The sequence below is a fragment of the Eupeodes corollae genome, chromosome 1 (genome assembly GCF_945859685.1).
Source record: "Eupeodes corollae chromosome 1, idEupCoro1.1, whole genome shotgun sequence".
Lineage (NCBI taxonomy): Eukaryota > Metazoa > Arthropoda > Insecta > Diptera > Syrphidae > Eupeodes > Eupeodes corollae.
The window spans coordinates 113,561,952-113,634,040 of NC_079147.1; the positions used below are offsets into that span (position 1 = coordinate 113,561,952).

Genomic DNA, 72,089 nt, shown 5'->3' on the forward strand with positions numbered 1-72,089 from the left:
GTACTATTCAGATAACACAGCCTTTTTTCCGCTCTCCCATACAATCCGAACCACTGTGCGGCGGCGTAATTGGTGCGTACTTTTTTGAAAACGACGTTAGTAGGCGGTCACCATTAAGCGTTACATAACGATAATAACTAACGACCGACATGTGGTTCCGACATGTGGTTCCTGCAGGAAGGCGCTGAGTGCCACACCAAACGCCATTCCATTCCATTTAAACATCTAACCGGCCTTATTGAAAAAACCCTATACATCTTTGGAATATTTATCAGAACTTTAAAATATTAAAACTAGAAAAGGAGTAACTATACTATAAATCCTTAGGTAAATAAGAATATATATAATTTTTCCAAGAAAATTATCACATAACGCATGTTTGTTTTTATTTTAAAATCTTATCATCTAAGCTATATAAGTACAAATTATTTACAAAGATATATATTAATATATTAGATTATTTACAATATTTTCAGGTTTCAGTGCATTAATTCACCATAAAAAGTACAAAAGAAAAAAATATTTAATTACATTATAATATGTAACTTAATATAAGACAAAATTCGAAATAAATTGACAAACGCTTTCGATAAGTTTGAATTAAATAATTCGAATATAATTTTAGAAGTCACTGGGTTATTGTCACTAAAATTTATTTTGTTTATATTGGCTTATCATTATATAAGTTTTAAGTCTTCTTGAATTTCTGTTTACTTTTAAATTATGTATTGTAAATAAGAAAACGTTTTTCATTTCTGACTTTGTTTTTTAAAAAAGAAATAAATTAAACTTATTTTAATTATACATTATACACGTATAAAACATTTAAACAAAAAGATTTTGACTTAGAATGTATGATTATAATTTCTGAATTATTTAAGTCTACAATTGTATACCAAGTAACTTAACTTCGGTTTTTTATACAAATTCAAATTTATACAAATATTTTATCATTTATCACAGTTTCACCTGGAATTGCATATAATAACAATTACATATTAACAGAGATGAAACAAGAGATATATAAACAAAATTTAATGAGTTAAGTATAAAACAAGCAATACTAAACATTCCGTCACGACCAAATAAAAACTGCCCCTCTTCAGCCTCGTTCTCAAAATTAGTAGTTAATGTTAGTTTGAAACATAATAATGAGAATAAAATACAACACTCAAGTATAATTAAATCCACTGTTATACTATATCGTTCTCTGTTATTTTACGATAAGATCCACTGTTAAGATTCGCATGTAATGATAACTGATTGGTATCTGATACATTGGAATTTAAATCTTTTGTTTCAATTGTTGAGTTGTTGGGTGCCACTGTTGTGCCATATGGTATATTTGTTAGCTTCACTTCCAGTGGAAGATTCTTGTCTTTGCTAGACGATCGAAGATCATAACCATCTGCACTTATGGGGGCTTGGTTTATTTGGGCATTATTTTTTATTTTCGGCGACTTTTGAATTTCTGTGGTTGTTGTTCCAACGGTTGATGTACTAACTGCAATTGGTTCTTTGATGTAGTAGGGTTTGGGTCCGGGGAAGCTTTCGCACCATTTGAATATAAGAGGATGCAAGAGTTTGTTGTCATAACGATCTTCCGAGTCATTTCGTGTCATACAGCTTACAAGCACACCTATGACCACGGTAAGGACGGTGCCCAGAAAACTGTAGAACATAAAACTGAGCGAATAGATTGACTGCAGGAATGTTCTAAAAATATAAACATGGTTAATGGTTGGTAAAAAGCTATTCATAAGCCATTCACAAGAATGAAAATAAATGTTCGACTTACCTTTCAATTTCGGGCATCGGTGTTGTACTATAAGGGTATGACGTCATATTTATCTCCACCGGTTCTGTTTGCAGCAGCCACAAGGAATGAGGTTTTGAAATCTCTTGTGAAAACGTATGATTCGAACAACCCTTTTATTTGAATAATAAAAAATAAAAATTCAATATTACAATTTTAATTTTGCAATGGAAATTCTTACCTCAGTTGAAGTGGGTAGCATTTCTTTTGTCTTGTTAAGTGTAAGGCCTCCAAAGACAATCCAAAGTACAACCAAACTAGAACTGATCATACCAGCGGCTGCTCCCTATTATTTTTTTTCAATGTTAAGTAATTTGCCATCATTATTATAAAAAAGGACTTATAGAAATTACCTTCCAATTGGCTACTGGCACTAACATGGCCAAAATGAAAACTCCCAGCAGTGGTCCAGATGTTGCAGAAAACGCCAACATTGATGATTCTATTACGCCAGTTAGAAGGCCAACACAGAATGCAACGCCCATTATAATAATTCCAAAAATGACCGTTACAACCTTAATAACACTCAGCTGCTGTTTATCGGTTAGTCCTTTGAATTGTGGCAATTGAGATAAGAAATCCTCCCACAAAACAGTTGCCAGTGAATTCAAATTTGAAACATTCATACTATTTTTTAAGATAATGCAAAATGTAAGATAAATAATTAATTTAACATTTACTTTTATTTTTATTTATTTACCATAATGCTCCATTAAATAATGTTGCCATAAATATTCCCAAAAAGCCGGGAATAAAAGCCATTTGATCTTCAACGAAAAACGGTAGGATTTCGTCTTGTTTTCCAATGAATCCTTCTTTTAAGGGATCACAAGCGGCATATGTCGAATAGACTACCATTCCAGCAATCCACGCCAGTGAAAAGAACATAATTATTATGGGAATGTTCGACATCATTGCCCTAGAAATGATAAGTTTTGCTGTATAATGTATGTTTATGTGCTTGTAAATGATAAACAAACATACTTTTTTACGTCTTTAAGTGACTTTAAACTGACATAACGTTGCATAAAATTTTGTTGACAGCCAAATTGGGACAATGAAACAAATAATTGTCCTAACCAGGCTGAAAATGTGTCAACACGAACAGTTAAATCGCCAGTGAAATTAAAGAATTGTAAACGACCTAAATAACAGAAGTAAACACAAAATTAGCAAGGGTGGTTTCTTACAAACAAAACATTTTGTTCTGTATTTTTTGAATAGCATCACACATTTACCATTTTCCCGATTGACTTCAAAAACATGTGCAGGGCCTCCACTCGAGTAGCTTCCTTTGATTATCACAGCGATTGTTAAAGCAGCAATTGTTACTGTTTGGATAACATCAGCATTGATGGCAGCTTTAAGGCCTCCCTGTTAAAAATAAAAATAAACTTTAAAAAAAAAATTTCAACAAAATGCTTGGAAATAACGAAAAACTTACCATAATCGTAAAAAATATACAAATTATGGACATAGCTGCTATTGATATCCAATATGGAATTCCAATAACCGTCGACAAAGCAATGCTTGGGGTGTAAATTGTAATTCCTAGATTACAAATTTGTCTAACAACGTAGGTGCCAGATGCTAGACATCTTACCAATCTGCTTTTAAATCTTAAAAAAAAAACAAAACCATTGAAATGGGAATGGTTTTAAAAAATACATATATTTCGAAACTTACCTTAAGTCTAAATACTGATATACTGAAGTTATGCCTAAATTAAAATAAACTGGAACAAAAACAAAACATACAATAGGGTATGCATTCACCATGCCATACATTGTTTCCCACATTGCTGAACCTCGGTAGAATAACTCACTCGGATAACCTGCCGAATAAAAATATGTCATGAATTTTCAATAAAATATGGACCAAAGCTAAAAAAAGTTTTATTTTACATTGCACTAAAAGAGCAATTTTATATTTCATTCAGTGCATACTAAAAAAAAGTTGGGTGGCGCAACAGTCCGTTAAGATAACATAGGCAGTGCATACTTCATACAATATTAAGTCTCATAGTACTTTGAACTTTTTGTAAGGCTAATCGTATAATAACCCTCCGTTTGACTTTGAGATATTCTTATTTTTAAAGAATAATGCAAGTTGCCCTTTTTCCACTATCATATGAACCAATTTTTACAAAAAAAAGTGCATTTTCTGTAGACTATGTGAATTGTAACTTTTAAAAAACTTTTCTTATTATTATGATAGAAATATGAAATATTGGGAAAATAATAACGCACAAGGAATGGTTTGTGTATTTGAACGAACTTATCAAAGGCATAAACAATTTCCATCAATAAGTAAGTTTCCCTGTATTTCAAATTTTCTTAGACGAGTTCTTTCGTATGTTATAAGCGGCCTTAGGACGAAGCTAGCTAAGGAATGAATCCTATGAAATTTTAGGAAGTTTCAAGTTTTCACTAAGGAAATCTAAGCGAGGCCTCCAGGCTACGAACAAATTCTTTCTACTAATCCAGCAATGCCAAGCTGTCGGAAAAATGCAGATTGTTCCTAGATAATTTTAAGTGAAGAACTCCTGACGTTACTACTGGATACCCACTTTCCTGGTAGCTCTCTACGCAACTTGTACCAATGAAATTCGTTTAAGTTCCATTGTAACATATCCGAATGGTCTGATCACAAGGGACAAGCTACAGTGGGCTTTTAACAATTTCGAACCATTTAAAATCTGCCGGATCAAATGCCATCATTTCAGCCGAGCAATGTTAAACAGCTGTCTATATCTGGTCCGTATTCCCTCGGCATGGAGAGAAGTGAAGTTGTTTTTATACCCATAGCAGTAAAACGCTCGCAAGTCAAACCTAAAAATATTTTAAGCTATTGTCTATCATCATTCCTTCTTAAGGCCTTAGAAGGATTAATTGATATCCATTTAAGGAGGAAAAGGTACTGATAAATCGATTGGGACCAAGGAGGCGGGAAAAAGAAGAAAACAAACAATGGAGAAGTTATAATGATTCTCAAAGTAATATTGAACGTTTTGAATTGCAGAGAAGTAGTGAATGCAGTTAAATTTGGAGAGTATAATAAGAAAACGGCAGAGTTTTTAAAACTAAATGATCCCGAAAAACTACTTACACCTACTCTAAACAAAATATTAGTTCATACTCATAGTCAAAATATCATTGAATGTCAATCACTACCACTGTCAGAAGAAGCCCAGGAATGCAAGAAATATCGATATTAGAATACGTGTAAAGTTTCAAGGATTCGGCAAAATGACGACCTCTTTAACATGATTGCAACCTCTTATTTCTTCCTTAAGGCCAAGGTGAGAAGCCAAAAGATTTGAAAGAACGATACTCTCCGAAATTATTTTATTTCTTATTTATTTATATATTTAATTTAGTGTTTATACAGATATATTAATTTCAGAGAAAATACAAAATTCCATATGTAAACCTTTCCTGTATTAAAGGTATCCAATTAAAGTTCTCTGACGAGGCTTAGTACCTGGGTCTTATTTTAGACAAAAAAATTGAATTAAAAAGGTTATATATGTACAAGAAAAAGTCAAAAAGCTACTGCTTATACACATTGGAAATCAGACCAATTTTAATGCACGGTGTGGCACTATGGTGGATTGCTTTAGAAAAAGCTTAAGTCCAACGTTCTAGGATTAATTCTAGTTCCTGGTTCCTTAAATATGCAGATGGGCATGAAAATCTATCAATAGTATAGTAGGGCTTTACACGAATAACAAAAATAATATCCGCAGTATGAATGCTACCGATAAAAGTTAGTATAAAGTCATTTATACGAGTCTCGAATGAATCTTATGTGATTTCGTTCTCGAATGTTGGTACGATTGATATTGCCTTTGTTCTCGATGGCTGTGTTTGTTGAGTAGTTGTGCATTTGGAATCATGTGTTTTTATTTTGGAAAAAAATCAATCTGTTACTGTGGATATTATTTAGTTTTGCTAATGAAAATTTGGACTAACTAGGCTTATGTTGCAAGAGAAAGCAATAGAAAAGATAATTAAGTTTTTCTTTATTTCCACCAAAGGTTTATCTCAGATTAAAATAAATAAATCTTTTTGGTGTTTCCACCACACAAGAAGATTTAAAAATGATTAAGTTTGATAGCACTTTCTAAAATGCAAATGGTGTCTCGATGTTTCTTATGAAGTGCAAGTGAGATAGATTGATTCGTGTTAAACAATGAATAACTGAATAGTTCAGCACTATATAAGAATATTGTACGTACTCCATGTTCAATTTTTTTTAGTTTGATTAAAACAAAATTATATTTTTTTACACAAACATGCAGATAAACAGAGCCTAATGCATTATCTGTAAAACCAACTCCACACAGGTTTTTCTTCAAAAATTTTTACTCGATGCCAGTTGGGAATCAATCTCATTTCAACTCGATTCAGGTAAATAAAGAATTAAGATGAGCTTCAAGCTCGTTTCAGCACCACATGTTAAAGTAGTACTCTACGAAGAAAACTACTTTTTGAAGTTTTTATTTAAATGTCAAATTGTTTGGTTCAAACCCTGAAACCGATTATCACCTTACACAGACGTATTTAATTGATAAGTGTTAATTCTGTTGAAGTTTGGACAACAAAAGCGTGGTTGTTGATTTGCATCTTGTCGCCTTTCACGATGATTTTCGCGTTCGGGTTAATTTTTAGAAGTTTATTTCTATATTGAACAAGTGTTTGTCTCTTCTTTCTGTACATAATAAACTGCCCTCGGAAGACGCTTATCCCTGAATTTTTGAGCTGGTGCGCTGCAGCTATAATTTTGTCTACAATTTCGACAGAAAGAAGTTCCAAAATGACAGTTCCGCGTTGTGCTATGTTGTTGTGGATTTCGAGGAACTTTTAATTTGAAAATTATCGCCTTCCTGTAGCTTAAGAAGCCCCTTGCAAGTCTGTAAAGCTAAATGAGTTGCATTGGTTTCTGCGTTTATAGGAAGGTTTAGTACAATTGAACTTTCATTTGCCTTTCGTGAGATGATTTCTTGCTGGTTTCCTAGCAGATCACATCATTCAAGTTGTTCATTAACTGCTTTTAGATAGTTAATTTCACTGTGAAGCCTCGATAAATCGTCTCTTGTAAAGAAATTCTTTAACTTTTCCTCAAGGATGCTATTTAAAATGTTTTTTAATTCGTCGGTAGTTAATTTTCCTACTTTCAATGTTTTATCGTTATCAAGGTGAAAATATTTTTTGCAGTCGTTATTAGGCTCAGGAGAAGTTTCGGTTATATTTCTCTTTTTATGATTATTTTTCATAAGAAAAATAATGTATAGGCAAGATGGAAATTTTTTTTCAAATAAAGTCTTAAAAAACGTCGTACCTTGTATTTTAACAGATGAGATTTTGTGTTTTAGAGTTGAAAATTGGTTCAAAAAGAGGACTTAACACTTTGTGTTCAAATTTAACTTTTAATTACATTATTAGTATATTCTTGATTTTGATAGTCAACTATAAAAAATCAGCTTACACAATTTCACCCATGGCCTTAATTTCGCTATTAGTTTTTTGGAATTTTTTGATAAACTATTCTGGCAAATATTCAATGGTATCAACTTTCAAATATAAAAACTGGACTACTACGGATTTTTTTTTTGGCAATTTCTCACTCTACTATTTATGGAATACCAAGAAACACGGCTATTTACATAATAAAATTAGGTATGGAGGTATCAACTAGGCATAATAAAATTAGGTATGGAGGTATCAACTAGGCACTATTAAGTTGAAACAAAAACAAAACGAGAAGTGTAAAAATAAAATCAAAAAGGCTTCTGCTTACTTTGTAATAGTCAAGAAAAATTGAGTCTAACTAAAAAAAGCTAGCTACATGTAATTGATTTTAAATAACTTCACTTGGAAACATAATTTATTATGTTCCCATCCCTTCTGTAGATTTGTATTGCTTAGAAGTTTGTAGGTTTTCGTGTTGGGTTAAAAAAGTTGTCAACTGAATTATTCTTAAAAACTTTAAAATTACCAACAATATTTATCATATATTTTCAAATAGTTTAGTTTTGAAAATCTAGTTTTGTTAAAAAGATTTTTAGTAAAAAACAATTTTTTACCAATCTTAGTAGCATTTCTTAAATTTTTATAAACTGGATAAATGAAATTAATTTGAGAGATATCAAGAAAGATATCAAGATATCAATTTTTACCAAATTTTGATGATGAAATGATTAGATTTTATTTTTTTTATAAAAAAGCGGAATGTTGGATATTTAAAAAACTACTGGATATTGAAAACAACACTGTGAAATTAAAAAAGTTTTAAGATAATATTTTACAAGTTTTGGGTTAGGTTTTAATTTTTTGTACAAAAACTGTCAATTAGATTTTTCTCAAAATTTAACTGAATGTTGACAACAATATTTTTTGAAAAGTAGTTTAAAGCCAATATCTCAAAATTTTGAAAAGATATTTGAGTCAAAAATACATTTTTTTTTAAACTTTTAGTAATGTTTTTTTTTAGGTTTTTATTTTTCTCAAAATTTTACCACATGTTAAAAATGTTATTCTTCGTTGAACAAAATTGTTCTGGAGATAAAATCATTTTGTATTTGTGAAATTTTCTAGGTGACAAATTTTTTTATTCAGTTTTTTTTTAAATTATAAAAAAACTCGTTAATTGGATTTTTTTCAAAAAATATACTTGTTTGGTATCACGTTACGGTATATTATACAAAATTTAATTCAAGTCTCTAGCGTTTTTGGTTCGTAAGATATTTAGGGTTAACCAAAAATTTCACTTTTTTTTAAACTGCTATGGTAAAATAAACACCACGCAATTTTCTTGAGAGCGCTTTCTTTATAACAAAATTTATTTAAATTGATATCTCTTCTGGTTCTTGAGCTATGGACAACGAAAAAAACGTCGCGAACGTACGAACGTACGGAAGTACGAACGTACGTACATACGCACGCACAGACATCTTTCTAAAAATCTTTTATTTCGACTCTAGGGACCTTGAAACGTCGAGAAATGTCAAAATTATAGATTTGACAAATCGGACCCATTACAATAACTTCCTATGAGAAGTTAAAAATACAAAAAAAAGATGATACGTCCAAAAGCCCAATTTCACCACCGTTCTTTTTCTTGCTTGTTATTTTAATAAAATGCACGACTGGGTCGCACGAACTTGCTCCTGTATAAGAGTCTGTTTAAAAAAGTACTTATATAAGATTTAAAAATACCTGTAAAATAAGTTTGTCTTCAAAGATATAAAAGCCTTTTAATTTGTCAAAAAAAACCGCACGATCTTTGTATATGAAAACCATAGTACTCTCATGAGCAGAAACTTTTAGGACCAGATGCCGAGTCGTTGGCGTGGCGTTAGTATCGAAAGTGGAGAAATTCAGCGGGAGCGAGAGAAAAATATTATTTCCATTCCTATAAGCAGCCAGCAGAATAAGGGAGATAATTTATTTTCGACCCAAAAAGTCAACACAATTTCCTTCATTTTATTTGAGTCTATCCTCGTATATGTTTTCACATAAAGAGCTTTCATTATGAAGGTTGATGAATTTGTTTTTGTTTTATTTATATCAATGCACTTTATATAACAAACAAAATGGCTTATTATTGTATATAATAAGGGGATGAAACAAACTTTTGCATGTCAGCTGTTTAGGATCTTTTACCGATATTTGTTTTTATTTACATTCATGTGTACGATCTTTGTATGTAAAAAATGGTTTCTATTAACTATAAAGCTACAATGCGATTCATATAGATTCAACTTGTTCCTTAAAAGCTTTTTTCCTTTAGATAGCTTTATTGTAATTTCATATTAGAAGAACCAGGATGGAAAATAAATAAGATAAGAAAGAGGCAGACCATGAATGTTTAAATTGTAAGGCGATCGCCTATTGGTTGTGTAGTTAGGTAGCAGGTAGATGTCTAAAACGACCATAGAATAGTTCACTTGGCGTGCTTAGCTTTATGCAGATAGATAGATGAGGACATGTTTATGATGATAATGAAGGAATGTTATTGGTGGCTAGAAGGAACATACTACATTCCTTCTTAAGTTTTTAGCGCAAACATGGAGTTATTACGTTCAGTCTATTTTTTTCACTAAAGTTTTAAAAAAACAAGCATACGAACAAGTACAAGAAATTGCTGTTCATGTGTTGTTTACAGTCAGGCTTTTGTGCGTTTGGGATTTTAGTTATAAAGTGACACGTAAGCAGTAGTTGTAGAAGTTGTACGTAGTACCTTTATAAATAGGTACAATGTGTATACGTTGAAAAAGTGATACTAATAGAAAATACATATACTCTTTCTGGCCCGTTTCTTTAACTTATACTAAGTTTATATAGGCGAAGGAAAGTAAATCATGTGTGAAACTACCTTATTCGTAGAGAATAATATTTTAAAATCACATATACAAAGTTACCAAGATATTACTTCTTGATAGACACTATAAAATAGATTGTTGATTAAATATATCATATCCGATATAGTTGCGCTACACGCGCGGCCATATCGTTGAAATTTACAACAATTTTAGTTATAAAAATACATAAATATGTGCCAAATGCACTAATTTAGATAAAAGCTAGGAATGTAATTACAATTTTGTTAAAATAATGTGCTCTTTCGGGCTCATGCACAGTTAAATATTAAACAAAAAAAAACTATTTTAAGATTCAAAATTTTGTCCGAAAAATAAGTTTGTCTTCAAAAATTTAAACGCCATTTTATAAATAAAAAAACATTTGATTTTTCAAATTTTTTTTTTGAAAATCGTTAGAGCGGTTTTTTTTTAAATTAATTTTTTATATATAAAATTTTTAAATTTTGTTCTAAAAATATTTTTGGTACGCAGTTGCTTAGAGATTGTTAATATACGCTATACGTTTGAATTTCGTAAAAAAATGTTGATCCGTTTTTGAGATATCGAGTTTTGAAAAAATGAAATTCAATATTTTTTTAAACATCCAAATAAGAAAAAATTGCACTTTTGATAATCAAATATTGTTAAAGCAGTATAAGAGCTCATTCAGAAAAAAATTTATTGAAATCGGTTTATAAGTTGCTGAGAAAATTAAAAAACAAAATAACGGTTCTATGAGCGGTACCTTTCCTGAGCAATACAAAAATTTGGTTTTCTTATTAAAAGAAGCCAAGTTAAAAAATAAAATTTTAGAGAAAATTTAAAGAAAATCTATCGGTTTGTTTTTGAGAAAGTTCGAATTTTCGTTTTTTGACCAAAAAAATTGTATGGTGGCCACTGTTATTTTTGATCTTAAAAAAAAAATGAAAAAAACGCCTGACGCGAATCTGCTTAAAACCTTAACTTCCAAGTTTGAACTCAATCGACCCAATGGTTTAGGCTGTGGGAGCGTGGACAGACAGACAAAACCGACCGGACGGAATCGCGGGACCCACTTTTTTCGACTTCTCTACCATCGTAATATCATGTTTGATTAAAATCTCGAGTTCGAAATTTTGCACGAATGCAAAACTTGCCATATAGTTCCTATATGTCGCAAGTAAAAAAAATGTAGTGTGTTTGTAAAAGTTGTAAAAATTACACACAATACAATACGTTCTTAGTTCTTAGTAACAGTTTATAATACCGATCAGCAATTTTATTAGTGTTTATAGTTTTTGTCTTAAGACCTTATTAAAAAATAAGTATTCCTGTGGAAAAATAATAATAATTTAAATACAATTATTCTTACCTAGAACCGATCGGATTCCCAAAGTTCCTCTGGCTATAGATAACATAATTGCTATCATCGAAACTCCGCCTGTAGCGAATACATAATCAGCTTTGCTGCGTTGTTTCTTTTTGCCAAAAATCCGTCCCCATAAGGGTGCAAATATTGAAAAGGTTATAAATGCCACAAATGTCAGGTAGTCCCAACCCAATGACTTGAAATCCTTTGCCATCTAAACAGAAAAAAATATTTCTATTATAGAATTTAAAATTGTATTTTCGCGAATCTTTATATATAGTTTTAAAATAAAGTTTCACTTCTAGTTCGCGAATCATGTACTTTCATCTTATATTGTAAAAGTTTTTAATTATGTTTTACGGATTAATTCCAATTAAAATCGCAAGGATTATATCAGGTCAATTTCTTCGACCTAAATAAGCTAATTTTTTTAAAGAACTAAGCCTAACCCAAATTCATGTAGAGATCACCGAAATGAAATAGCTTTTGATGGTCTTAACATAATTTCACAATTGAAAAGGCATCGTGAAATTCTTTTGATTGAGTTGTCGGCTTAGGAAGGTATTAATATATGTGAAGGTGTGTGATATTATTAACAATACAAAATATATATAAAACGTTCTTCTGAATTTTGAGGTATATGTAACCGCAAGACATTCATATTCACAAAGTTATTATTATAATCTTTTTGAGATTGAGAGTTCTGTAATTATAGAAGTGGCGCTTCAAACAATAATAATTCATTGACAATCGTTTGATGATAAATAACAGATGAAGAAAATGATTAATTGGTATATTGAGAATTGAAATTAATTGCACACTGCCATTTGAAAAATAATCGTACATACATTTTTAAGATGTTTTATTGCAAATAAAAGGTTATAATGTACAGCTACAACTTACTTTGTGCTGATGGGAATTTCCAAGATGATCACTTCTTTATAAACAATTTGTACTTCAACTAATTAGGTGTCGAGTATGTTAACTTTCAGAAAATAAAAATCAGTTGGAACAATATAAATATATCTTTATATGAATTTCTTAGTCAGCTTGTATTTTAATGACGTTTGTTGGGTTAATAAACACCTTTGCTATTTATTAACATACTTTTGATATTGATTTTGTTGTTGACGATGATGATGTTTATTCTGTAATGATAGAATAAAATAATAATTTATTAGACAGATGCAATGTAATAGAGTTCAAGTTTAAAATAGGAAATACACAAAAAACTACACAAGGGTAATTTATAAACATTATAATTTCTTGATTTCGTGACTTAAAAAATAAAGTAAAGGTATTTTTAATTGATTAAAGTTGTAGGGTATATAATGCAAACAAATAATTAACAAAAAAAGTTGAAATACTCTGATACCGGTTTATAAGGCAATTAGGATGACATGGGCAGAATATAATCACTTAAAGATTAATTTCTTATAATCCGGTTTTATAGCTTATACCATATGAAACACAAACTTAAAGGGCCGCCGCCGCCGTTCCAAGAAGATACAATTTAATTCGATGACTTTTTGATCTTTAATTTTAATAATTTAGAATTCAATTTGGAACTTTTACGAGCAGTATTTATGTGCGATCGTAGGAAAAGTATTAATTTGTTTTGTTTTTTTTTTCCGAATTTCGTAAACTTTGTCGTCCACAAATTTTTTTTTTAAATGGAGAAAAGGTAAGTGAGAAAATTGTTCAGCAAGCTTGTGGTAGCTTCATTCAGAAACGACATTTTTGTTGGAATCACATTTTTGTTTTGACAGCTCTTTACCTATCAATTCGACTATCAAAAATCACTTAAGTTGATCAACCTCTAGATGTCTCGGAGAGATGGTAACTGATGCATCTTGAAAAGGAATTTGACAAGAAGCAAACGTTTGAAAAAATCAAATAATTATTTATCTCAAATACTTACTGCAATATGTACAACTTATAAAATGGATTACATACAAGTTATAAACTTTCATAAACCTTACTTTTTTTATTCTCTCTTTTGCATTTGAGTCATGTGATAGTCGCCTTGATTAAAATTAATTATTATTTATCAGCGATTGGGAATCACCCCAATAAATAGTTTTAATAATACTATAATTATAAACCTGAATTACCTTAAAACCCAATATACATAATATTAAATCGAATTATACTTAAAAGTTATTATGAAATATAGATATAAGATACAAGTATATGGTATACTTGTAAAAAACAATGATAATTTAGATGCAATACAATTTATTCATTTTCATTTTACAACTAGTTAATAAAATTTTGGCAATAAATAAAGAATAAAAAAAATTTATCATCGTTTAGCTTTAAAGCTAGTGTTGAATGATACCTAGCGAATTTAAATTTACATACATAAATTAAAAACTTATGTGGGGTGACAATCAAATCAGTGCTGCAATAATACTAAATTGATTAAGCCAAGTGATCAGAAAAATTATTAGAATAAGAATTAGAAAATATTTATATAAATTAAGAGAAAAAGAAATAAATAAAAATAATATTCAGTTTTTGTACATAAAAGTTTCTTTGACAATAAATATCAATACAATTTAATTCAATTGTGAAAAGCCAATCTTTAACTTTCTTAAGAAAAGAGTTTAAATTTGTATTAGTTCTTATAGATGTTGGTAAGTTATTAAATGACTTGGTTGCTGTGACAGTATAAAAGTTAGAGAAATGAGTTTTATGAGTAGTGGGCATGTTGACCCGATGCAAATTATTTATTCGTAGATTCTATAACTGCGAGTTCCTACTTGGAATGTTACCACTTTGCTTGAAAAATTTGTTCAGTACTTTAAAAATGTAAAGGTGTCTCATAGGTAGAATTCCCAAATCCTTGATTAGGGCCAACTTTCAGTAAATCGATTTTTGTTGCAAATGATTCTATGGTTTTAACAGATACATTTTACTATTAATGAGCATCAAATATTTTTTTATATTGAAAATATGATTTTTCCTGTTAAGATTAAAATAAATTGTATCAATTTTGAAACAAAAATCGAAAAAATAAGCAGCTGCTTGAAAATTACGTCTACCACAACTATGTGAAGGATAGGGGAATTGTCTACAATTGTTATTGCAAAGCTTGTGACAAGAAATTTGAATGTTATTATTTTAGTTTTTACACTAAGGATTAACTTATGAACCGAGAACCAAGTTCTAAGAATTTCGAGATCTTCTCTAATTTTAATGCAACAATTATGTTCTGAGTTTGACTGGTAGGTAAACGATATATCATCCGCAAAAGCCGTAGCAAGGCCATTCAACTGCAATCTAAAGAGAGTTAATAGAAACCAGAAAAAACAAGGATCGAGTATGGAGCCCTGAGGTACTTCATATTTTATATATCGAGCTTCACTCATTACTCTATTTACTACTACTTTTTGAACTCTTTCATTTAAATATGACTTCAGCAATTGAAAAATAACTCCTCTAAACCCTGCATTATATAATTTACTTAGCAGTAAATCATGATCAACCATGTCAAAGGCTTTAGTCATATCAATAAAAAGAACCATAGTCGGTTTATTATGATTCAGGCTGCCATAGAGTTGACTGCAAAGTTGAAGAATTGCATCTTCGTTTGACTTTCCAGACCGAGATCCAAATTGTTTTTCGCTAGACATATTTGTTCTATCATCTTTTTTATAAAGAAGGATCACCTCGGCACATTTAAATTGTTGAGGAAAACAACCTTGTTCAATACTTAAGTTAAATATATAACTTAGCACATCTGAGACAAATGAAGCAATTTATTTGAGTAAGTTACTAGCTATTCAGTCTGAAGTACAAGAATTTTTGTTATCCAATGATAAAATAATTTTATAAGTTTCAAAAGAAGACATTTTTTATATATAAACATACAATTTTTATTTTACTGCTTTAAACTTTAACTATATCAAGAAAACAATATGAATCGAAAATCCAGCCCGATTTCAAACGCTCAGCACAAATTTACCAACAATTGACCAATGGCCGATCGAGGGAAGATGAATGAGTCATATAAAGCTTATATAGTTAAGTTGTATAAATGAATATTTCATCTAAAGATTTGTTAATAATTTAACGATTTTTACCAAAAAGTGATTTGCTGTCAAAAACAACTAAAATCTTTGCTTTCACATAATTTGGAAGACTTTAGTAATGCTTTTAATTATTTCCATTTAAGAGAAAGCGCAAATATCTAGGTTCTTAAGAAGATAATTTGAATAAGAAATCGTCAATTTGATATTAGGTTGCCTTTAAATTTCTGAAACTTCTTGACTTCTTTAGGATCCATATATTTTCAAAAGGTTCACGCAAAACAGTAATTTTTAGAATTTGCTTTCTAACATCAGCTCTAATCTACGAGTATGCAGACTGATAATGAAAGTAATAGTAGACTCTCGAAAATTGAGCCCGAATAAAATACTAAAATTTCATTTCATTTCATTTTCCGTTTTATTTTTCTACGAAAAAAATTACATTTTTCTGCAATACTATCTTATTGCGTTCATCGCATTTATGTCAACAAGAACAAAACATATTATTTTTGGAAAAAGCTACATTTCAAAACAATTTCTAACATGTCTGCGTGAAATGCGCCAAAAACCGCGTAACCTACTGTTATTAAGCTCTTAAATATAGCATATTTAGAAAACTGTTAAAATTTTGGAAGGTTTGTACGCCAGCTAAGCTTCATTAAATGAAAATAAAAAAAGAGGCTGGGATGCGACACATACTGATAACTTCCAATCCCTTCTGTCGATTTGTCTTGCTTAAAAGTTTGTAAGTTTTCGTGTTGGGTTAAAAAAGTTGTCAGTTGAATTATTCTTGAAAGTTTTAAAATTAATAACAATATTTTCATACAAAGAAATAGGTGAGTTTTAAAATCCAATTTTTAAAAAATTTAAGAAGCATTTCTTAAATTTTTACAAATTGGATGATTGAAATTAGTTTGAGAGATATCAAGAACCGAACATTAATTTTGTGAAGATTTTATTTTTTATGAAAAAACGGACTGTTGGATTTTTTTTAAAAAAACCTGCTGAATATCAAAAACAACACTTTTTGTGAAATAAAAAAAAGTTTGAAGACAATATTTTTAATTTTTGAAAATCTATTTGAGTCGAAAGTAAATTTTTTCAACGTTTAAGTATTGTTCTTTTGTTAGATTGTTATTTTTTGTAAAAAAACATTCGATTAAATTTTTCTCAAAACTTTACTGAAAGTTGAAAACAATATTTTTTTTTAAATATTAAAGTAGTTTAAAGCTTGTATCTCAAAGTTTTGAAAAGATATTTAAGACGAAAATCAATTTTTTACCAAATTTTACTAATTTTTTTGTTAAGGTTTTTATTTTTTGTAAAAAAACTGTCAATTTTACCAAATATTGAAAACAATATTTTTTATAAGTTAAAAATAGTTTAAAGCCAATATCTCAAAGTTTTGAAAAGATATTTGAATCGATATTCAATTTTTACCAACTTTGAGTAATGTTTTTTTTAGGTTTTTATTTTTTATAAAAAAAATTGTCAATTCGATTTTTTTCAAAATCTTACTAGATGTTAAAAACGTTATCTTTTGTTGCACAAAATTGTTTTGGAGATAAAATCATTTTGTATTCGTAAAATTTTTGAGGTGACAATTTTTTTTTTAGGTTTTTTGATTTATAAAAAAAAACATAAATTGGAACGTATCGCGAACGTAGCGACGTACACACGCATGCACAGACATCTTTCTAAACATCTTTAATTTCGACTATAGGGCCATTTGAAGTTCTTTCATACAAATGCTTTCGGACGAAATTAGATCAATAAGAGTATATCTTAAATTAACGTGATTATAAGCTAACTAAAAGCCTTTTTCCCATTCAATGTACATACATATATCCTCAATCCTCATATTTTTTTTTAAATTAAAACAAATATTTTCACTTAAAGATAATAAACTAACAAATTTACGGTAATTTAAAAAAATGCAAAATGACCAGAAAGTCCACAAATCGTCGAATTATACCAATTAAATCACTTAAGTTCAGAACGAACGACTTGACGATGCTTCGAGAAGAATTGACGTCAATTTATAGCAAAAGTATTGGTTCAAGTTGAGCGATTAGTTTCGATTTTCTATTTAACTACTGTTGCTGTATAGATAAAGTTTTTTTCAGAATATTGACCAAAACATTATGCAATATAAAAAAATATTCAAGTTCCACTGCAATCGTATATGGAAAACCAATTGGTATAGTTTCTGCATCTAATTAATATTGTCACGAGAAATATTTAAAGAGTGAATGTAATTAATTAATTTGAAGCTTCAGTTGTTTTTGTTGCATGTTTTTCTTAATAAATATAATATACATAACTTCTAAATGTTTTTACAGTTGCTTTAGTTCTAGGAGCTACTTTGGTTATATAAATAAATTAATTACCTATTTGTTTTAAACATTCATTAAGCAGGTTCTATTTTTTTTTTACTAATTAATCAATATGAAGAAGACAAATTTTTAAAGTTTAAAAGAAGAATAATTTATAAATGATTACATTAGAATTTAATGAGAATCAACAAAAAGCTGCATATGGAAATAGGTTCCAGATTCTTAGTAAAATTTTACAAAAAACGGGCGCCAACGTTACTTTTAAATATGTACTTATTTAAGTACTTATTTTATGACTATAATTCAAACAAGTCGAGCTTTTATGACAACTTTACGGCCTTAAAAATAGTTTAGTTTTGTTTTTTAGATTGAAGTAAGGTTCATTGTGTATCTGTAATGACCTTTCATGTTTTGATAATATCATTCAAAATTCTATGAATGACTAGACCTTAATAAGTTTAACTTTTATCTTTTTTTTTTATTTACAAATTTTGGGTACTCAAAGACGGATTCAGTAGAGACACCACCTTATCTCTGTTTGAGGTCAAAAAAATAAACGATTGAAAATATTTGTATAACTCCATTACACAATTTACAGAGATAAGGTAAAAATTTAATTTTTAACGAAAAATTATTCTATTTTAATCACACAATAGAATAAAACTATAGCACACAAATATCTTCAAAATTTAAAAGTGGACTTCTTTATTTTTAAAATACAAGTTTAAGAAACATTAAAAATGCTAAACTAAAACATATGGAATTTAAAGAAAACAATAAAACATGTTTCTTAACTATTAAGCTAAGTTTAAATTTGTATCTACTGATACGGAAAATAAAATTATAGCGTTTATAATGTTTAGACATTTTTGATGATAACAATAATTTTATATGGGAAATATCTCAGGGTTGAGTTGTCAAAAGAGACCATGGAAAGCCCATTTGAAAGCCCAAGAAACGAAAAATATTAAATTGAAAAGAAATATGTGATAGCACTTCATTTTTTCCACGTCAGGTATTGGACAACAATAAAATTTCTCTTCTCAACATGAACATAGATTAAGTTAAACCTAGGTTAGGTTAGATTAAAGTGGCTGTCCGTGATGGAGAAGGCACACTTAGGCCAGTTTAATAGCCCTTTGTGATACCACATGAATCTTCTAAGCTTAATGAAACCAGATTGAGTCCCTCAGAAAACGTGAAAGACTGATTATGTTATTATGGTTGAGATCGCTTAGATCGTTATAGAAGAAATCCTCTAGGTAATTCTTGCGTTTTTGAGCTAGAGGTGAAGAACAGTTTCCTTCTCTTCCTTAAAAATACAGCTTCTGCAAAAGTCATTTGAGAAAACGCTTAGCCAAGTGGCGTGGTTCCCATTAGACAGAGCCCGGTTATGACTATATATATGATTATCGAGTTTATATGCGATCTGCTTAGAAATAGCAAGCTGTTTGCCCTCTTCAAAGCATCTTGCATTAGCTATTTTACATGTAGCAACTATAGTATGTCAGCATTATTCAAACGTGGTAGAATGGGTTGTAGTGTACTATTTTTGGCGAGTTCATCTGCCTTACAATTTAATGGAATGTCTCTATGCTCCGGCATGCACCCAGCAAAGATGAATATTAAACTGTTGTGCCACTTCCATTAGATATGATCGACAGTTATGGACTGCTACAGAGTTTGTAGAGATAAAGTCCAGATATTTGATAGGGACTACCTGAGAAAATACGGATATCAGAATTTGATACCACGTTTTCTTTGAGCCGGGATAAGACTTTTTGCTTTGACTTTCTGGTGCTTTGGAATTCATTTTAAGTACTTAAGAATTACGGAGTGGCACATGTTGTTGTTAACCCACTGCGACGAAGCTTTGTGGTTGATAGCAGAGCTCGTAGCTATTTGTGTGCTGAGTTATTCAAGAGGTTTTAGGTAGAGTAGGGTACAGACTTGGTGGTATGAAGCCCACAGCGTATACATAATCAAGCTGAACGTTGGACTTTATTAAGTTTGTCGAGGTTTATAATTTTTTCTAAAGCAATCCACCATGCTGCTACACCGTACATTTCAATCGGTCTTACTTCCGACGTGTATAACCAATACGTAGTTTGGAGTCCTATTTGGAGTCCCATTTATTATGAACAGCTTCTTTGCAAGAAAAGAGAGCTACAGTAGCTTTTTTGACTCTTTCTTGTGAATTACCAACCAGACCACCCAGGATTGCATTTACCACCAGGTTTCAGAGGGGAGGGGATCGAACACTATCTTGCGATGTCCCTCTACCAACGCAACGAATCTTCTAGCGGAGGAGTTGCCAAGTTTTGATTTAATTATTCAGCATTTAATGATTTAACTCCCTAAGCGAAAACTCTACGTTCAGAGATGTTAACGCAGATGTTTCCACGTTGTTAAAAGCGCCCTCGATGTCAATTAAAACAATCATAGTGAAATCTTTATGATGGAGGGAGTGCGTATTAAGGTGTGCAACGCGGGCCGTTTCTACCGAATCGCGTTTACAGTATGCATGTTAAGATATAGACAGAAGTCTTGTATCAATTCTTGAACTTACATGGATACCAGATTAAAGCACTTCGAAGTTGTTCAGAGCCCATTGTAGCTTGTCCCTTGTAATCAGACCTTGTGGACATGTTACTTTGAAATTTAAACGAATTTGATTGTTACAAGTTGCGGTTGGAGAGCTACCAGAAAAGTGAGTATCCAGTAGGAAGTTCAGCGATTCTTCACTTGAAACTGTCCAGGAGCCATCTGCATTTTTCAAACATCTTGGCATCGCTGGAGGCATCGGAAGTTTCTTCTATTGTGCCACAGAAGGACCGCTAGAAAGATCACTTAGATTTCCTCAGTGGTTTCTTATAACTTCTTAGGGATTCTTCATAAAAATCCCAGGGAGAGGCTAGTGTTATGGCTTTGGCTCGTTTAAAAATAAACCTAAGAATAATGATAATAAAAATCAGAACTCAACTACAGAATTGATATATCGCTGCATGTGATCAACATTGTTTATGTACATAATTTATTATGAAATTTCGATACATAATTACTCATACTCCATTATAATTTTAAAACTAGTTTCTATCTATCTGTATAATTAAAAACATTCTTGTCATATATATAATAAACAAATGTGTTACTATAAATCAAAATTGTTTCACGAATGACGTTGGACTAATTTTCGAAATAAAAAATTCACATTTATGTACATAAGTATTTAAGTATAAAAAAATTTAAAATTAAGGAGAACTATAAAATTTTAATTTGTAGGTACTTGTTTAATGTCTGCAATGTTTTTAAAATTCATTGTTTTTTTTTGTATTTATCAAACCAGAGAACACATTGTTTTATTCATAGGTAAAAAAATTAACAAATAAATCAAAACAGTAACAAAAACCTGAATTAGTACTTTTTGTCATCAATTTTTGGAACATTGTTAGTTCTTTTTTACGTTTTAAGTCAAAGCTTGATCAAGGTCAAATAAACACCTTTTAAAAGTGTTTTTATTTTTCTTTAGATAGCTTATAGCCTAATTATTTTAAGACAGTATGCAAACAATAAATCTATCTAAGAAATCACTGTGATTGTTAAGTTTATAATTTAGTACCTTTGTAAATTGAATCACATTGTACAGGCTCCGGCAAAAAAAAACCTCCCGTATTTTTAGACGTTTATATTAAAAGCTATTTATAGATAAAATGGTATTCCGGGTACAGATATATAGAGGTCTACGTGCAGTTTTTAGTAATCATAATGGCGTGGCACGGTGAGCATCGCGCATGTGTCGTAGAGGAATATATCCGTAATGGTGGTTCTGCGTTTACTACTCAGCGACCATTTCGCGTTCGATTTTAACTTGGACGACATGATCCTGTTTCGGATTGAAAAACAATTTAAGTTTGGTTATCAAACTTTAGAGAGACATCTTCATATGCTTCCCTACAAAATTATGATCACACAATAATTAAGTGAGAGAGATTTTGAAACTAGCAGAGCTGTTTGTGAAGACGTTCTTTAAAAAATTCCCGTTGGTGCTGTTTTAATTTCGTCTGACGAGGCAAATTTCCATTTATTGGGTACTGTAACAAAACAAAATTTCCGATACTGGGAAAACATTCAAAAAATGTATTAACGACCACTTCACAGCCCTTATGTAAAATGTTTGGTGTGCTGTTGTTGAATTTGGTGCGTTAGGTCCGTATATTCTTTGAAGAAAATGGGCAAAGAGTTACAGTTAATGCGGATCGCTACAGTCACATGTTTGAGACCTTCCTCCAACCAAACTTAAATCAGTTTACTAGGAACCACAAAGAAGTCTGGTTCCAACAAGATGGAGCCACAGCACACACTTCACGGCATTCACTAACCATTTTGAGAGAGATGTTTCCAGGGCATCTTCTTCTTTACGAGGAGTCATTAACTGGCCACCAAGGTCCCCCGATTAATCACCATGTGATTTTTTTCTTTGGGGACATTTAAAGGTCCAAGTCTACACTCATCGCCCAATATCTTTGGAAGTACTTAAAGAGACAATCACTCAGGAAGTAGCAGCCATTACACCACAAATGCCTCGACGAGAAATTAATTTAAAAAATTCAATACAATTTTTCTGTTAAATTGTTTATTTATTTGTTATTGGCTTTTAAAATATGGGAGATCTTTTTGCCGGTCCCTGTATGAATATAAAATTTTAAGTTGTGATTGTTTGCCCTTTTATGTGTCTTACTCTCCTACTTATAGAAACAATACCTGTTATCTGGCCTTGAAAAAGCTTAAACAAAAGATAGTGATAGATATCATGTTTTAATAATTATTTTAGTCGGTCCAATTTGTCGAATTAAAAGTTTTGACATTTCCAGACGTTTTAAGAATCTAAATAAAAGATGTTAATTTTTTTTTTTAAATACAAGAAACTGAACAAAATATTTGTAACCTTGAAAATGTTACGATCAAACAATTATTTCACCTCCTTAGTAATTTTATTTAACGAAGAATCACGTGTTTGAAATCTGGTAAAATTTTGAAAATTAAATTGATATAATGATATTAATGTATATCCGATATCTCGTGAATATCTTAAGGCATTGGACTTCAAAATGAATTCATTCTGTGCTAAATATTGTTGTTAAAGTAAGATCAATCTGACGTATAGATGACGGTTGTTGTTTGAAAGAATGACTATGGTACCAATTTTATAAGCTTAAGTTTGAAGTTTGACGAGCGCTAGAGAACGCTCTCAGCGAATTTGAACAAAACAGCGGATGTTTAAATCAAGTGATTGGCAACGTTTCACTTCACAGAAATAAAGCACAGTTTTTGCGTTGATTCATAATTTATTATAAAAAAATGGATCAAACATCACTTCACACCTGAGACGATGGAGTAGTCAAAACAATGGACTGAAAGGGAAAATCGGATCCAAAGAAGGCGAAGACAGTTCCATCTGCAGGCAAAATCATGGCGTCAGTTTTTTGGGAATTAGAATGCGTGTAGGATATTTTTCATTGATTGTCTTCAAAAAGGGAAAACAATTAACAGCGTGTTATTATGCGAACTTATCGCAGCGTTTGAGTGACGAAATCAAGAAAAATCGACCGAATTTATCGAAAAAGAAAGTTGTGTTTCATCAAGACAAAGCCACCAGTCCACACATCAGTTGTCGTGTTGGCCAAAACCAATGGGTTAAAGTTCGAATTGCTTCAGTTTTGTTTGACTTCAGTTAAGATATAGCTATCTTCACATCTGGTGTTCCCCTCTCCTCTTCTGCTGGCAGAGCTCGCGAGAAGCTCCGGACCTTCTGTGCAGCGCCATTTTATATGCATATTTGCGTTTGCCCGGTCCATCCCATCGCATTCTCACGCACCCCTACGGCACAATCCCCAACCTGGAGGGCCAGATCCTTAATATAACTGCAAGGACGAGCCGCATAAAACCGCTCCTTATAGGCCTGGTCTCTGAATAAGTCGTAGAAGCCCTATAAGGTGTTCACTAAGTAGTTCAACCTTACTGGAACTGTAGACGCCACCGTTGATTCCACCCGAGAATTCGTCTGCTTTCATCTGGATAAGAAGAGTTGCCTAAGTGGAAACACCTCTCTACCCCTCTCTCGTTTGCTGACCCCAACAATTTTCAACCGTGGTTAGAACCTAATCTTTAGTTGAGGTACCGAGACTTAGCTCACTCGGATTATTTTCTGGGGGATAGTACGATAACTCAGATGACAAAGTTGAATGATAAATTTGTATAGAACAGTTAAAAACAACCAAGTCTATCTCTCCCCGTTTGGGCGGTAGGGGCAATTTAAAAAAAATATGTACGTTAAACAGACAAAAATAATTAAAAAATAATGTTAATACTTACAACAAAGTTTTATACATTTTTTAAAGCCAAAACTGTTCTCTATTAGCTTGTTTTTAAATAAAGTCAACATTTTGCACAGTTATTAAAAAATACTTAATTGTGAGTATTACCGTTATTTTTAAACTATTTTCCCATTTTAAGTAATAATTTGTTTGAAATTGGCATCCACCGTACCATTGTAAAAAATGCTTGTTTTATCTGTTCTAAAAGAATAATTTATAATATATCTTGCCATTTTCTGGTGGTAAAAGATTTGCCAACAATGAAGAGGTGGAGCTCTAAGGTTCTCACTATAGACAGGGTGTCGAAGCTATTGAACATTGCTGGGAAAAGTGTATCGAGCTAAAAGGAGAAAGAAATACAAATATTTTTCCAAAAATTTTGAGTGGTTTCTTTGTTTGGTCGGATACTTTTGGGATTAGGCTCGTAAAGTTTTGAGCAAGACAAATCGACATACGGAATGGGAACTTATCAGTGTAGGTCGCATTCCAACCTTTTTTTTAATTGATGGAAACAGAAAAAAAATTAATATGTAACAATTTTAATAATTTAAATTTTAATTTAAATTTTAAAAACTTTGCCATACATATTTTATTAAATATTCTAGCAATCAATTGTATAATATTTTTCTTTAAACAATTATTTAAGTGCAATTAAAATCGTTTTTTGTTTCAAAATTAAATTTAAAAGAACCATATAATTTTTTGTTTGTATTCAGACTCAGACATTTTTCAAAGAAGTTTTTAATGATAATATAATTTGTAATCATTGTATTGATGAATATTTATACTAGGTAAATAAAAAAGGCATTTGAAAGTTTAAATGCATACTAAATTTTAGATATTAAATGAGTTAGGTAATTTGTATTAAAAACTTGTTTTTTTTTTATTATGCAATACAAAGTGAGTGAATGTCTTTAGTATATTGTTTTTGTAAGAAAATAAAACAAATTTGTATACATATGAAGTTACACAAATGTTTTCTGTTCAATACTCATTAAATTAGACACCGTATGTGATTGGAAAGCTTGACTCCACAATTAATTGCTAATTTCTAACATATACAAATTAATAAAGCCGATATAATTGTCATGTTTTTTAACAGATAATAATACTTGTTTGTAGAACCAATTATTATCTACTAAGTAAAAAAATCTTTATTATAAATTAATTCATTAAGTCATGCCTTTTTTTAAAAACGTGTCGGTTCAAAGGTAAAGGCTCACTCAGTGGTGGAGGCAGCAGGGGGTGTCGTAGGATTCATGACCCCAAGATAAATGACTCGGAAATCCAGACCTTTTCCAATTGCGCAGCACAGATTCATCAACTTTTGACCAATTATTCATTCATGGGGAGCATATGAGCCATAATGCTTAAACAGTTAAGTTGTTGATTTCGTCTAAAGATTAGTAGGAATTTAACAATATTCACCAAAATGTGGTTTGCTCTTAAAAACAACTAAAATCTTTGTTTTCGCAAGAGTTTGGAACTTAAGTAATGCCTTAAACTATCATTTCAAGGTTCTTAAGATGAAACTCTGAACAAGAGATCGCCAATTTGATATTAAGGTGCCTTTAAATTCCTGAAACTCGTCTTCAACTTCATCATATTTTATTTTGATGCACATGAATAGTGTTTGGCTTCAAGTGTTTTTTTCTTTTCTTTCAAAATTGATTTTTTATTTACTACAAAAACTTTTAAGTTCTTAGAAAATTAAAGAAACCTACTTTTTGAAGTGAATTTGCTTTGGATTTAAACACGAATTTTAAGAACTTTTAGATTTCAAGAATATAAATGTTCCAAAACCAACAAAAGTGACACTTTTATTAAACTAATGACTAATTAAAAAACATAATGAACGTTTCATACCTATTAGCATTGAATTTCTCGGGAACTGAAGTAAAAAGAATTTCTGCAACGCGTAATTTGTGCCACACTTAAGTTTCTCCCAAAATTAGTTGTTTACCATAATTTGTTTTTATTTAACTATGAGAAAAATCGTGTACTGAAATGCTGTTATTTCCTTTAATTCAAGAACCAAACATTTTGTTTCTACAATTTTTAAGTTTTGTAGACTTCCTTAAGCTTAATATATTATATATTATATATCAAAACGTTCGCTCAAGAAAGTAATTATTTAGAATTTGTTTTCTAGCATCAGCTGCGCTCTAGCAGTAAGCAGAGTAAGCAGAGTGATAACGATATTAATAATAGACTCCCGAAAATTTAGTCCGAACGAAATTATTAGATTCTGTTTTATTTCCCTACGAAAAAAGATAACATTTTTCTGTCGAAATTTCCCATTTTCTGTTGTTTTTCCTCGCTATTTTTGAAGCATTCATTGCATCTATAGAAATGCCAACAAGAGCAGAATATATTATTTTTGCGAAAAAGTTACGTTTGAACACAATTTCTAATATTTCTGCCTGAAATTATTATAAAAACCTTCTGAACTATTGAACTTTACCTCTTAAATATGGCATATTTAGAAAATAGTTAGGCCAGATATTGCTGGACAAAGTGTTCTAAAATAATCTAATAACTAAAGTTTTCACTTTAGCCCTTAAAATATGTTATTCATATTCAAATGGTATTTAAATTTGTTGAGACCCCTTTACAGGTAAACGATGTTTCAAAACCATCTTTGGAGTGATAACTGTGGCAATAGCATCGTGGTGTTTGTTTCACATAGGAAGTTATTGTAATGGGTCCCATTTGTCAAATTAAAAATTTTGACATTTCTCGACGTTTCAAGGTTCCTGGAGTAGAAATAAAAGATTTTTAGAAAGATGTCTGTGCGTGCGTGTGTACGTACGTTTGTACGGCTGTACATTTGCGACGTTTTTTCGTCGTCCATAGCTCAAGAACCAGAAGAGATATGGACTTGAAATAAATGTTGTTATACAGATAATAAGGCAGAAAGATGCAGTAAGGGGTCTCAAGATAATTGCCAGGGTTGTTTTTTACCATAGCAGTTTAAATGAAAAAATTTGATTAACCCTAAATACCGCACGAACCATAAACGCTAGACACTTGAAATAAATGTTATGTAATATATTGTAACGTGATAACAAACACGTATATCTTTTGAAAACAATCCATTTAACGGTTTTTGTTATAAATCAAAAAAAATTGGGTCAAATATATTTTCGAAACTTTGAGATATTGGCTTTAAACTACTTTTATCTTTTAAAAGATATTGTTGTCAATAATTTTTAATAAAAATCCAAAAGTTCGTTTTCTTATAAAAAAGTAAAATCTACAAAAAATAGTACCTACGCAAATTTGGTAAGAATTGATGTTCGGTTCTTGATATCTCTTAAGGTAATTTCATATATCCAATTTGTAAAAATTTAAGAATTGCTACTTAAATTGGTAAAAATTTGTTTTCGACTGAAAATCTATTTAACAAAACTAGATTTTCAAACTAAACTATTTCTTTATATGAAAAATATTGTTAGTAATTTCAAAATCTTAAAGAATAATTCAACTGACAACTTTTTAACTCAACACGAAAACCTACAAACTTTTAAGCAAGGAAAATCGACAGACGGAATGGGAAGTTATCAGTTTGGGTCGCATCCCAGCCTCTTTTTTTGTTTTTTTTTTGCTAAGCATTGGATCAAAATTCTTAATAATCATGACCAAAAAAAGGCATATCGTGGTATTTTAAAAAAGATAATTCATTTTTAGAAAGATACTCGTAATTATGCAAAGCATTTTCAAACATGATCAGTGCTTTGCTGCGCGGTAATCGAATCTCAGCCCCCAATCTTAAAACGACTGTGAAATTTCGAGCGGATCTGATAAAATGTTTAACTATTATAATAAATAATACCAAAGTAATGAAACACCATCAATAATAAATTAAGTAATGAAACTGGCTACTACTTAATTAAATTTGACCAATTCTCATATTTACTTTTGAAAACTTCAAAACGAAAAAAAACTATTTATTAAAATTGCAAATATACAAATCAAAAATTCCACGGTTTATTAAAAAAAATGTCGATCATTAAATAGTCGTCTAGTTTTCTAAAATGTTTATAAATTAATTGGTTTATTGCATTTTTATAGACGCCATATTTGTGACTTTTTGTAAATACAAAATTATCAAATAAAAATATATGTAGGTACCCTTTGCTATGAATAAAAAAAATAACAGTTCTACATCAATTTTCTAAAAAATCAGAAAAACACGCCTTTTTTTGATTCATCAAAAAATAGGTAATTTTTAAGGAGTAAATCTAAAAGAGCGATCTGGTTTATTAAAAATCCAATTTAAATGACTTCTCAAAATTTTCTGCTTAAATTAGTTGCAAAGGTTTCGATCATGATAATTTGACTTTCTTACAGTTAAGTTGTATATCTTTTATTTGTAGCCAAATTTTGTGTCTACGTTTTTCATACTTAAGCCTATATTGCACAATTTACAGAGATTGGTCTATAAGCTACCCTACTACTGCCAAGTATATATTTTGTAATCAATTATATAAAGCTTTAATTGGAGATTTGATGGAAAACCTTCATTAAATCTTACAGTTAAGTTTTGGGTTCTGAAAAAGTTTCATATCAGAAGAAAATATTAGTAAAAATATGTGTATCAGTATCGGTTTTTAATATCCTTTAACTGTTTTGTTGTTCGCATAAATTAGTTAAGTGAATATTGAGGAAACAACACATTATCATTATTTCCATAGTTTTTAGTGGAAAGAATTGAACAAATTTTAAGAAAGGCAAACATAAAGAAACTTAAAAGTTTTGTGTAATCATAGGCATGCTGACGAATTGCATTTCCAATTCGTTAGGAGTACATATAGCCCCTCATTTGCATAAATTATTATCATCTTGTATTTTTAGTATATTTTAATGAAATGTGCCAGATTCAGATGTAAAAAATGCCCTATACCTACATTAACCGACAATTTTAAATTATTTAAAGAAACTTTTCTTTGACTACTTGGGAATTTTTTCAAAACTGCATTTACAACTTAACCTCTGATTTGTTCGGAGTTAGCCGCAATTCAATTATAAACCTGCACTAATAATTTATTACAAACTTGTTTTTTTTTCCTCAATGAATCATTCATTAATCGTATGAATACAATTCAGTTGACAAGTTAATGTTTAGTATAAGTTGAATTGTTGAACACATAAATGCTGATAAATTGTTTTTTTTTGTCTCGATTTTAAAATAGAATATCACGTGTCACATGAAGTTTGTTATAATGTCCAGAACTTTGTTTTTCATGTCAAAACACTCTTTTCTATCATGAATATGGCTTCGGATTGACAGATGGTTGTTTTTATTAAAATAACCTTTTAATGCGCACAAAACAAATAATGATGATAAAAACTCTTTCATTAATTTTTTTTTCGAGACCTTATCTAAAGCTGTAATTTTGTAAAGCTTCTAATCAAGTGTTTTTCACAATTCGCATCACACAAGGAAATTATCAAAAAGTTGATTTTTTATTTATATAAAATAATAGAAGAAAATAATTATTGCAAATATTTTAAGGCTTCATTTCACAGCTTTTGTTTTATTTTATTTTAAATTATAATAGATTTTTGGGATTAATACATCAAATGAGATTACTGTTTGCAATCGGAAAGAAAAGGGGTGGAATAGGCTAAGGTGATAAGTAAGTACCACATTTTTGGTAGTCAAATTGACTATCACTAAGCTTTTCGTCTGTGTAAGATGATTCTACTCAATTCAATTCGATATAACAATTTCGGATTAGAATTGTCAAAATGCATTGTTGCCATGGTGAAATTTTGGCTTGATTTGGCTTTGTCGGTCACAAGAATAATTTTTTTTAACGAAAAAGGATATCTGAGAAAATTTTCGAGTCGCTTGCGTTAGCATCTGGTAGCTCTATTCAGAACAACATGTATTTTTGAAGAGGACTATCACATTTTTATTGTTTGACAACTTGATTTTTATTGTAATCAATCAAAAATCACCTTATTACCTACCAAGGGTTCGCTATCGCAAAATTCAAAATACGCTTAATTTTTACATAAATTTAAATAAAAAGTAAATGTAGTATGAAAAATAAAAAATCGGTGAAGTTAGAGTCAAAATATATGTAAGTCCAAGATAAAAGCAAAAACGAGTAAAATTTCCTAACAAGCACTTCGAATAAGAGACCTTAAGTTTTCTTCTATGGCGTTTAATTTGTAACATCAAACCTGGCATACGTAAAACCTAGCAGCGGCGTTCAAGAGTAATTCAAGTCTCAGTAATTGAACGATAACCTTTCAAAGCAACCTCTACTTTCAAAGCTCCTTTTTTTTTAAATTCTATCCAAAAGACTCAAGTACATTATCGAGAATTATACTCGAGTTGATGAAAATAATCTTTGTAAACACTTAACAGCATTTTTGGGTATGTCGAATATGTGATTTCTCCACAATAAGTGGTTTGTGACGCACATATCTAGAATTTAAAGCTGTTCAGGCTCCACGATGCAAGTACCACCCATAGGTTAGAGTAACGCTTTTGCGACAGTAGATAGTATTCAGTTTTTGAAGCATTAATTCTACACGGATTTTGATTTGTATTATTATCCATTGGCCAATGCTGTCAAGATTCGAATTTGATGAGCTAAAGAGTATCATGAGAATCTAAAAACAAATGTAAAAAGCTGGGAGTGCTGTCATCAGCGAAACAAGTGGGTTAGACTTTTTAGACAAAAGATCATCGGCGCGGCGTTGGAAACAAAACGGATCCCTAAGGAATACCAGCGTTTACTTTATATGAATTTTAGACCTGAAACCATGCAATAAAACTTGTACTAAACGATTAGAAAGGCAGTTGTATTTTTAATAAGAGACCATAACCCAACCCCCGATTGCATCCAGGAAAGTTTCAGTACACGGTATGTGTATCACAGATCACCTCTCATGGAATGATCACATATTCCATATTGCCAAAAATGCTACTAGGTGCTTAGAATTCCTCCTAAGAATAGCGACGGTGCAAGGAATTTTGTGATCCCTTCTGATCTATCTTCAGTTTTCATTCGTCCAAAACTTATATGCATAACACATTTCGAGGCTGGTACCCTCAAAACAAGTTTAAGTATTTCAGATAGGATCCAAAAAAGAGCTTTGAAAATGATAGGCGATAGAACTATAACCAAAACAATTACATCACTCAAACACCGCTCCAATATTTCATTTCTTTTGCCACTTGCATTCTCTTCCTCAAACAATTAAACCGTAATATTTGAACTTCTAGAAATGCTCATCAAGTTTAGAGATTCCTTTTTTCCTGTTTCTCACACTGTTCTTAAACTTTTAACATCTTTGGATGAGCCTGTTGAAATCATAACTCGATTGTGTCTTCCTGGTGCAAGACAGGCAAAAAAGCCAAGATGTAAATTTGTATTACGTAGTTTATTATACAATTCTCAACACTTATCTCCGCAATAATTATAATTCTGTGTATCTTTAGTTTTCCATTTTCGTTTACTTGCAGACACAGTTTTGATGTATTTATCTTTGTAATCATCGTTTATTTTCGTTATCAGAAATTACTTTTTACAAAAGTGACAACTACGGCTAGATTGAGTTTTGTGAATTATTTCGCAATGAATCAGAATATGCATGCGGATTATTTTAATCGGTTTACTTAGTTGTGTAAAATTATGTTATCTTACTCACTTTACAGACTCATTTCTGATAAAGATTGCGCATTTTGGCAGTCTAATTAAATAGATTCAGTAGACATTTGTATCGTATACAGATTAAAGTGCAGTGATGATGAGGTAATGTGTCATTTTGTTCTGGTGATTCACAACAATTATTTTATCAAGAACATAAATATAATAAGTGTACAATATTTATAGTTGATATTTCAATTCTTTCACTATTTGTTTCACTTGTCTCAAATTCCGCAACTAAACAACAACCGAGTTGATTTCTTCACTTGTGTACGTAACTTTCAACTAAGAACTTAAAATTTGAAAGTTGAAGTTGCTTGAAATATTGAATACATATGTATATTAAGTTCGTTTTGTTGTATTCCATATAGAGTACAGTAAGAAATTGCCAACAAAACGATCCGTAGTAGCCAGATTTTTGTATTTAAAAATTGGTATAACTGAAAGAAGATCTGTCAGAATAATAAAAGAATTAAAAGAAAGTTTTGTGAAAATCAAATGTAAAAATTAACTTAGCAAAAAAAAACTAACTAAAACAAATAAATTGAACAAATTTCAAGAAGAAATGGTAAGAAAACATCTGGAAATTGAGATTCTATAAAAAAAGTTCATTTAACAATTGCTCCAAGAAGGGCGTTTGTTCGTAGACTACTACATTAACATGTATTGTTGGAGCGAGCTTGAAGCTCGCCTCAATTGTTTATACACCTAAATCGAGTTGAAATGAGCTTGATTTGACTCGATTCCCGTCTGAGATCGGAGTCAAGTCAAAATCTGAGAAGAACAACCTGTGTAGAGGAGTTGGTTAAGCAGATAATGCATTATGGTCTGTTTATTGCATGTTTTTGTATAAAAAATATAGTTTTGTTTTAATCAAATTACAAAAAAAAAATGGACATGGATTAGGTAGCATATTCTTATATGGTGCTGAACTAATCAGTTCCTCATTGTTTAACACAAATCAAACTATCGCACTTGCACTTCACACATCGAAAAAATCGAAACACCATTTGCATTTTAGAAAGTGCTGTCAAACTTAATCATTTTTAAATCTTCTTGTGGGGTTGAAACGCCAAAAAGATTTATTTAATCTGAACTGAGATAAACCTTTGGTGGAAACATAGCAAAACTTTCCTTTGTCTTTTCTATTGTTTTCTCTTGCAAAATAAGCCCAGTTAGCCCATTTTCATTAACAAAACTAAATAATATCAACAGGAACAGTTTTTCCCCAATGGAAAACGCATACATAATTCCGAATGCTCAACTACTCAACGAACACAGCCATCGAGACAAATGCAATATCAATCGTACCAACAATTGTATTATTATCTTAATAAAAACTAACACATGCACTTATGCCTCTAATCGTAGTTTGAAGCTTGCTATAAGCTAATTACTTTCTGAAATTCTGATGTGTCAAACAAAAAAAAAACATTTCAGAATGAAATCACTTAAGACCCATTAAAAACTCGTATAAATGTCAAAAACTCATCCGTAGTAAGATTCTTCTTTTATCGGTGTTATTCATACTATGGATGTTGTTTTTGTTATTCGTGTGGAATCCGACTATACTATGGATAGTTTTTCCAACAAAACACAGGGAATGTATGATAGATTTTATTAATTCACGTATACATTGTATTAAAACTTTTTTTACTCAAATATGGTTCTTAGAATGATTTCCAATCGATGACGACATATTATTTTTAATCAAAAGGAAACACCGTCAACTATCTACTGAAACAAATGCAAGATTGTCTTATAAATATTAATTTCTTCAAAATAATTGTGTACTTTTAGAAAAAATAAAAACCTACAAAAAATACTTTTATTTGAGTAAAAGTGATATTTAGTCTTAGATATTCAAGTCGGTATTCAATTTAACCAAAATTCGAATGGAACTTAGTTACTTACAAAAACGGACAAATTTATCAATTATTGTAAGACAATTTCAAACTTGTATATTTTTTGATAAAATTCTGTACAATGATTACAATGATAAATGTTAAGAGTTTACTGACTGATCAATGATCATTATCTTGCTCGTCATCATTTTTGACTTGAACCGCATGGGCCTTGAATTCTTACACATTATAAAACTCCAAAAAAGAAAGGTGATGAACTCTAACAGTGTTGATACAGTTAATAACAATTATGTAGGTACTTGTACTTGCAATCATATTGCAAAACATTTTAATTTGTTTCCATCAGATTTTGCAATATCATCAGTAAAACGTCACAATTTGTTTTGGATTTATTTATAAAAAAACAATGTAAGATGTTGGATCTCGTTTGATAACAGAATATTATCGTTCGTGGACGATGTGACCAAACACATTATTTTGGTAACATTTGTGGGTTTTCTTATCTAAAGATACAAAACGGTTTGGTTGTACAATTGTGCATACAATATTTCTTTATTTCAATTTTGAAGAAATTTAATTTTAATTATATTTTTATACACAAACATTTTTTTTAATTAAGTTCAACTTGTTGCTCAACTCATTGTGCTGCAGAATTGTGTGCAACAATATGCACAAAAACTAAAGGCCTTATTTCGCTTGGTATTTGGTATGAAATTAGGACTTAATTAACATATAAGAAATTTAAAATTGAAACTATTTTTAGGAGTTTCTTCACGGGGAAGTTATTTCAGTCAGTCCGATTTTCCAAATTTTCTAAAGAACTAGTGGAGATATTGAAATTGAAAATATTCAACAGATTTTTTTTCTTAAACAAAAACCAACAGAAAACAAATATTTGCCATCTCAAATATTTGCTGAACAAAACAATGGCATTACGAAGACAAGCGCTTTCGACACCTGTGTTAAATTCTGTAAAAATGGAATTTTCAAAAACTTTATAAAAAGCTAAAAAATCATTGTAAAAATTCTAAAATTCTTAAAAAATGATTTTCGACTCAAAGATCTTCATAAAAAGATGTATTGACGTTAAACTTATTTTATGTTACTGACGGTTTTATTATGATCAAACAAAAACCTACAAAAAGTACTACTTAAAATTGGTAAACTCAAAAACAAGTAAAAGTCACTTCAAATTTATTATCTTATATAAATTTTGCTAATGACTTTCAGTAAAATATAAAATCTTTGAGTTTAAGTTTATTTTTATAGAAAAATAAATCACGGATGTGCCGACAAAAAAACCATAAACTTAATTTGTAAATTGCTGGGACTTTTGAAAGGTATTGCATTACCATAATTAGGAAGTATATTAAGTCGGTAGGGCGGCGAGCGTGCAAACATCAATAATATTTTTGAGACAACTGGACTTGTAAGGCAAGCAGACCTAGCATATTTTAAACAATTATTTACAGTCTGCCAAGTAAGAGCGTGGCCGTGTTAATTTATAAAAAAAAAATATTTTATGAAACTTTAATATTTATATATACATTGTACACATTAAAAACAATGATGCAATTTGGTCAATAATGTGACCAGTCACCAACGGCGCGGCGTCGATATAATTACCTGGCATCGCCGAGGCTTGCTTTCTACTACCTTGACGGCGTGTTCTAGTGGCAAGGATCTCCAACGACGAATTTCGTAAGACAACTGCTTCAAAGTGTGTGTGCGTCTTCCACGAAGCTTCTGTTTAATATATGTCCGCACATTTTCGATAGGGTTTGCATCGGGGGACTGCGACGGCCAATCCAATGTAACGATGCCAGATTGAGTGTTTCACTGAGTACAGAGCATCCTGCGGTGTTTAGGATCGTTGTCCTCCTGCAGAATCTAATTTTCATTTTTTGTGATAAACCATCGTTTGGCAGATGGCAGTAGGGCCTTTTTGTAGATTTGTATCATTTTCTCGGCATTTAGTTTGTCAGTAACGAGGTACAAAGTGCCGAATCCCTGCTTTGAGAAGCAGCCCCAAAGATGCACCTTTATTTTATGTATTACGGTCCGCTGAACAAGCCTATTGGTGGAAGTTGACCAGGTTCGCGTGAGGACAGAATGTGCCAATATAGAACATTCATTAGTAAATATGGAATTTTCGAAATCTCTTTAATATTCTCATGCGCCCAAGCTTTGTCACATGTAATAAACGTGATTCTCTTTCAAAAGATCAACGAAAGCTGAACCTTTATTGACAATGCATCAAGGAAAAAGCTGCCCTCTATCGGCTCGCGAAGGAATTAGAGCGAAATCTTTCATTAACTGTCGGTAAAGTCGACCACGCTCTTGACAGAACCGTAATATCAAATACAAAGGTAGTTTCTCTTGAAATACAAAAATGAATGAAAAACAAATTGGTTTTTCAAAAAAAGAAGGCAGGCTAATAACTTCCAATCCCATCTATCAATTTAACTAAACAAAATGTTAATACTAATATTTTGCATATGATAAAACAAGATTGGTTTCAAAATCTGTTACACTGAGATTTTTAGCTGAAAACCAATTTGTAGCTATTAGATACTAAATCTAGTATTTTTTGAAATTTAAACAGTTTGTTTAAAAATATATATAATATCATAACATAAAAATAGTTTTAAGTCAACATCCTTCTTTGTTCTCCTACTACTTTAGTCCAAAACCATTTTTTTATCAGGTTTTTGTTAAATCTAGTTTTGTTTTTAGTCAAAACCTAATAAATACCAATTTTAGTAGCATTTTTTGAATGTTTTAATTTCTTTTATAAACAAATATAGATTGGATTTTTCTTAAAATTTCAGTGAATGTTGAAAACAAACTTTTTAAAAGACGAATTTTCATTTATTTTCAAAAAGATATTGAAGTCGAAAATTAATGTTTACCAACCTTACATAATGATTTTGTTTGGGTTTTGTTTCTTGTAAAAATGGTGTAAATTTGATTTTCTCAAAATTTTACCACGTGTCAAAAACCTTGCATAACATTATTTTGAAGATAAAATCATTTTTTGTTTGTAAAATATTCGAGGTGACAATTATTTTTTTAGTTTATTTGATTAAAAAAAAACTGTTGATTTTTTTTTCAAAGTTTTATCAGTTTTGTATCGCGTCGCAATGTGTAATATAAAATTTAATTCAATTCGCTAGCGTTACTAGTTCACGAAATATTTAGGGTTAACTAAAATGTTAACTTGTTTTTTAAATTGCTATGGTAAAAAAATACACTTAATTTTTTTGAGACTCCTTTCTGCATCTTTCTGCAGTATTATCTGCATATCAAAATTTATTTGGAGTCAATATCTCTACTGGCTCTTGAGATATATATATATGACGAAAATGGTATCACGAATCTATACAAATATTTGCTTTTTCTTCAGACTTTGAAACATCGAGAAATGCCAAAATTTTCAATTCGACAAATCACACCGATTATCAATAACTTCTTGTGGGAAGTTTAAAAAAAGGTCATATTATAATATAATTTAATTTCGTTGAATGCATCCCATTAAAGAATGTCACTCCAATTTTTCTATATTTAAAGCCAAAAGTAGGAACTTATTTGTCAAAATTTAAAACGTAAACAAACTACACACGTGATATCAGCATGTAAAACAAATTAAAAAATCTGTTCAAAAATCACATTCAAAAACAATTTTCGTTCATTGGACTTTGTTCGAATATGTATTTTCCTTTTTGCAAAACTTATTTGTTTATCTATAGCTCGCGCATTAAATACAGATTCTTACTAAAATAAATTCCTGCAACAAAAGACAAAATTTCGCTAATCATTTCGGTCGCTGATGGAAAATTCCCAAAAAAAAAATCAAACATTTCAAAATTTAATCTCTTTGTATCTTCTACAGAGCAAAGCAGATGGTCATCATCGATATATATTTTTTGTCTGGCTCTGATTTTGTTGACAATAATAATATATTTAAATATAAATGATACACAATTAACTAAATATACTAAAAATAGCACAAATACACATGCTTCCAAATGAAAGGTCTGTTGGTCAAAATTTAAAAAAAAATATTTAATAAAAGTAAAACTTTTTTTTTTTTCGTCGAAACTAATTTGCATTAATTTAGTTATTTTTAATGCAAATTGATTACATTTTCAATGTCATCGAAAATTTTTGGGGGAAAAGTTTATAATTTAAGTCATTGAATTTTTGTACCTCATTCCGAAAGGGCTATATGATTATAATTTATGAGCATTCAGCTCATTCGAAAATATTGAATAACAACTTAAATGCATTTACTTTTTAGCACCTGCCTGAAAAACGCCGCCGCGCCATGAACTTGATTTTCTTTTAAACAACTGATCGGTACACTATAGAGATGTATAATTAGCATTAATATAATATATAAATACAAAACATGATAAAAGGGGTACAATATAGTAAAATAAACAAACAAAAATATGTACAATGTTTGTGGTAAGTTGGTAGCTGGTAATAAAGTTCTCACGCAGATGAATCTCGTTTCTTGGGGAACTCGTTATGCACTCAGGTATATAGAGCCTGGTAGCTGTTAGGATTTTTATTTTTGTTGTCGACGACGCGACGCGAAGAAACATATCAAAGAAAAAGATGATATTTGGTTTCAAAAAATTGTGCAGGGTGATATAAAATCCATACGAATAAAAAAAGCCGGAACATAAATTATTGACGCAAAAATATAGAAATTTGTTTAAAATAGGATACAGGATACACGAATTTTAAAAACTAAGTGAGCAAATGTAAAGCCTTCCAGCTTCCAATAAACTTTTTTAAAAATGGCAGTTAAGGGTTTTTTGTTTTTAATACAAACTTATGAATTTGTATCGAAGAGCTCTACAGAGCAATCCTGTCAAACTTATCAGTTTGTGCAGAATGACGATTTAGAATACACGCCGCGCCGCTCTATCAGGGTCGGAAATCTCCCACCGATGCATTTGATGTCAAAAAAGGTTTTAGACAAGTCGATGTACTGACTTCTTCAACATCGTTCCGGAAAGAATTGTGCAAAACTCAACCGTCAACACTAGAGACACAATCTTCCAAAGGTCCATCCAATTACTCGGGTATGCAGAAGATATTGACATAATAAGAAGATCAAAGCGTGAAGTCAGTGGAGCGTTTTTTAAGCATTGCGACGCAAGCGAAGAAGATGGGTTTAGATGAGGGCAAGACGAAGTATACGCTGTCATCAAATAAAAGGACACTGAACAACGACATCTTGGACCAAACTTTACCATGGACAGGTATAACTTCGAGGTAGTTAAGTGCTTTGTCTAGGTAAGCACCGCTATAAACACGGACAATGACACCAGCTCTGAAACAAGAAACAAAACCCTGAGGCCTGGACCCTGTCAAAGAAAGATGAGAACGTCTTAGGATGCTTTGAGAGAAAAATTCTTCGGGTGATTTTTGGTCACGTACGCATAGATAGAGAATGGAGGAGAAGTTATAACGACGAACTGTACAGGCTGCACAGCGACACTGACCTAGTTAGCAGAAATAAAGTCCAACGGTTTAGATATGGCTAGGTCATGTAGAGCGAATGGACATCAACGCTCCAGCGCGGAAGGTCTTCGAATCCAATCCCAAGGAACAGCGCAGTAGAAGAAGACCGCGACTTAGGTATCGCACTCAGGTGGGTGAAGACCTCAACCAACTTGGTGTGCGAAACTAGAGACAGCTAGCTAGGGACCGAGCTGGCTGGAGACGCATGTTGGTTGAGGCCCAGGTCCGCCCCGGACTGTAGCTTCACCTTAAGTAAGTTATTTGTATCGAACTAACAATTATTATAAAATGTGTTGCAAGTTTACTTATTTTTTTTTTAATACCCATCATGATCAGCTAGGTTCAGAAAATCGAGTGAAATGAAATCAAAATCGAGGTTCTACTATTTGATCGATTTCATAACTTTGAACACTTCAATTCAATGAAATTGAAGCATATGACATACTTCATATTGTTTAATAAATAATTCAGCAGATTGCCATAATTTGTTTAAATTCTTATGTTTTTATTGGTTCTGAGCTTTGTTAATAAATTAAATATAAAATATTATTTTGTTGGTGCACATACCAGCTAACTGTCGGCTTGCAGTTGCTTGCAGCAAGCAGTTTCCGATAATATAGTTTGGAAAAATCTCTAGTGTCAATGCCTATGTTTTAAATGTGTCAGTTCCTAATTGAACATTATTTTACTCTCAATGTTGGAGAATTTGTCAATTCTTCGCAAGAGGCAGTGCCCGTGAAAAAAGTTAGGTATCACAGGCGGGGATTGAACCCAAGACCCCTTGCATGACAGTCCAACGCACTAACCATCACGCTCCTGGTATCCTCAACCACAAAATTGAATTTGCAACTTCTCACCAACTAAGTGTATAACATAAAGAAGTTAAGGTTTATTTCCCTCAAGTGAAAATACAACTGTTTTTTAACAAACTAAAAAGTCTCAAACTAAGTTGCTAAACTATTTTTTTTTCTGTTTTCATTTGAAAGTCTGACATTTACGGAAATGGATCGCTTAACTATCGTACAACGCATACAAATTGTTAAAGCCTACTATAAAAATGGTGAATATTAAGGATTAGGACTGTCTTAGGGCAAATTTTGGCGTATCTTGCATTTGGATCTACACCTACATCCATATAAAGTCCAGCTCACACAACAACTGAAGCCAGCTGAAAATTCACAACGTCGTAGATACGTCGAATGGCTGCTTGAAAAACAGGCAGTGGACGGGGTGATTTTTAAAAGAATATTTTCTTCAACGATAAAGCACATTTCTCCCTCGGTGTCAGTGGGTATGTTAATAAACAAAATTGTCGTATTTGGGGTTCTAAAAATCCTGAAGTATTTGAAGAGTTGCCTTAACGTCCACAAAAAGTCACTGTTTGGTGCGTTCTTTAATACGGAGGTGTAATTTACCTTACTTCTTCAAAAACAACGATTTAACGACTGTCACCGTCAATTCGGAGTCATATGATAACCGACTTTTTTTACTGCTATTGAAGAATATGACTTAAAGAACATGTGGTTTCAACAAGACGGTGCCACATGCAACACAACTCGAGCGAATATGGCTTTAATGTGCAAGAGACAATTTCTCGTCGTAGCGATATCAACTTTTCAATATCAAGCGATTTGAAACCGCTGGACTTATTTTTGTGGGGCTACGCGAATGACCGTGTTTATATAAATAAACCTTTCATTTTTGAGCTCTTAAAAACCAACTTCGCCAAGTTATATATGACTGAGATACCGCTCAATATGTGTCAAAAAGTATTCGAAAATAACCTCAAAAGAATCGATTCTTGGAACAATTTGCGTGGTGGTCATTGAAATGATGTAGTGTTTCACACATAATGCCAACGTTCAAACTTAATAATAACAAAGAAATATTAGGACATTTATTTACTTTTACTTTTGAAACCGCATAATGGATAACTCTGTAGAACACGGAAATTCACTTTGTTTTGAGTTCGAAAAAAAATGAAATCCATATCGTGAAAAGTGAATTTTAAAACTGTAATATTTGCACTTATTTTATTATATTTTGAATCGATTCTAATTTCGATTCGAGTGAAACTGGTAGTCCTTATGCGCTTCAGTGCGCTTGGAAGTACCTTAAAAAAGGGCTAATTATGAATAAATAATAAATCATATTACATCAGAATGGAGTAGTTTTAGAGATCAGATGCCTTAGTTGATGTTCCATCGGTTTACAAAATCAATTGAATCTAATTGAATGCTCTTCTACACACGCAAAATTATTAATTGAAGTCATATAAATAATTTATTGAACGCCCTGTAACTGCAACAACAACACGTTTGCATACATATGTCTTTAATCAAGGCCACGAAAGAACAACATTAAAAAGGTTTCTTTTTGTATCTGGCGTATCTTCCACTATTTATCACAACTTACCACCAATTGTGTTTGTTTATCACTGTTCTTCTTCGTTGGGGTACAATGTTTTATTTTATTATTATTCTTTTTTTCAACAAAACACAACTAACAAAAATAATATAAACCGGCTTCAACGTTCACGACTTGCAATAATAACTCAGTAATTTTCTATTTTTCGCTTAGGTTGAAATAATCAGTTTCGAATGAAATACATTGAATAGATAAAAATAAATAATTCGTTTTGTTGCTTTACTTTTTTTAATTAACTGCAACAAGTCAGCGCTTATACTTCAAAAAAAAAGTTAAAACCATAAAAAAGGGCTTTTGTTTTGTTTAAATAAACACAAACCAACACTTTGAAATCACGGAAATTAATTCAAACTCGCAAAAAGCACCCCGAAACAATGTCAATTATAATTGCCACCGATTAAGCAAGCCGCGACCTTTTTCTTTTTTCTTTATTTTTACATAAAAATAATATATTTTGATTTACCAAGTTAAGCACATGACTAAAAATACCCCACGATACCATTCATACACGCGAGCTAAACGTTCTTCCTGCTTTGAAAAACTAAACAAAAACTAGAAGTAGGATGTTTTTGGGATTCAATACTTTAGTATTGCTTGGCAATACTCAAAATTTTGGCACTGTTTTTGGCTTTTTGTTGGCAATTCGACAACACTATTTAGCCCCCTGTGATGTCTACGAGATTCTTTTAATAATGTCTTAAAATTCAACAAAAATCCAATATAAATTTTTGAGGACAAAAATACAAATTAATAGGTAAGTTCTCTTACGGAAGTGTTAAAGAATGTCTCCGATCTTCAGTTTTAGTGACCAACAAGACCGCACACTTAAATTTATCAATTAATCTTTTTCTACGTCGAAGCCTGACTGCCGCGAGATTCTGATGAGCAAAAAAGAATCTATCAGAAGATGATTGAGATGAAAAAATAAAAAATCGTTCTAGATCCCCACCTCACAAGATCGGTGGTTGCTTGAAGACTATCGCAGCTTGCAGCCGTTTTAACAATATAAAGTGTAGCTACTATACTCGTACAACCGATTGGAACAGCTGATGACACTATGACTATTTGCCGGTTCTGCTATTGGAACGAGTTCCCTTTACAATCGTGTGAATTGAACTAACCTCAGCAAAAGCAATCAAAACAGGGCAATGTTGAGGAAGTTTTCGTGAATGATGATGTAATAAGTTTATAGAAATAAAATGAAATTATTTGTGACGTTTTGATGACCATGAAGAGAGAATAATTTGAAAATAAAGTGTCAATGCTGAGAATTTTGAAATTTTGAAGTAAGAAGAACATGTGTAATACAGTGGGGCTTTTGGTTATTTAATCAGGTAATGAATAAAATTCTTAAGAGTATTACAAAAATTTGTTTCTGGCATTTTACACTCATAGCTTATTTAGTTTATAACTCAGTGAAAATGAAAAATATTTAATTTCTGAGTGTGAACATTATATTTAATATATGTTTTCTAATATAAATAACATACACGACTGTGTCGCACGAATCTGCTCATGTATCAAAAGGGACTGTTTAAAAATATTTTCCGTGTTTTAAAATTTTAAAATGTACCTTAAAAAAACGGTTTCTAAATTTTTATTTGAAAATCGTAAGAGCGTTTTTTTGATTTAATTTTGTAAACATAAAATTGTGTATGTTCTAAAATGTTCAGATTATTAATATACATACGTTTTACATTTCAATTTCGTAAAAAACTGATAACCCATTTTCAAGATATCGAATTTGGAATAAAAATTTTTTAATATTTTTTAAAAATCAAAAATTAAAACAAATTAATTTTCGATAATGAAATATTATGAAGATAACATAAGAATTTGTGCAGTAAAATAGATGATTGATTATTAGTTCGATTGATTAGTTCTTGAAAAAAAATTAAAACCAAAATAACGGTTTTATGTGGGGTACCCTTCTGAAACATTTAAAAAAATCTATCGGTTTCTTTTTAAGAAAATTCTAATTTTCGATTTTTGACCAAAAAGTTTATATAGGGACTCATGTTATTTTTAGTCTTAAATCATTAAAACAGCGCTTAACGCGAATCGGCTCGAAACCTAAATTTTCAAAATTTTAAGTCAATCGACACAATGGAATCACTTTTTTCGGGTTATCTAGCATTGTGATGATTTTAATCGAAGGTGTTAAAATCTCGAGTTTGAAATTTTGTACTAATGCAAAACTTGCCATATAGTTCTTATATGTTGCAAGTACAAAAATTGAGGTATTAGACATTTCAGGGACAAGGAGTCATTAATATTGAATACATCTTTTCTTAAAAATGCTAAGAAGTATCTCAAATTGATGGGATACTTTTACTAGTAACAAAATTAAATGCTTATGTACATTTGAATCAATTTTTGTATGTTTTATGTTCTAAAATAATCGTTTATGTCAAAATTTAAAAATATGCCCATGTGTCTTAAAAACACTAATTAACTTTGCAAACAATAAATTGAACCCTTAGCAGTTGTGTGTTAAAATTTTTCAGACGTTGAGTTACAACAATTAAGTAGTATTTTTTATAGTTTTTAATTGTTTTGAAGAAAACTAATTATTTTTTTAATGTCAACGAACATATTTTGTAGCAAATAAATATACATAATAATAACTTCCACATAAGTTATTGGTATCGTTCCGATTTGTCGAATTGAACATTTTGACATTTATCGACGTTTCAAGGTCCTTTGAATCTAATGAAAACATTTCCAGAGAGATATCGTTCTTACGCCTGTAGACCCGTTCGTCCGGGAAGATTTTTTCATAGTTCATATCTCAAGAACCATTAAAGATATCGACTTCAAATAAATTTTGTAATATAGATACTAATCCAGTAAAGACTCTCAAAACTCAAAATATTTTACATATTAATAACTGCTTAAATTAAATATAATATTATACCTATATTATGACGTGCTAGCAAACTAATCTAATTTTGAAAAAAAAAACTGAACAAAAAAGTAATTGTAACATCGAACAAAAACAAAAATTAATTTACCTCTGAAATATTTGTATGCAACGATGAATAACGTTTTTGAAATCTTGTAAAATGTTAAGAAAAGTCATGTCGAGTTTTTATTACAAAAAATAAAACCAAAAGTAACATTAGTAAGACGTAAGAATTCATAAAAATTGTTATTCGACTCAAATATGTTTTTAAAAATTAAAAATATTGTCGAAATAAAAGATTTTTAGAAAGATGTCTGTGCGTGCGTGTGTACGTAGGTTCCTTCGTTCGTACGTTTGCCAAGTTTTTCGTCGTCAATAGCTCAAGAAACAGAAGAGATATCGACTCCAAATATATTAACTTTCCATAGGAAGTTATTGTAATGGGTCCGATTTGTCAAATTGAAAATTTTGACATTTCTCGACGTTTCAAGGTCCCTAGAGTCGAAATAAAAGATTTTTAGAAAGATGTCCGTGCGTTCGCGACGTTTTTTTCGTCGTCCATAGCTCAAGAACCAGAAGAGATATCGACTTCAAATAAATTTTGTTATACAAAAACTAAGGTAGAAAGATGCAGAAAGGGCTCTTAAGAAAATTGCATTTGTTGTTTTTTTACCATAGCAGTTTCAAAAAAAGGTGAAAATTTTGGTTAACCCTAAATATCTTACGAATCAAAAACGCTAGAGACTTGAATTAAATTTTATATAATATACTGTAACGTGATACCCAACAGGTATATGTTTTGAAAAAAAAAAATAGTATAACATTTCCATCATCTCCAAAATTTTACGACTGAAATATGATTTCATCTCTAAAACAATTTTGCGCAACGAAGAATAATGTTTTTGACATCTGATAAAATTTTGAGAATTGATAGTTTTTTTTATAAAAAATAAAAATCTAAAAAAAAAACATTACTCGAAGTTCGTAAAAATTGAATATCGATTCAAATATCTTTTCAAAAACTTGAAATTTAGGTTTCAAGCTTATTTTATCTTATAAGAAATATTGTTTTCAACATTTTGAAAAATGTTGTGAAAAATCGAATTGACAGTTTTTTTACAAAAAATTAAAACATACAAAAAAATGTATTTACTTACTTACTTACTTAAGGTGGCGCTACAGTCCTGTGTGAACTAGGGCCTTACCCAACAAACTTCTCCATCTAGCTCGGTCCCTAGCTAGATGTCTCCAGTTTCGCGCTCCAAGTTGGGTGAGGTCACCTTCCACTTGTGCGCGCCACCTGATCCGCGGTCTTCCTCTACTGCGCTGTCCTGTGGGTGCGGATTCGAAGACTTTCCGGGCCGGAGCATTGGTTTCCATGCGCTCTACGTGACCCAGCCATCTTAGTCGTTGGACTTTTACTCTTCTTGCTAAGTCTACGTCGCTGTACAGCCCGTAGAGTTTGTCGTTCCATCTTCTCCTCCACTCCCCTTCGATGCATACGGTACCGTAGATCACACGAAGAACTTTTCTCTCGAAGCGACCCAAGGTGCTTTCATCCGCTTTTGTCATGGTCCATTCTTCTGCACCGTATAGCAGGACGGGGATGATAAGGGTCTTATATAGCAACACTTTGGTCCCTCGAGAGAGGACATTACTACTCAATTGCTTTCTTAGTCCAAAGAAACAGCGGTTAGCAAGAGTTATTCTGCGTTTGATCTCAGCGCTGGTGTTGTTTTCTGCGTTTACAGCGGAGCCTAGGTAGACGAAGTCCTTGACTACCTCAAAGGTACGTCTGTCGATTGTGACGTTTTGACCAAAACGTCGGTGTTGTATGTCCTTTCTAGACGACAGAATGTACTTTGTTTTGCCCTCATTAACCGTTAAACCCATTTTTGCCGCCTCTGCCTCAATACTCACAAAAGCCCCATTTACATCACGCTGAGTTCTTCCGATTATGTCAATGTCATCAGCATATGCCAGTAATTGGACAGACTTTTGAAAGATAGTGCCTCTGGTGTTGACGTGTGAGCTCTGCACTATTCTTTCAAGCACGATGTTAAAAAAATCGCATGACAGCGCATCACCTTGTCTAAAACCTTTTTTGACATCAAAAGATTCTGTTAAGTTGTTTCCAACCTTTATGGAGCAGCGTGAATTCTCCATGGTCATCCTGCACAAACGGACGAGTTTGGCAGGGATGCCAAAACTAGACATGGCTCTATACAGCTCGTCCCTGTAGATGCTGTCATATGCGGCCTTGAAATCGATGAAAAGATGGTGGGTGTCGATTTGGTGCTCTTGAGTTTTTTCCAGGATCTGCCGTAATGTGAATATTTGATCAACTGTGGACTTTCCTGGTCTAAAACCACACTGATAAGGACCTATCAGGTTGTTGACGATGGGCTTTAGACGTTCACATATTATGGCAGAGAAGATTTTATAGGCGATGTTAAGTAGACTTATTCCTCTATAGTTGGTGCAGTTTAGAGGGTCTCCTTTTTTCAGGATCGGGCAAACAATACTGAGGTTCCATTCATCGGGCATGTTTTCTTCCGACCATATCTTACAGATAAGTTGGTGCATGCTCCTAACCAACTTATCTCCAGCTGCTTTAAAGAGCTCGGCATTCAAGCCATCTGCTCCAGCGGCTTTATTAGACTTCAACTTAGATATGGCAATCTTTACTTCGTCTAAGTCGGGAGGACGGGATTGTTGGCTTTCATCGTCTATATCGAATGGGTCATCCTGCCTGACAGCGGGATTCAGTTCTTCGTCGCCGTTATACAGTCTGCAGAAGTGGTCCTTCCATATCCTCAGCATTGACTGCGGTTCCACTATGATGTTTCCGCTTTCGTCTTTGCAGCCTTCGGTTCTAGGTTTATGTACCTGTGAATTTCGTTTCACCTGTTCATAAAACTTTCGAACCTTATTCCTGCTTTTATACATCTCAACATCTTCGACCGCACGCTTCTCATGCCCTCTCTTTTTCCTTCTGAAAAGTCGGCGTTCCTCTCGCCTCTTCTGCTCATAGAGCTCACGAGCAGCTCTCGTCCTTTTATGCAGCGCCGCTTTGCGTGCCTGTTGTTTGGCTGCATTTGCCTGCCGACATTCCTCATCAAACCAGGGGTTACTTGTTGGTGGCTTTTTGAAACCCAGCACATCAGAGGCGGCTTCTCTGATTGCATCTTGGCAATGTTGCCACTGGTTTTCGATACATTGTGTTGGCGGCAGAGAACTTCGAGAGAGGTTACTTGTCACTCGGTCGGAAAAGGATTTGGCGATCTCTGGCGATTGTAGCCGTTCGACGTTGTATCTTCCCCCAGCATCTCCCTGTTTTGCCTTGGGTCTGGAAATCTGAAGTGCTACCCTGGCTACAACGAGGTAGTGGTCCGAGTCGATGTTAGCTCCTCGGAAAGTTCGTACATCCATGATGCTGGAAGCGTGTCTGGCGTCGATCGCAATATGGTCAATCTGGTTGACGGTAGATTGATCTGGAGAAGTCCATTGTCGGAAGTGTTGTCGTGCAGGCTGTTTTTCCCGATTATTCCACCAAAGATGTCTTCCCTTCCTAGCTTGGCATTAAAATCGCCCAGGACTATTTTAATATCGTAGCTAGGGCACTGCTCATAAGTTTTGTCTAGGAGCTCGAAAAACATATCTTTGGTGTTGTCATCTTTCTCTTCTGTGGGGGCGTGCGCGCATATCAGGCTAATGTTGCCGAATTAAGCCTTGATGCGTATGGTCATGAGGCGCTCATTGATGCACCTATAGCTCAAGACTTCTTGCCTAAGTCTGGCTCCAATGACGAATCCGCATCCAAATAAGCGCTGTTGGTTTTCGTGGTAGCAGTCACCATAGTAAATATCGCAGTTTTTCATCCTCTTTTTGCCCGGCCCATCCCATCGTATTTCCTGGATGGCGGTGATATCTGCTTTATATCGTTCTAGGGCCTCCGCTAATTCTTCGGCCGCACGTGGTCTGTTAAGGGACCTAACATTCCACGTGCATATCCGAAGTTCGTTGTCCTTTATTCGTTTGCGTTGGTTGTCAACAGTAAATCCGTCCGTATCCGAGGCTTGGTGGTGCTTCGCAACTTTGAAAGCTTTTACGTGGCCAGGAAGTCACCCCGACGCACAATTCTCAACCTGGAGGGGATGGGGAGCCGGATAAAACCGCTCCTTACAGGCCTGGGCTCCGAATAAGTCGAAGAAGCCCTATAAGGTGTTCACTAAGTAGTTCAACCTTACTGGAACTGTAGACGCCACCGTTGATTCCATCTCGGGAATTCCTCCGCTGCCGTCTGGATAAGGAGAGGTGCCTTAGTGGAAACACCTCTCCCCACCTCTCTCGTTTGCTGCCCCCAACAACTTTCCACTGGGGTTGGAACCCAATCTCCAGTTGAGGTACTAGGCACCCGATGTTCACCACGTGGAGGTGAGAGTAGGAGTTGATAGACAGAGGTTGGTTTTAAGAAAAAACCTGTGGACGCTTGTGTCCTCTTGAATGCACATGTCTACCATTTGAACATCACAAAAAAAAAAAAAAAAAAAATGTACTAAAGTTGGTAAAAATTGATTTTCGACTCAAATATCTTTTCAAAACTTTGAGATATTGGCTTTAATTTACTTTTATCTTTCAAAAAATCTTGTTGTCAACATTCAGTTAAAGTTTGAAAAAAATCGAATTGACAGTTTTTTTACAAAAAATTAAAAACCGAAAAAAAATTTAACAAAAGTTGGTAAAAAATTATTTTCGACTGAAATATCTTTTCAAAACTTTAAGATATTGGTTTTAATTTACTTTTATCTTTCAAAAAATATTGTTGTCAACAATCAGTTAAAGTTTGAAAAAAATCGAATAGACAGTTATTTTACAAAAAATTAAAAACCGAAAAAAAAAATGAACAAAAGTTGGTAAAAAATGATTTTCGACTCAAATATCTTTTCAAAACTTTGAGATAGTAGCTTCTTACTAATTTTTTCTTATAAGAAATATTTTTTTTAATATTAGGACAAATTTTGAAAAAAATCGAATTGACAGTTTTTTTTTACAAAAAATAAAAACCTAAAAAAAAATTTATAAAAGTTGGTAAAAATTGATTTCCGACTCAAATATCTCTTCAAAAATTTGAAATATTGGCTACAAACTAATTTTGTCTTATAAGACATATAGTTTTCAACATTTGGTAATTTTTTTTAAAAATTCGAATTGACAGTTTTTTTACAAAAAATAAAACTCTAAAAAAAAAAACAATACTAAAACTTGGTCAAAATTTACTTTCGGTTTAAATAGTTTTTCAAAAATGAAAAATATTAGCTTCAAACTTATTTTATTTCACAGAAAATATTGTTTTCAATATTCAGTAATTTTTATATAAAAATCTAACAGTTCGTTTTTTCGTAAAAAATAAAATCTACAAAAAATAGTAAGCAAATTTGATAAAAATTGATACGAGTACATAGACAAACTTTTAAGCAAGACAAATCGACAGACGGGATGGGAAGTTTTCAGTGTGGGTCGCATCCCAGCCTCTTTTTTGTTATACAGATAATAAGGCAGAAAGATGTAAAAAGGGCTCTCAAGAAAATTGCATTTGTGGTTTTTTTACCATAACAGTTTCAATAGGTGGCTAATCCTAAATATCTTACGAACCAGAAACTCCGGAGACTTGAATTATTCATATTCATATATTTATTCGCATAGATTTATACAATAAGATACAATATCTTCTAAGGCAGTATAAACTTAATTAAGTTACAACAAAAGAAAATAAAGCCAACAAAATTAATTAAAACAAAGAAAATTATAATTATTAAAGAAAAGTTACAATAATACTTAATTATTTGGAAATAAAATTAATTTTAATGACTTAAATTGAGTAGGTAGGTAATAAGAGAGAAAAAGGATATAAGTTATAGAAAGAGAAAAAAATGAAGAAAAAGAAAATCATCACTATGTTAATGTCTCCAAGTACTCCTTGAGTTTAATACCGAACAACTCAGTACTGCATATCATCCTTATTGATCGGGGAAGAGAATTCCACAGACGTATCGCATTTATAAAAAACTGTCGCTCAGATATTAAGAACGCGTAAGGTAAAGGCCGAATATTTAAAGTTCTAAGAGAATGCGAATGACATATTTAATTATGAAGGTAAGGTGGTTGATGAGTTTGCAAAACATTGTGTAGCAGTGTTAACGTGATCGTACTTTCTTAAACCGAAGATATACCTAGCTATGCTGTTATATGCAACATTAAGCTTACGCTTGTGCTTATAATCACAATTATTGAAAATTTCACAGCCGTAAAGCATAATAGGAATCAGAAGTATTTTGGATAATATAATTCTTGTTTTTAAGGGTGTTATTTTATGATTAGTCCACAGCATGCGAAGCCCTCCGTAAACCCTACCAATTGTTACTCGAATATGGTGATTCCAAGAAAGTGTTTTGGTAAACGTAATTCCTAAGTTTCATGCTAAATTGGCAAATTCCATTTGATTATTATTTAAGTATATTTTGGGGAAGTCATATGTGCCGATTAACTTTCTTGAAATCACCAAGCATTTAGACTTAAGTGGGTTTATGCAAAGTCCATTTTCCTGAGACCAATTATGAACCATGGATAAATCCTCATTAACCTCAACTGCTGCATTTTTAACCAAACCCAGGGGAAAGCCTTTTCCGTATCTGAACATCGTCAGCGTACATATCCACTTGACTGTTTTGCAAGCAAGCAGGTAAGTCATTTATATACATATAAAATAATAGTGGACCAAGTATTGAACCTTGTGGGACTCCTCTGTGCAACATGAGAAGTTCAGACACGCTACCTTTTGCCACAACTGCCTGAGATCTGCAATCCAGGTATGACTTAATTAACATTGTCGAAGGAAAAGAGAAGTTAAACTCATTTATTAGCTTACGACAAAGGACATTATTGTTGACCGTGTCAAATGCCTTAGAAAAGTCTAAAAGAACGAGAAAAACAACATTATCAGAGTCAACAGTTTGCCTTATATTTTCAACAACATTTATGAGAGCTGTGCTTGGGACGAAAACCAGACCGATTTACACATAGCCAATGTTTGTTGTTTAGATATTTTCGTATTTGGGAGTTCATTATCCTTTCCATTACCTTAGAGAGATATATAAAATATTGTAACGTGATACCAAACAAATTTATATTTTAAAATAGATCTAATTAACTGTTTTTTTTTTTATAAATCAAAAAAACTAAATAAAAAATGTGTTACCTGGAAAATTCTTCGAATACAAAATGATTTTATCACCAAAATAATTTTGTGTAAAGAAAAATTGACGTTTTCATTATCCTTTGAAATTTTGAGAAAAATCTAATTGACAGGTTTTTTACAAAAAATAAAAACCTAACAAAAAAACAATACTAAAACTTGGTAACAATTTACTTACGACTCAAATGGCTTTTCAAAAATTAAAAATATTTTCTTCAAACTATTTTTATTTGACAGAAAAACTTGTTTTCGATATTTAGTAGTTTATTTTTTATAAAAATTCATCAGTCCGTTTTTTCATAAAAAAAATCGGTTCTTGATATCTCTCTAATTTCATTCATCCAATTTCTAAAAATTTAAGATATGCTACTTAAATTGGTAAAAATTTGTTTTTGACTAAAAATCTATTTAAAAAAAACTGTTTCTCGATATAAAAAATATTGTTCTTTTTTAACCAAACGCGAAAACCTACAAACTTTTAAGCAAGACAAATCGACAGACGGGATGGGAAGTTATCAGTGTAGGTCGAATCCCAGCCTCTTTTTTAGTTAAAGAATATATGTAAAAAATTAGATATTTCTAACATTTTTAACATTTGTGCATCAAGCACCTCAGACTTTGTAGAATAGAATACAAATTTTAAATGTTCTTATAAATTATTGTTTAAACTCCAAAAAGCCAAACATATTTCAGCTTGTGAGAAAATTAGAAACAATTAAACTAAGTATGTTTGGATATTATTTCTTAGTCAAGTCGTCTTGTCTCTAGACAAAACAAGCAACTCCCGCTTTACACGGAGGATAAAGACCCGTATTTCATATCATTTTTCCTTCTTTTGGTAAATTCTACTCAATCCAGAGATATGATATACCTTATAAGATGACAAAATACATTTGCCTTAAAATTATAGAACAAAATTGTTTTCACAAAAATCTCTTTTAGGGCAATAAACAACAATAATTTGGATATGTTGCGTTTGAATTCGTTTGGTGCTCGTGTTCGGAAACTTGGTTTGTTAATTAGGCGGACGCATGGTCTAATGTTCACATTGAGTGACTGAACTTAAAGAAATGACATATTAAACATTCTCAATAAAACAACTAATACAAATAATCGCCATGCTGTTTAGACATATAATGAGTTGGTTTCGTTGACATCAAAATTATTGAAAAGTACCTTTGTACAATAATTATTTTAGTTATTAAATTAATTATACAGTTGATGAAATAATTCAATTGCAATTATATTTAAAAAAACTCTATGTTTAAGCACTGAAAAATTGCTCAATATTTCGCTATATAAGTTATTGTGGGTGTTTTTATGTGAAATTGGGCATTCAGTAATTATTGTATAAAACGGATTTCCGCCAGTATTATTACAAGACTAAAAAAGGTTATATCAGATAAAATTTAAAGTTAAGGAGTCATAAAGTTTAATAAAGTAGTCCCTTTTCGTTGTAACTCTTTTCAAAAGAAATGTTAGTCTTATCACATCGAAACATTTTTGAACTGGAAATTTTCTTTATGTAGTTTAGCATTCAATAAACATAGTACTCAACTAACTTTATAAGTCAAAAACTCTTAAATTAGTTTTAATTCGGAAATCTGGTTTTTTGGTGAAATTTGGAATTTTTTATTGTTGAGGTTTACGAGGCCGACGATATGTGAGTGTTGTTTCAGTCACGATTTGAACGGAAATTGTAATTTCCCATTGGAAGTTATTGTGACACTGTTTAATTTAATGAAATGAAAATTTGGAAATTTTTTGACATGTCGATGTCAGAGATTTATGATATTTTAATATACGATAATACTTTAACGGCCATTTCCTTGAAAAAGTTATAGTCTTTAAAACTAGGTTTATTGAAAAAAAATAAGTTCTTATCATTTCTTCATCAGTTCTCGGGCGTTAGAACTCTGATTTAGATCTCAGTCTGATATAAAACTTTAAAACTCAAAGGATATTGAGGATATAAGATATTAGAACTAGGTTCAAAATGTGTTTTATTCTTGGAACGATTTTATGATTAAGTAAATATGTGCACACAAGAGAACATAAAACCATGGAAAATTTTTGTTTGTAAACTTTATAAAAAATTGTAATTAACGTTATCAAAATAAAAAAACAAATCTAATCTAATCTAAAACCATGGAGAATTTGTCAAAAAATATCTTATAATCTCAAACGTACACTTTGTCCACAATAACACACATTGTTTGTTTCAAGGAGTAAATTCGTCTTTGTCGACGTTATGTCCTTTCAGGAAAACATAATGTTCAGTAAGTTGTAGTGCCCATGGCATGATGGTTAAGTGCGTTGAATTCGTACGCCGACGATCTAATTGCGTACAGAACGGCCCGAAGGGTTGAGGTTATTAGAATTTTCTTTCAGAGTGAATTCGACAATTCGATATTGCAACTACTGGAAACCGAAAATAAATGTCCAGAAGTGGGATACAATTAATTCCGGATTACGTTGGCTGGGTCTACGAGGGGTACGTGCAAGAACTGGCGCAAGATGGTTCTCGTTTTTTTTTTTTTTTTTTTTTTTTTTTTTATAATTAGCAAACACTAAAAGGGTTTTTTATACCTTTAATATGCCAAAGACACAGTGTGAGCATTAGGAAAAGAGGGAAGGGTTGGATAGGAGGTGTCGGTGTACATTGGTTTTAAATTTCTGAACATTGCAATGACAGGGAAAGATAGAGCGTGGCAAGGCGTTCCACATTCGCGTAGTACGGCTAAAAAAAGAATCTCTGTACTTCATAGTACGTCCGAAGTTGGGCTCAAGGGTAAACTGATGGGCATTCCTAGAAGCGCGGGTATTACGGTTAAATCGTTTAAGGGGAGGAATGCAACTGGCTATTTCACTAGAGCATAGTCCGTTAAAATAACGGTAAAAAAGGGTGAGGCAAGAAACTTTGCGTCGATGTTCGAGTGATGTAAACGAGTTGATGATGTTAATGTCACCAATCATTTTAAAAGCTCTTTTTTGAATACTGTCCAAGAGGCTTAAATAAGTTACTGGAGCACCAGCCCAGAGATGAGAGTTATATTCAAGTTTCGGACGTATATAGGTTTTGTAGATTGTAGCCAGATCAGACGGAGAAAAAAATTTCTTGCAACGTCTCAAAAAACCTAGACATCTTGCGGCATTTTTGGCAACATCACGTATGTGATCGCTCCACAATAGGTGGTTGCTGATGCACATTCCGAGGATGTCAAGATTTTCTGTTTCGTTGATGCAAGTGCCACTCATAGATAGTGGCAAAGACGGTTTATCTCGCTTTAACGATGCAAGACAGCATTGCGTTTTCGAAGCATTAAATTCCACACGATTTTTTATTCCCCATTGTACAATGCTGTAGGTCGGAATTTAATGAGCTAATCATATTTTGCCGTTGCAGTTCCACATCCGAAGAGGAGGGTTGTGAGTCTGGAAACGAATATGAAAAGCTAAGAGTGCTATCGTCAGCGAAACAATGTATTGGATTAGAAGTAGCAGACAGGAGATCATTTATAAAAATGAGGAAGAGGGTCGGAGACAAAACGGAGCCCTGGGGCACACCAGCGTTTATTTTATGAGTTTCAGACTTGAATCCGTCCAAAACAACTTGTATTGAACGGTTCGAAAGAAAATTTCTACTCCAACGAAGAAGAGATTCGTCGATACCGAAAGCACGCATTTTCGATAAGAGAGCAAGATGCCAAACTTTATCAAATGCCTTTGAAATATCAAGTGCAATAATCTTACTTTCTCCAAAACGATGTAAAGATCTGTTCCACTGTTCGGTGAGATGAACCATGAGATCACCAGTGGACCTATTGCTACGAAAGCCATATTGCCGGTCATTAAGAAGCTTCCGTTCCTCAAGATATTTCTTAAGCTGATAATTAATCAGCGTTTCCATGACCTTAGAAAGAAGGGACGTTAGTGCTATCGGTCGGTAATTTGTGGGAGAAGAAGAAGAATCGTTGATCTTCACGGGCAGCGATTAGAGAGCAAAAGGGTAGTGACGTACCTCTGTATCTGGTTAGATCAGTATTTATATTTCGACAGACATATAAATGCTGCTCTGACCAGGGACAGACGACCATTCCATTTGACGAAACGGCTGATTTACAACAGTCGGCTTGACCCCAAAGTGAAGGTAATTTGCCAAATGGCCCTTATACGGCCGATGATCGTTAATGGTTGTGCTGTATGTTTCAACGTTGCACCTTTCCAAATGCAGAAGTTTCGGGTGATCGAGCGGCAGTGTTTACTACGCTGTACCGGCTTATATCGAAGAGCCGAATCTTCTTACGTGAATTACTATTCCAACGAGGTCCTATACAACGGGGCTCAAATCAACAGAATTGACAATTTCGTGATAAAACTCGTTCGAGGTCACATTGCAAGAGCTATGTCTTCGACCAACAATTTAATTTTCAGGGCGTTCTATCCGAACGACGAGTATTTTGAGAGTGCACGCTTGAGCGGCTCCATTCCACCATAAGCATTTCTCTTCCTAGTTAGATGCGGTCTGATACAGGATAGATTAGCAGTTCCCCTAATCTACCACGTCAGACGACGAACCGTAGATAGGTCACTCCTGTACATTCGGTACGTCATAGCACAAGACAGAGCAGACCTCCTTCGGTTCAGTAGGACACAGTAGCGTGTCCAAACGGGACCGAACTGTTAGGGTAAAGCAGTAGAACCAGTTTTGGTGTCTTCAATCGGCATTTGATAGTCGGTAGTCGGGATGGGGTTTTAAGCTATAATACTTGTTTTATAGTTTTAGATTTAAGCTTTAAGTAATATAGGCATAGTGGCACAAAAAATATTTATAACACGGGTACTGCCTATTGCGAGGAATTGAGAAATTCTCTAAAATAATTCTTGTCATGAAAAGTGCTTTCTTAAATTAGCCGTTCGGCCCTAGTTCTCAACGAATTGTTGCCATAAGGTCGTAAGCATTTTTAATTTCTGTAACCTTAATGTCAATGGACAACCGCAGATATTATGTAAATCAATAATGCCATGGGTCTACTTACAGCTAGCACTTCGAAAACTTATTAGAACAATTAAAAAGCAAACAATACAAAAAAATATTGAAAATACAAAAAAAACTTACATAAATGACATTTGTTCGTAGAAAAATAATAATGAGAAATAATTTAAAGCGATAATTTGAGTTTCTTCTGTTGGGCTTTTAGAGTAGCACCATGGTCGGGAGTGCAATAGGTATTTTCATACACTAACTAATAATATATTATTAGTTAGTCTATGGTATTGTTTAATAAAGGTTGAAATTTGTAATACGATCACGTCGGGGTCATCAAATAATATTGAGAGAAAGCAAGGGTTTTTGTTTCCCTGTTTTGTAAATCCAATACAAGATACGATCTTGATCGATTGTCTTAATAATTTTGGATTAAGATTAAAGACACGGTCTTACTTGTTCAGATCTTTATCAATAATTAGGTATTGACAACCGGAAGGGTTGTCTTAATATTGTTAAAAACAAATTTTAAAGATAAACTGAGAGTTATTAGATCGAGTTTGAAATTGATTTTTGAACTTTGTCAAGGAATTTGCTATACAAATAATTTCAATCATACAACATAAAGAATGACGTTTTTCGAATAAAATATACAAAGTTTAATAAATAAGAAGAATTCCTTTTGATGAATAATAAAGCTAACAAAATTTCTTCAGTGCGCAATCATCAGTCATCACCCATCATCACTGCCTTGAAAAATTGAAGTCATAATTTAATTTATTTGCAAATAGATTTAATCTTCTTTATTTATATGGATATCAAAATCTACAAAATACAAACAAAATATTGTGATAATTTTTATAAAAATAAATCACATTTTATTGAAAAGTTAAAAAAGACATTAAATATTTACATGTTGGAAAACTCCTTCAAAGCTTTGCGTTAATGATTTCTTCGAAGTGTAAACAACTTGTTTTTGAGTCTTTGGTGCTGTAACCCAAAATTTTCCGTGATTAAAACTAATTTAAAAAACTAAATAACACATTTTGTAGATGAACAATTTTTAAAACGATAGATAAATCTATAAAAATTATCGTAAGTAAACTACATTTTTAATGTAATTATAGTTTGAATAGATTGTTTTTAGTTCCTGGGGTATGGGCTGATATAAAATGTATACGTAAACAATGAGTCAGTTGTGTAAAATCCTAGGTGTGATATTTTTATTTTAACTAACTTATATACAAAAATTAGCTCTACTTTATTTTAAGATGTTAAGGAACATGGCAGGTTCCTTGTTTCCTCCTCCTTTTAAGAATTTTCAAGAACTTGCTTTGGAACATGGTGTACCTTTCAACAGAACAGATATTTGAACTTCATTTTAGACCATATTGAAGTATTATAAACCCTTTTTATGAAGACTTCTATTATTCCTTAGCGATATGTTCCATTTTGGATGAAATTCGTAGCTTTATGCAATAAAAGTTATCTTTGGTATAACGAATTTTCCAGTGCCCTTAATTGAGAGTATGGATGGAAGTTGCTGGTTTGATTTATTTCTCAAGCGATTAGTTACAGATGTACATAAAGGGTTTTTCAATAAGGGCGGATAGATCTTGAAAAGGAATAAAACAAGCTGTGTGTGAGGTATTAACAATATTATTTTTTTAACTGAAAGGCGCATGTATGCCATTAAGTGTGGAATATGGCAACATTGAAACGCCAGCCTCGGATTATTACGGTGGCACGCATCCGAGTGATAAAATTTTCAATGACTCTTCCACAGAGATCTGGCAGAATTTGAGGGATGAACTATGTTATGTTCACATTTAAGGCATCGGTTGATTGTGGTTTATTTGCATAGACCTGCGACTTCAAGAAACCAAACAGTAAAAACTCTAGCGGGGTCAAATCGGTTGACCTTGGTGGCCAATTCACACCTGCGAGAAATAACTTTAGCCTCAAATCGTTCATGCAAAATGTCAATCGTAGCGTTTACTGTGTGTTGGAATTACATGTCGTCTAGGACCATATGTGTACTAGTTATCATCGTTATGTAGCTCTCGCTTTTTACGGTCACTGTCGTCACTGAAGATGATTTTTCGGCCAAAATTGGGGTCCTCTTCCAAACCATTCGAAGCCCAGGTAGAGAGTAAAATCCGTTGTCTATAGTCACGAACTTTGAGCTCCTCTGTCAGTTGGATCTTGTCTGGGTGTAGGCTTGACGCAAAATTCGCCAAGTTAAAGTCTGCGAAAGGGCGAGTGCAAAGAGAGGAATAGACTCCCTCGGGTTCGGCCGATCTTGTGTTCTTTAAACGTACGGGTGTTGACTGATTGTTTACTGAACCGGTCTTCTCAAATTTGGCCACCAAATGTTGAAGAGTTGACTGTAAAGAGCCACCACATCTGCCGTAAAATTGGCACAATGCGCGCAACGTGTGGTTTAACGAACACTCATTTTGATAATAAAGTTTTGTCATTCGAACACGCTTTTCAATCGTGTAACTTGCCATGACGATTTGGCATAAGCACCTTAATAATAAACAAACGATTTGACAGATGTCACCAAAACAAAATGGCTGTCACTTGGTGCCAAAATCTACCCGAGCCAATTGAAAAGCCCTTTATTTGAATTTGTCGTGAGTAATACAAACCGTATAAATTTTTAAACTCTTTTTGATATATTTTGGGTGAGCAGTTTGGAAAAATTTAAACGATGCTGCTTTCTCAAGGCATGATATTTTTGTCTTGCGACTACAACGTTACTTTGGTAGCTCAGACCATCTAATACAAGGCTTTTAGCAGAATTGACAGTAGTGTTTTATTAGAATATGTGAAAAGTTTTAACTGGGACAGAATTCATCATGTGTGATGATTTATCGTCTTATGAACAAATTTAATTTTTTAATGAATGCACTCTTAAGCTTTTTAACAGGCGTGTTACATTGCTTACATAACAAATTGTACACCTGTCATAAAACCATGGTTTTCAAACCTTATTCGGTCCCTAATGATAAATCGAGACAATGTGCACAGATACTGAAAACGGTTTCGTTTAAATGAACATCTCTGTATCTACCACTCACTTCGAACCAGGTTTTACAACCGATTATATAGACAAAACGTAAAATATATTTCTGATGTCTAAATGCTTTGTTATGAATGCACGGCAATTATGGTCCAATCTTCGACAAATATATTTCATCAGATTCTAGAATTCTTATTTAAGCAGATCGCATATAAGCTTGATAATAGGTGTAATAACCGGGCACTGTCTAATAGGAAAGAACGCCACGCGACTAGGCGTATTCTCAAATGACTTTTGCAGAAGCTGTATGGACGAGGAAGATCTAAATCATATCAGCATAATCAGCCTCTCACGTTTCGTAAGAGACTCAAACTGGTTCCATCAAGCTTAGGAGGAAGCTTAAAGATTCATGTGGTATTACAATGGGCCATTTAACTAGCCTAAGTGTGTCCGTTTTCATCTTGGACAGCCACTTCAACCTAACCTAACCTAACCTAACCTATAGAGTTCTAATTTTATCGATAATGATTGTAATGAACTGCTGCTGGAGGCTCCTTTAGCTTGTCTCACAGATGGTTCTACAAACACTGCATATTTAAAAGCATTAATTTTACATTATATCGCAGATCAGTCGATTGCACAGAAGTGGTAGTAACTTACAATTAAATTTAATGCTATTGGACTTGATGAGATGTGCCCAAAATTTCTCAAGCTAAAATTGCATTGCATACATCTTCAACACTTTTTTAACTTCAGGTTCCTAAGTTTCTAGATTAATCTAAAACAGCAAAGATTTTAACACTTTCCAAAAATGTTCATTATCATGATTTCTTCCGACATAACATATCGAATGCATGCAGTTCAATTGAACTTCTACCAATCTCTGGTAGTGTTCCACAAGATTCGATTCTGGGTCCTTTGTTATTCTCTAAACAATAGTTCAATTCACATGCATTCAATGACATGCAAATGCATTTGAGTTCAAAGTTAGGGCTTATAAAGCACGGTGTAAGCTGTCTTAATGAAGATCTTGACAAAATCGTATGCTGGTCACAGAAAAAAGGTCTGGTATTAAATCCTAAGAAAACTGTAAACTTTGTAATATCAAAGAAATTTGTTAACCTTTCTTTCTCTCCTCCGGTGCTCTAACGAATTGAATAATTTGAAACCGCTAAGAATCTATGTATGGTGTACTATCCAACTTTAACCTGGATCACATAAACATGCCTGTGGTTAAGATGGCTTTCCTCGAAACATGTGGTCAACACAATCCTTCACGCCTATAAGAGTGCGGATGTTATTAGCGAGGACGCAGAAGTCTTAACAACACTGATTTATGGTTGCGAAATTTATTCATATTCTGATTCTTTCAAAAAAAGGTAGTTGGACGGCGCTTTTAACAGCCTGGTACGCTATATTTACGGCCTTAAAATATATGGTAATATTTATATCTAGATTTCCCAAAAAAACTATTAAACATGACTTTTGATAATTTTCCTAAGTACCGCATTAAACCGACTCGCAAAGATCCTCCACAATCGTGAACCCCAATATCTCAGTGATTTTATAAATATGCCAGCTTCGCAAACAATCCGAAGTGTAATACATCAAAATAAATAAATAAAACATTTTATTGAATACATGAGATATGATATTAAGTTTATATCTAAGTACTGAAATAACAGTATGTTAAATATTGTAGAATGAAAAACTATTGAAGGAGAACTATGGAAAAAAACCTTCATTTAATAGCTTGTATCTTAAGATAAGGAGTTCTTTATTTTAAGAAGTGTGTTGAAAAGATAAATTGTACTCAAAACTTATGGAAATAGTAGATGATAGGCAAAATAAATGCGTAAAACATAAACATTTCATTTTACATATAATTTAAGTTAAGTAAATAAATAAACAAAATAAAGTACTCTGTAGTATTAGTGCCGTGATGATTAGTGTTCAGGACTGTAATGCCAAAAGTCTTGGGTTTCGACCCTGCCTGTGCCATCTAAAGTTGTTTTTTTTTCAAGGCTACTACCTCTTGCGAGGAATTGACAAATAATAAAAAAAAATTTCATGCAAAAATTGAAAATTGCAATTGTTACAGCCAAAACCATATGACACGCTTTGTTTAGCATTTAAGATGTTCGAGTTTGAAAAGGGTACTTGCACTCAATAACAACAGGCTTGTTTAGTGCAAACACTTAAATCATTCCTCTTCCGTTAATAAACTCTCCACCGTCCGACATTGCACCATGCTGGCAGTTTGTATGACAAATTTGACCAAAAATGCGTGGTGGTAACATTTGACCAGACTCTTTATATAAAAAGTAAAGAAATCGTGTCCGCATCTCCATCTGTGTCCCGTCTATCAAAATGCGTAGTTATATTGGGTGGATCTCACTTGTTAATGTCCTATATTGGTTCATTAAGTTTTCTGATGAGTGGAACTGGCCTGCAAGAGTTAATAAGTACTATAAACTCCCCGGTTTCTGTTTGCTAGAGCAGTTCGGGCTTCAATACTCGTTACTCATACAGACATCTTTAGCTAATATAATAATGGAACAAGTCGACATAAGCTAACATGAGTTAGAGGAAATCCAAAATCTCACGAAAAATGATTTTGATGAGTCTCCTTCGTTATGTGCACTAAAACAAACCCATCATTTGATCCATTTTAGTGAAAAACTACAAACAAATCTTAACAAACTCAAATCTAATGGACCAACAGCAGCCTTAGGGATTTAGTTGTTAAATATGATTACATTGCTTAAATATTTTACTCACGTTGAGCGGTCTGGCGATTGGAATGCCCATATTAACTGTGTGAAGAATAATAAATAAATAATAAATTGGGTGGCGCAACAGTCCGTTGAGAACTAGGGCTTATATGAGCCATACAGTGGGCAAACGAGTTTTAGAAGTAAGAAGGGACATAATAGCTGAATACTAAAGTTTTTTTTGCAATGCATACCATATTTTTTTTAGGAAATTTAATAAGTTTTTTTTTCGTGTAAAAAACACATTTTTTTTAAATGCCGATAGAGCTATTTTACAAACTAAAACAAATACAAGCAAATTATTATCATATTTCTTAAGGAAATTTTATAAGCTTTAAATTTTGTTAAATATTATTTTTTGATACGACACATAGTTTTCGAGATAAACATGCAAAACTGAAACAAACTCTATGTTTCTCTCAACTACCGCTAGAGCTCATGTCGTCGGATTCTTGAGGACTTTTTTTGGATCATAACAAGGCATCCCTTAGTAAGTGAAGGCAATTTTTTTAGTTCCTTGACTGGACTATTGTATAAACGATAAACCCAGAATATTTCTTTCAGTTGAATATTTTGTTCTTATTTTTTGTTAATACATGAAATAGATTTTGAATGAGAAAAATCATCGAAATAAAAAAGAAAATTAAATACAACATAAATCTATTTCACTATTTTGCGTGATGTGTTTTCTTTTTGCAGTAAAGCTCAAATTAACTTACAATGAAATGAGAACCTTAGCTTCTATATATTAAAAAGGAAAAATAGATTATTTCTCTATATTTAGCCGTTGTTAAATAATAAAGTATGAATAAAAGGATTTAATGTTTCGATCGATGGGGAAATAAACTTGATTTTCTTAAATGTTTTGTTTTTGACATTTTTGAAGTAAAACAAAATCCATAAAAATAATTGTTATGACTGAATTATTTAAAAAAAAATTAATGCAATGCACGTATCGCTAACGTGTAACTTAGTGACTTGAAATATTTATAATATTAGCGTTGGAGAATTACGAACAGCTTTTCTTTTAAGCATAAATTCTACTTTTTCATCAACTTTCAATTTCATAAGTGAGGTACAAGCTCTTTCCCTTCTGATTCTGGAGAAGAAGGTTATATGTTTTTGTAATTTAAAAAAAAGAGCTCCAAATATTTGACTCACCTGTTTAGCCCAGGCCGGACCTCTTGACAACATTTCTCAAACATAGGACTGATTGAGAGTGTCAAATCACCAGGTCCTAGTGACCGATGCCCCACCGATTTTTTTGTATTTAAAAGTAAAATGGATCAATAAAATAACAATTAACCGGCTTAAATTAACATTAATAAATACATTATCGAGTAAGTAAATCTTATATATAAAATTCGCCTGTCACAGTGTTAGTTGCCATACTCCTCCGAAACGACTTAACCAATTTCAATGAAATTTTGCATATACATTCGGTAGTTCTGAAAATAGGTTTTTAATTATTTTTTATATTCTTAAGTGCTATGGTTGTGGTTGAATTGCATCAACATCGTACACGGTGCAACGATCTTAAGTATTCAATGACTGTATGTACAATGAAGCATTGATTGCTATTAAGGATCTTTGCGTTATCATTGCCAACTTACCACTCAGTCATTTCGGTATGCATCCAAATTAAAATGCATCTGAATTATTAGAAACTGAATTGAATAGTGAATTGCAAAACATACAGTAGAAATAGCAGGCATTGTTGCTCGCAATGTCCCACTAATGAATGAAGAACAAAAAACCATTTTTGACCACATCATGCTCGCAGTTTCGGCAGGACAAGGTGGATTCTTTTTACTTGCGACATATAGGAACTATATGGCAAGTTTTGCATTCGTGCAAAATTTCGAACTCGAGATTTTAATCAAACATGATATTACGATGGTAGAGAAGTCGAAAAAAGTGGGTCCCGCGATTCCGTCCGGTCTGTTTTGTCTGTCTGTCCACGCTCCTACAGCCTAAACCATTGGGTCGATTGAGTTCAAACTTGGAAGTTAAGGTTTTGAGCAGATTCGCGTTAGGCATTTTTTTCATTTTTTTTTAAGATCAAAACTAACAGTGGCCCCCATACAAGTTTTTTGGTCAAAAACCGAAAATTCGAATTTTCTCAAAAACAAACCGATAGATTTTTTTAAAATTTTCTCCAAAATTTTATTTTTTAACTTGGCTTATTTTTATAAGAAAACCATATTTTTGTATTGCTCAGGAAATGTACCACTGATAGAACCGTTATTTTGTTTTTTAATTTTCTCAGCAACTTATGAACTGATTTTAATAATTTTTTTTCTGAATAAGCTCCTATATTGCCTTAATAATATTTGATTAACAAAAATGCAATTTTTAGTTGTTTGGATTTTTTAAAAAATATTGAATTTTTATTTTTCAAAACTCTATATCTCAAAAACGGGTCAACAATTTTTTACGAAATTCAAACGTAAGACGTATATTTACAATCACTAAACAACTGTTTTCCAAAAATATTTTTAGAATAAAATTGAAAAATTTTATATATAAAAAATTAATTTAAAAAAAAAAAACCGCTCTAACGATTTTCAAAATAAAAATTTGAAAAATCAACGGTTTTTTTATTTATAAAATGGCATTTAAATTTTTGAAGACAATCTTATTTTTCAGGTAAAATTTTGAATCTTAAAATATAATTTTTTAAATTATTTTAACATTCCTATCTTTTATCCAAATTAATGCATTTGGTACACATTTATATGATATATTTAATCAATAATATATTTTAAAGAGTCTATCAAGAAGTATTATCTTGGTAACTTTGTTTATGTGATTTTAAAATATTATTCTTTACGAATAAGGTTGTTTCACACATGATTTACTGGCCTTCGACTCTGTAAAAAATAAATACTTAGTACCTACAAGTTAAAGAAACTGGCCAGAAAGAGTATATGTATTTTCTATTAGAATCACTTTTTCAACGCATAAACATTGCACCTATTTATAAAGGTATTACGTACAACTTCTACAACTACTGCCTACGAGCCTACAAGAGCCTGACTGTACTTGTACTTGTTCGTATGCTTGTTTTTTAAAACTTTAGTGAAAAAAATAGACTGAACGTAATAACTCCATGTTTGCGCTGAAAACTTAAGAAGGAATGTAGTATGTACCTTCTAGCCACCAATAACATTCCTTCATTATCATCATAAACATGTCCTTATCTATCTATCTGCATAAAGCTAAGCTCGCCAATGAACTATTCTTTATTCGTTTTAGACTTCTACCTGCTACCTAACTACACAACCAATAGGCGATCGCTTTACAATTTAAACATTCATGGTCTGCCTATTTCTTATCTTATTTATTTTCCATCCTGGTTCTTTTAATATGAAATTACAATAAAGCTATCTAAAGGAAAAAAGCTTTTAAGGAACAAGTTGAATCTATATGAATCGCATTGTAGCTTTATAGATAACCATTTTTCATATTCAAAGATTGTACACAAGTAAAAGCAGACTTATGAATGTAAATAAAAACAAATATCGGTAAAAGATCCTAAACAGCTGACATGCAAAAGTTTGTTTCATCCCCTTATTAGATACAATATTAAGCCATTTTGTTTGTTATATAAAGTGCTTTGATATAAATAAAGCAAAAACAAATTCATCAACTTTCATATGGAAGCTCTTTATGTAAAAACATATCCGAGGATAGACTCAAATAAAATGAAGGAAATTGTGTTGAGTTTTTCGGTCGAAAATTAATTATCTCCCTTATTCTGCTGGCTGCTTATGGGAATGGGAATAATATTTTTCTCTCGCTCCCGCTGAATTTCTCCACTTTCGATACTAACGCCAACGACTCGGCATCTGGTAGCCCTAAAAGTTTCTGCTCATGAGAGTACTATGGTTTTCAATTTTTCATATACAAAGATCGTGCGGTTTTTTTGACAATTCAAATGGCATTTATATCTTTGAAGCCAAACTTATTTTACAGGTATATTTTTAAATCTCATATAAGTACTTTTTTAAACAGACTCTTTGCATACAGGAGCAAGTTCGTGCGACCCAGTCGTGCATTTTATTTTTTATGCATCAGTTGGAACTGGCAAAACACTCCTTATTTCGCTAATTCTTCCTAAAACACGATCAAATAATGGTATCGCATTGGCTGTTGCATTTTCTGAAATGGGCAACTTTATTGGATGAAGGCAGAACAGCAGTATTTGAACTGAAACTAAATATTCAAAATAACCCAGACGCCGCCGCCGCCGCCGCCGCCGCAATGTGCAATATAAAAAACAAATCATCCATTGCTACAGTGCTGAAACAGTGTAAAATTATCATCTGGGATGAATGCACTATGGCACACAAACATCCACTTGAAGCGTTGAACAGGACATTGAAATATATATAAAACAACAACAGACTATTTGACGGCATTCTGTTATTTTTTTGAAGTGATTTCAGACAAACACTTCCCGTTATTTCGTGTTCAACTTACGCTGATGGTATCAACGCTTCCTTAAAACTATCTCCACTGTGGTGTATTGTTGAAAAAGTTCATCTGAAAGTAAATATGTGTGTTCAAATGCTTCAAGATATAGGCGACGGAAAAGTTACTACAGATGAAACTGGATTCATACATTTATCGGTTCGTTTTTGCACGATTATTGATTCATAAGATGCTCTGATTTACTAGACTTTTCCTGATGTACACAGACAATCATAAGTGGCTGGCAGAAATAGCAATTTCAGTAACAAAAAATGTGGATGTCAACAGGATACTTGGGGTCATACAAATCTATTGATAAAGTTTGTGATGCTACCGAAGCTGTAGCTAGTGTTTAAACTCTAGATTTACAATGTATGCCACTGCATAATTTACAGCTGAAGGTTGGATCTCCGGTAATTTTGTTTCTTAATTTGAACTCACCACGGTTATGCAACGGCACGCGATTAGTATTTACAAAATTAATGACAAATGTTATCAAAGCCATAATTCTAAATGGAAAATTTTGAGGTGAAAATATATTAATACCGCTAACCCCTATTATACCCACAAATGTTCCAATTCAATTCAAACGCCTTCAATTTCCAATTAGATTGGAATTTGCAATAATTATCAATAAGTCTCAAGGCCGAATGATGTCTGTCTGCGGCTTAGATTTTACCACTTCATGCTTTTCAAAAGGAAAATTAAACGTGGCTTGCTATTAAGCGGACAAGCCATCCAGTTAGTTTGTATTAGCAAAAGATGGGATCACGAAAAATATTGTTCACTCTGTAGCATTAAGAGATTCATATTATATGATATATCGATATGTATATAATTTTAAAGAATTAGTTTTAATAAATTATTATTTTTTATTTTAATATTTTGTCACCGTTTACAGTGATCTATATCTCTCCCATATATATACTACATCCAAACACATTTCAAATAAGTTATTTATTTCTAGCAAAATATTCTTAAGAATTTTTTTTATATGACAAAGCAACGTTTGTTGGCTCAGCTAGTAACTTAATAAATAAATAAATTAAAACAAAATAAATGAGCAATTCAAAATAAAAAATAATTAAATAAATACACAACCAAATTTGTTGACATAAGTGTACAAACCAATGAATGAATAAATATGTACAAATAGAAATAAGAACAACAAAATTAAATATTAAGTTAATGTTAATAAGTGGCACAGATATCACAGATTTATGTTTAAAATATTTAACTGTTTGCAAATGTTAGTTTTTAATAAACCAATTTGGTGAATCTTTATTATTGAAACATTGAGTTTTTGTACTTTCTCTGAAAACTCTAATTCACAACTATTTTCATGCAATTTCCCCATTTAGCTTTTAATAAATATTAACAATTAGGTGATTATATACATTTATAAAAGTTAAATTTTAAGATTTTAACTATAGCCTTCGTCGCTTTAATATGCGCTAGTTTTGATATAGTAGAAATGTAATTATATTATAGAATAAATACAATATTCTATTGGATTATTCCCTGAAAATAAATTCCCCATATGGATCAACTTAAGTCAAAAACAATGATTCACAATTAATAGAAAACAAAACAAAATAAAATTCACATGTTTAAAAGAAAGCATGCGATCATGCAACACGTGCTATCAACTTGGTTGAACTCTACAATCGCACGACTTTTAATCTTTGAAGCCTTTTTGGCGTTTTTGATAAATTGTTGTTGTTTTATAATTTGAATAAATTGTGAAAAAATAAACTTTTTTTTCGGTATAAAATAAATAAAGAAATTGTTTAAATTTGTATATTGTTCTTAAATGAAGCGAACAATCTGGCATCAGAGAGTTTGTAGACTGACATAATCTTTATTTATTAGATGGGGTATCTCATATTTAATATTACGTTTTTACAAACACTTTTTTTTAAAAAACGTGCCAACCAAATAGTTATGAGATCGAAGTTAAACGCAAAGGCTAGGTTAAAGTGGCTGTCCGTGTTGAAATAAGGCACACTAAGGGCAGTTTAATGGCCAATTGAGATACCACATGAATCCTTAGACTTTCTTTTAAGTGCAATGAAACCAGCTTGAGTCCCTTAGAAACATGAAAGAGTGATTTTGATAAGATGATTGAGATCGTTTATATCAGTTTCGAAGAATACTCCTGGGCAATTCTTGTATTATTGAGCTAGAGCAGGGCTCGTACAGAGGAGGTGAAGAACTGTTTTCTCCTCTCCTCATTCATACAGCTTATGCAAAAGTCATTTAAGAACACGCCTAACCGAGTAACGTGCTTTTCTATAAAACAGTGCCCGCAATTGACACCGATTATCGAACTTATATGCGAACTATTTAGACATAGCAAGCACCACGAGCGCCTTCAATCTAGTGTAGGACACATGTTTGTCGTGATGTTACTCCACCTGATGTTAACCTTCTTCATAGCGTCTTGCATAAGCAATAGTTTACATTTAGCGATTATTATGCCGGCATTAGCCAAATGTGGTACAATGTGTTGTGCTTTACCATTTCTCGCGAGCACATATGCTTTACAATTTCCTGGAGTGTCTCTTGGCCCGACACGCAAAAAAGGTTAATATGAAACTGTTGTACCATATCCATTGGAGATGATCAACAATTTCGGACTGGTATAGAGTTTGTAGAGACAGAGTCCAGAGATTTGACAGCAGCCTTACTATCTGAGATATCAGATGTTGATATCACGTTTTCTTTAAGCCAGGACAAGACTTCTTTTATCGCCAAAAGTTCCACCTCGAACACGCTACAATAATTGGAAAGGAGGAATGAGAGACTCAATTTCAGTCGTTCAGAGTCAGAGTACACACCTCCACCAACTTCTTCATCAGCAGATAACGTTCGAATTAAAACTAAATAACACATTTGAACATACGCTAGGACTCAACCTCAATGAGCTCGCTGTACGGAGAGCAGGTCCCAAGGCCAGTATGCCGGGCGTAGATGAGAAATTGACATGACTTATACTTATATTGTAATTAATCATTATTATAGTTATGCCCACTCAATCTTAGGCAGCAGTCGTAGAGATCAGCAACTGGTAAGATGATAATAACAAACTAGTGAATAAACGTAAGAATGTCCAAGGCGAGCGAGCAATGCAACAATCACTCAGGAATATTAAAAGTTAAGAAACATGGATTAACACACACATTAACAAAAATCCGGGAGCCGATGGCAAATCAGCCAAGCTGATCCAATATGAACAGTCAGTTTTTCATCGAGGAGTTCATGTAATGTTTTGGAGCAAGAACAAATTCCAGAACACTGACGAAAAAGTATAACATGCCCCATACACAAGAAAATAGATGTCACAACGTGGAATGACTTTGAAGCTAGCACGTTGTCGAGTCCACCTCTGGGATACGCTCCCTTATCCTAAAAGAACGGATAATTGGACAATATTAGTTTAGCTTCATTCCAAGCAAATCGACAACCTAAGCAAGCCAAGAGACAAGTCGACACCCCAAACAAATTAAGATGACTATGTAGGTATATTATGGTATATATCCATACGAATCAATGTCTACAATGGACTCCGATAAAAATATGGTCTGGCTCTTAAGACTCTTTAGTAATGAAAATATCTTTCCTTATACTTACTTAAGGTGGCGCTACAGTCCGGGGCGGGCCTGGGCTTCAACCAACATGCGTCTCCACCCAGCTCGGTCCCTAGCTAGCTGTCTCCAGCTTTGCACACCAATTTCGTTGAGGTCTTCATCCACCTGCGTGCGCCACCTGAGTCGTGGTCTTCCTCTACTGCGCCGTCCCTCGGGATTGGATCCGAAGACCTTCCGGCCTGGAGCGTTGAGGTCCACTCGCTCTACATGAACCAGCCATCTAAGCCGTTTAACTTTTATTCTGCTAACTAGGTCAGTGCCGCTGTACAGCCAGTACAGGTCGTCGTTATATCTTCTCCTCGATTCTCTATCTATGTGTACGAGACCAAAAATCACCCGAAGAATTTTTCTCTCAAAGCATCCTAAGACGTTCTCATCTTTTTTTAATAGGGTCCAGGCCTCAGCGCCATAAATGAACACCGGGATGATTAGTGTCTTATAGATGGTAATTTAAGATGCTCGATAGAGGACTTTACTTCTCAATTGCCTTCTTAGTCTAAAGAAGCAGCGATTTGCAAGAGTTGTTCTTTGTTTGATTTAAGCGCAGGTGTCGTTGTCTGTGTTTATAGCGGTGCCTAGGTAGACAAAGTCCTTAACTACCTAGAAGGTATAGCTGTCCATGATGACATTTTGTCTAAGACGTCGTGTCCTTTTTTGATGACAGCATTTACTTGGTCTTACCCTCATAGACCACTAAACCCATCTTCTTCGCTTGCGTCGCAATGCTCAAAAATATTCCACTGACATCACGCTTTGATCTTCCAATTATGTCAATATCATCTACGTATCCGAGTAGTTGGATGCATCTTTGGAAGATTGTGCCTCTAGTGTTGACGGTTGAGTTTTGCACAATTCTTTCCAGAACGATATAAAAGAAGTCGCATGACAGTGCATCTTCTTGTCTAAAACCTTTTTTAACACCAAATGCACGATGAGATCTTTTCCGACCTTGATAAAGCAGCGTGCTTTCTCCATCGTCATTCTGCACAAACGCATAAGTTTGACAGGGATGCCAAAAAAAAACGCGGCTTTTTTGTTGTGCAACAGAAAAAATAGTTAATTTTGTAGATCAGTGTAATATACAAATAAATGGTTTGTATATTTAAAAGAAATAATCTAAGGCACAAACCATTTCTTTCGATAACTTAGTTTCCCGGTATTTTATATATTTTTGGGATGAGTTCTACAAAAAATTAAACAAATCTTAAGATTTGCAGTCAGTTCTGATTTATTGTTTCAGT

At 32.3% G+C, this 72,089-nt stretch overlaps 1 protein-coding gene across 3 annotated transcripts; it reads right to left on the reverse strand.

Annotated features, from left to right (window-relative positions):
* Positions 1 to 320: 320 nt before the first annotated feature.
* Positions 321 to 42,875, reverse strand: LOC129954121 (sodium-coupled monocarboxylate transporter 1). Of its 3 annotated transcripts, none has more exons than XM_056067814.1 (12): positions 42,723 to 42,875; positions 12,433 to 12,677; positions 11,533 to 11,743; positions 3,503 to 3,650; positions 3,261 to 3,435; positions 3,055 to 3,190; positions 2,801 to 2,960; positions 2,517 to 2,735; positions 2,170 to 2,443; positions 1,998 to 2,102; positions 1,799 to 1,929; positions 321 to 1,716 (listed from the first exon to the last, which is right to left on the reverse strand). In XM_056067814.1, the coding sequence occupies exons 3-12, from the start codon at positions 11,741 to 11,743 to the stop codon at positions 1,194 to 1,196; spliced, it is 2,082 nt and encodes a 693-aa protein (XP_055923789.1). In that variant the 5' UTR covers positions 12,433 to 12,677; positions 42,723 to 42,875; the 3' UTR covers positions 321 to 1,193. The 3 variants fall into 3 exon arrangements, with proteins under 3 accessions (XP_055923789.1, XP_055923788.1, XP_055923787.1); XM_056067813.1 differs by having other exon boundaries at positions 42,542 to 42,873; XM_056067812.1 differs by having other exon boundaries at positions 41,762 to 42,873.
* Positions 42,876 to 72,089: the final 29,214 nt, after the last annotated feature.

Coding starts and splice junctions, on each gene's coding strand:
- LOC129954121 (XM_056067814.1), bottom strand. CDS start 11,743: ATGGCAAAGGATTTCAAGTCATTGGGTTGGGACTACCTGACATTTGTG. Junction 3,651..11,532: donor GGGAATCCGATCGGTTCTAG/GTAAGAATAATT, acceptor TTTATTCGGCAG/GTTATCCGAGTGAGTTATTC. Junction 1,930..1,997: donor TGCTACCCACTTCAACTGAG/GTAAGAATTTCC, acceptor TTCAAATAAAAG/GGTTGTTCGAATCATACGTT.